Source organism: Malania oleifera, chromosome 3, assembly GCF_029873635.1.
Source record: "Malania oleifera isolate guangnan ecotype guangnan chromosome 3, ASM2987363v1, whole genome shotgun sequence".
Taxonomy (NCBI): Eukaryota; Viridiplantae; Streptophyta; class Magnoliopsida; order Santalales; family Ximeniaceae; genus Malania; species Malania oleifera.
In genome coordinates, this window is record NC_080419.1 from 16,974,865 (window position 1) to 17,046,953 (window position 72,089).

Here is a 72,089-nt window from a genome sequence, read left to right on the forward strand (position 1 = left end):
ACACGCACACACAAAGGTGACACATTTCATAACATAATTAAGAATTTGGCTACTAGAATAATTTTTGTGATACTAGCGATGCGTTTGTAATATATTTTTTAGTAGACTAATAGTAGACTATTAGTGACGGATCAGAACCGTCACTAATAATGTATTTTTTTGGCGGGAAATAAAGGTTAAGACTATTTAGTGACAGTTCTTATCAATCGTCACTAATAATAGACTATTAGTGATGGTTCTATAACCATCACTACTAATGCATTTTTTGGTGGCAAAAAAAGGTCAAGAATATTAGTGACGCTTTTTATTAACCGTTACTAATAGTGGCCTATTAGTGACAGTTTATGAGAAGCGTCGTTACTAGTCCACTAATAGTGACAGTTTTAATAAGTCGTCACTAATAGTTTTCTATTAGTGACAGTTCAGAAGCGTCACTAATAGGTCATTATTAATGACGGTTCTCATTCGTCACTAATACCCGAAAAAACGTCGCTACTATTTTTTCGTAATAGTTTGAGCCGGAAAACTGGTTTTTAGTGACGAAAGTATTAGTGACACTTTCAATTTCGTCACTAAAAGAGTATTATTAGTGACGATTTAAAAAACTGTCACTAACAGTGTGAGTATTCGGGACAACTTTAAAAATCGTCACTAATACTACTCTTTTAATGATGAAATTGAAAGCGTCACTAATATTTTCGTCACTAAAAATCAGTTTTTGTTGTGGTGCTCATTATGTTACCTAGTATTTTCCTATCTCGTCTTCCCCTTCCCAAGCATGCACTCTCTCTCTCTCTCTCTCTCTCTCTCTCTCTCTCTCTCTCTCTCTCTCTCCTCTCTCTCTCTCTCTCTTTCTCTCTCTCTCTCTCTCTCTCTCTCTCTCTCTCTCTCTCTCTCTCTCCTCTCTCTCTCTCCATCCCTATGTTCAGTTGTTCCCTCTTATAGTCCAATTCCTTCCCCACATGACAATTTGTATGGCTAGGGCTTAGGTACACACCGTTAAATGTTAATGCTGCAAATACTTGTCCCTAATTTCCTAAAGTCATATTTGATACGCTAGCATTATATATATATATATATATATATATATATATATATATATATATATATGCCTTCTTTGTATAGGCTTTTCAATGTTGTATATATGTCAATAATCTCTAAGGAAGATATTGGCCTAGATCCATCCTTGTATATTCTCAGAGAGATTGTCAATCCTTATGTCTTATTGAGAAATTTTCGACATACAATCTCTAAAAAATCTAGCAAAGTCCATCCTACTCAAGCACAAAACTCCCATGGTCAAAGTTGCTTTTGACTTATATTTAAAATTTCCTATATTTCTCATGATCAAATGTGTACTCATGGTGACAATGACTAGTATGCCTTGGGAGTGCATTGCTAGGTAATTTACTATTATCTTATTTTACTTTCTCTACATTTTGTAACAAATTAGGTAAACTATACTTGCCATTAATTATTTAGACTCAAGAGCAATCCAAATCAATTAGACCAAACACATTGCTTGCCTTAACGAGGCCTATCAAAATAAAGTATCTACACCATGTTCAATCACAATTTTAATTTTTTTTAATTTAAATTTATTTACAAGTAAATAGTAACGTATTGAAATCTTCATTTGTATCACCTACCATAAGTTCGAAGGAGACTAAAGCCCAACATTGTTGAGGGTAGCTACGACATAAGTCAACTGCGCGGTCAAAACAATTGACGCTAGTGCCATGATGACCAGAGTAATCTACGCCAACGCTGTAATAACCGGAGCGATTCACGCTCGCACCATAATTCACCAATAAATGACATATCACCCTTAGGTCAAACTCCATCGCTATAAATGGGGATTTAGGGAAGATGTTAAGGTATCTCATTCTAAACTCTACTTTACCGTTGCATAAAAAACTTCTCAAGCCAATCTCTGACCTAAGTATCAGAGAGATCCTTCGGAGTACACCCTGGGTCCTCCAAGCCTTACTTATTTATTTCTTTTCAGGTGGTCGTGATCAGGGATCGTGAATGTCGTTCAATTTTTGTTTGCAACAGTTGACGCCATCTGTGGGAACTTCTTGAAAGGTTTTATCTTTTAATTCTTGATCATGACTACATCAAATAATTGAAGGTCGATGCATTGGCTCAATTAAGATGGTCTGAAATGTCGCTGTCTAACACCTAGATGTACTTGACGCCGTCCCATCCATCACCGATTGGGACCTTACCCAGCGCAAACTGTTCATTTGTGGCCTTGGATGGGACACTACCATCAAGAATCTCTGCAATCTCTTCTTCACCTACGGTGACCTTGAAGAATCCGTAGCGATCCTTGGCAGGGTCACTGGGAAAAGTAAAGAGTAGGATTTTATCATGTTCACGCACGTCAATGGCACTTTGCTCGCGTTGAAGAAGTCAAGTAAGAAAATTGACGGATAAATAATTGGGACCAAACTTACGATATTGGGAAATTCCGCATCTAATGTGAATCTGACTATAATTGATGTTTCTATGCGCAAGATTTATATAGCCAACGTGCCTATTCTCAAGGAAGGTATGTTCTGCCTTAATGGCTAATAATAATTAATAGGATGTTCAAGTTATTTAATTAATTGAACAATGACCTATGCACAAAATGCATAGTGGGGTCATGACAGCTGCACTACAAGACAAATAAACAAAACCAAGCTTTGAAATTCCAATGGGTTGGCCAAATGCACCATGGAGTCGGCAATAATGACTCTTGCATATTAATGTGCGCTGAACAATGCTCTGAACAGTGAATTTGAAATTGCAATTGGAAATTTGAGTTGAAATTGCAACGTACACTGAAATTACACAATTGTAGCAACTGTAATTGGCAAAACCCTAAACAGCAAAATTGAGCTCCTTAGTGACATTCTGTCGAGCATTTAGAGCCCAATCAACTAAACAATCCACACCATAATTAAAACAAACAGTAACAAAATCACCGTCGTCAATGGTAGACATCTCGCAGATCTCAATCTTAAACTTCAATCTGCCACTACACTCACAACCTCATGTCCAAAAAATCCAACATGGGACTTACGAATCAACTGGGATACAATCGAATAATCTGAGTTTATAGACCTCAAAGATGACACAAACGACACGAAAATAGTCTTTCAAATCGATAATACTGCACGCTCACCTACAGTTCCCTTTGCCGCAAATGATCAAACACTTGGTGCATATACGTCCAAACCCTTTGAAACAAATCCATCTCGAACCGATTTCGAATCCTTACTAATATTGAAAATACCATAACTCACATATTTAACCCCAATGAAATCAAAACTGCAAGAACCTACCGAATTGAACAACCATCCCGGCATCATAAATTACCAAAATGTTCCTGAAGATATAGCCCAAAAAATGAGCACAACTCATTAGGTAATGAAGAATCGGCCCAACTGATGAGCAACGATCGTGAGCCAGAAGACTGCCCAAAAAGTGAGTACAACTCATTAGATAAAGAAGAATCAGCACAATTGATGAGCAATGCTCGTGAGGCTAGAAGACTACCCAAAAAATGAGCACTGCTCATTAGGCAAGGAAGAATCGGCCCAACTGACGAGCAATGCTCGTAAGGCCAAAAGACTGCCCAAAAAATGAGCATTGCTCATTAGGCAAAGAAGAATCGGCCCAATTGATAAGCAATGCTCACGAGGCAAGAAGACTACCCAAAAAATGAGCACAACTCATTAGGCAAGGAAGAATCAACTCAACTGACGAGCAACGCTTGTGAGACCAGAAGACTGCCCAAAAAATGAGCATAACTCATTAGGCAAAAAAGAATCTGCCCAACTGATGAGCAATGTTCGTGAGACTAGAAGATTGCCTAAAAAATGAGCACAACTCATTAGGCAAGGAAGAATTGACCCAACTGATGAGCAACGCTCATGAGGCTATAAGACTGCCTAAAAAATGAACACGACTCATTAGGCAAAGAAGAATCGGCCCAACTGATGAGCAATGCTTTTGAGGCCAGAAGATTGCCTAAAAAATGAGCACAACTCATTAGGCAAGGAAGAATCAGCTCAACTGACGAGCAACGCTCGTGAGGCCAGAAGACTGCTAAAAAAATGAGGACAACTCATTAGGAAAAGAAGAATTGACCCAACTAACGAGCAACACTCGTGAGACCAGAAGACTGCTCAAAAAATGAGCACAACTCATTAGGCAAGGAAGAATCGACCCAACTGACGAGCAATGCTCGGAATGCTCGGGAGGCTAGAAGACTACCCAGAAAATAAGCACAGCTCATTAGGCAAAGAAGAATCGACCCAATTAATGAGCAACGTTTGCGAGACCAAAAGACTGCCCAAAAAATGAGCACAGCTCATTAGGTAAGGAAGAATTGGCTCAATTAACGAGCAACGCTCGTGAGGCCAGAAGATTGCCCAAAAAATGAGTACAACTCATTAAGTAAAGAAGAATCGGCCCAATTGACGAGCAACGCTTGTGAGGCCCAAAAACGGCCCAAAATATGAGCACAACTCATTTGGTCAAAAACGGTAAAAAAGAAGAGCACGACTCATTAAGCCACAAGAAGCCCAAAATGCCTCGAGAAGAGCTGTTCGACAAAAAAAAAAAAAAAAAACCGATGACAACAACAACTTTCAAACTTTGGCAACAAGTTTCCAAAATTCGAAACTGAAGGGGGGACAGCTGATATACCCCAAATATATCACCTACCATAAGTTCGAAGGAGACTAAAACCCAACATTAATGAAGACCACATAAGTCAACTGCTCGGTCAGAGCAATTGATGCCAGCGCCATGATGACTAGAGTAATCTATGCCAATGCTATAATAACCGGAACGATTCACGCTCGCACCATAATTCACCAATAAATGGTATATCACCCTTAGGTCAAACTCCATCGCTATAAATGAGGATTCAGGGAAGAGGTTAAGGTATCTTATTTTAAACTCTACTTTACTGTTACATAAAAAATCTCTTAAGCCAATCTTTGATTAAAGCATCAGAGAGATCCCCCGGAGTACACTCCGGGTTCTCCAAGCCTTACTTATTTATCTCTTTTCAGGTGGTCATGATCAGGGATCGTGAATGTCGTTCAATTTTTTGTTGCAATAATATATATATACTGGCTTTTGTGCAAAATAAAACATGAATACTTTCACTATAGAATTTGTTCCTTCAAGCTCTTGCACATGGAAATTGTTTTCATTAATCAATTGGTAAGTGTGTCCTTGACTTAAGGATTCATGTCTCCAGCAAATCTGCTTCTAAGATTTGTAACCTTTTTAGGCCACCAATTTACCATAGTGATTTTCATTCAATAATAGACATAGCTGTCCTAGGGAATATATCGGTACTTAAAATGTTAAGACTTTCTTGCTTGAAAACGAATTAAAAATGACTGAGGAATGCAAGATAATTTATCTTTTTTTCTTCTTTTTTTTTGGTAGTCCATGCCTAATGTAAACTTTTAAAAACCGAAAAAAAAATATATATACTTACATGTCAATACAGTCCTAAGCAAATACGAAATTTTTAACTCATAATTTTTCTTTTGTTCGACAATAAAGTGTATGGTTTGAAAAGGTTGAGAGCAAAGAGACTGCCTCCCAAAATCTTAGAGGAGGGTTTCTGCTGCATCTGTCTTGTTAATTATGACTACTTCCACAAATAAATGAAATAAAATTTAAACTCAAAATATCTCTATTATTATTGAAAATTTGAAAGGAACATCAAACATTTTCTTTCTAATTTTTCTCCATATTATTCTGAAAGAATTTCTCTTTCTTATATTTATTAATTAAAAGAAACTTTCAAATGATTAATTTAGTAAATTAACAAATTAAATGCACCAATTTTTTTGCACATATTTATTCTATTACCGAAAATGACAAAAGATGTGCATTCACATGTGGCTAGTAATGAAAATATCAAAAAGAATACATGTATCTTTTTTATTAATATTCTATTATATATCCCTAAATACACCCCCACTCTCTATAATTATGTACACCCTTACTTTCTGTGAGTTAGCAGGGACCGTGGATGGTAATGAAGATGTGTCCCGAGGGTCGGGTTGGCCGAACGTCCAACTGATGTATGAAAGCTGTGTCCGCATCTGGACTTTACCCTGATTAACAAGATTTAGGGGCAGAGGACGCTGATCCGTAAGTTTGATGCCACACCAGGGGATTCGAAGGATTCGTTGGTGGCTGGAGTTCCTATGTAATAAAAAAAAAAGAATAATGTGAAGAGAATTGTGTGTAGAGATTATGTGTAGAGTCAATGTTTTAAGGTCTATTTATAGGCACACAAGATTTAAATTTAATGTACACTTAATATTTTGAATTTATAAAATAAATCAACCAAACACTTAATAAATAAAGCTCTAATTCCGAAGTATTTTTCTTTTCTAAAGATTCGATTAAATAGATTTCTAACTTAAGGTACACGTCCTTTCCAAAATGATATATAAACTTTAATAATATTAAGATATTAAAATAAATTAACAAAAGTTAAAATGAAGAAAACAAGGCAATCAAATAGATACAACATTTAAAAAGTAAGAAAAATAAAAGAAAAACTTTTTGGAATGAATAATGAAAAGTTTTATTTAGAAGTATAGATCTCATGTCTTCTATTGGAATCTGACATAAATAGAAGCCAACATAGTTTAAAATATGTTTTATTTAAATTCATATGAATTTAAATTAACACATAAATAGAAGCCAATATAGTTTAAATATAACGGCATAGTATACATCTAATAATCATCAAATGGGCCCCAAATAATAATAATAATAACAATACAAAGAAACTAACTTAGAAAATGATACCATAAATAATTAAATAAGGCAAGCATCGACATGAGTGATGACAACAGGCTAGCATATAAAAGTGATATAAACAATTTATTGCCAACATGATTTTAGACAAAAATATATTAAAAAAATAATATTGTAAAAGCCCAGGTCATGTGCAGTCACTGATGAGTCATAACTGTGCAAAAGCTAGAATGGTTTCGAAGATGAAGAAAGCAGAAACAAATAAACCAAGACAAAAGTATCACCATCACAGGTGCAAACGAAGTCGATCAGACGCTCACAGCTGGGGCTTCTACTACTAGGAAACCCAGACTGAGTTTTTCTCGTTTTATCTTTATTTTTAAATAGTATATTAAATAATATCCAATTTAGGAAAATATTTTTTAAAATGACGCTCAGATAATCTTGTTACTTGATTCAGTGAAATTTAAACAATTTTTTTCTAAACAAATCTCGCTAGCCTTTATATGAGGAAAACAATCTCTATTGGGAAACATGTGAAACGAGGATGCTAATCATCACCTAATGATTTTGAAAGCATGCATCACTAGTGAAGGAAAGAACAAATTTAGTAGCTTCATAGTCGTTATCGACAACATTTGCTTTGACATCTTTCTCATTATTTCTTTTATTTTTTTCTTTGTTTTTTCTCTGTATTATTGTTCTTAAGCTTGTAATAGTCAACTTTGATGTGCCAATTCTTCTTGCAGTAATTGAAAATTTTATTCACATGTCTTGATCTTGATTTAAATCTATGGTTTGAATTTCTTCCTGTTGGCCTAATAAAACTTAGAATCTTGTTTTGACGATAACAAATCAAGGGTACTTAACATGTTTGTTTAAGTAAAGTTTCAGGACTCAAATGCTTTCATGCAAGCATTATTTATTTGTCAAATAATGTCTTAATGAATTTTTAAAATGTGAGTCTGTAACAGTAAGAGGCAACATATGGATGGATTCTTTTGCTTTGATATATTTTGCATTGGTTGATCCTTATTCAAGTACAATGACCAACCTTTAATAGGAATGAGCCACGTAGCAGTCATTATATGTTTCTTTCCTAACTATCGTTTCCCTAACTATTAGTAGTGGCTTTGATCAAAGCATTTTCTGGGTGCTTGATACGTCTTGTTCAGGTAATTACATTCAACTTTGATCTTGTTTTATTTGTTGTTTTTAGCACTTATATATATATGCTTCTCTTCTCCTAATTGTTTAGAAAAGCTGAAAGCTGGAACCTACCTTCAGACTATACATTTTGGAAGTCCTGAAATTGCATCTCTCATTTGATGTGGTCTTCTCGATTTGTACGCCATGTGTGTATAAGATTTGTTTATTTTCTCTTTGGCTTGTACAGTTCATTAACTATCTTGTAGATATTAAAGAAGTTGTAGCATTGTACAAAGATAATCTTTTGGCCTTACTAGCATGTTGAAACCCCAAAAAAAATTCCTTTTGTTACTTGAATCATTCGCCTAAATAGAAACAAAAATGTGGCTTTTAATACTTGATAACATCAATATCCATATCCTTTGGATCCAAAGTATTAATGTTATCAAGTATTAAAAGGATGATTTGCTTATCAATTATTTTCTTCATTTATCTTAGATTAATCTTCACTCATTAGTTAATTAACTGTTTGATTTTGGGATGGAGTTAGCGAATCCTAGTTCAACTAGGTTTTGAATAATGAGCTAGATCAAATTATAGAAGTGTTTGTACTTATCCAAGTCCTTTTGTTACACTTGTTACCCCCACTATTTCCTTAGATTAATTTGAAATAGATTTGTGATCATGAATTTTTTTAACAATGTTTTATATGTGTAGGCATGTAAGTTCCTTGATGAGAAGTGGTGTCCCAAATTTGTGGTAATTGTTGCTTAGAAAAATCATCACACTAAGTTCTTCGAAGATGGTGGGTGTCCAGACAATGTTCCTCCTGGTAAGCACGCTGTTGACCTTATAGGTCATGCCCGATTTTGATTATGACAAATACTTATTGTATCTAATGGGTGTTTGAGGTTTAGTATAGGAACTAAGATTGATAAGATCAAGATGGGCACAAAGCAAGTAAAGCTTGAAGAGCAATTACTGTTTTCAATTGTATTTAATTCATATGCAATTGGTCTGTAATAGTAATTAGGATATTTGGTTTGTAATAAGCACACACAACACATGCATGTTTTATTATGTAAGCTCAAACCAAATACGAACTAAAAGTGACAGTAGAAAGACCTTAGCACCGGACTTTTACGGTGTCTTTAATTGGACTTAAATGACCCTACGACATACACCTTTGCACCTATGTTTAATAGGCACTTGATTAGGGTTTATGTGATGTATAACATGACCGAAATGCACAGATTGTGCACTTTCGGTCGACCAGCCAAGATAGTTCATTTTGCCCTGGTCGACCGAAACAGGCCTGGGTCAACAGTTGACTAAGGTCCCGGTCGACCGAACCATTGCAGTTCAAAACTTTTGGTCGACCGAAAACCTCCTAGGTCAATTATTTAACCATCTGGTTGATCGAGACAAAAATGAACTCCAACTACCTGGTCGATCGAGGATCCTTGGAAAAAATCCTAACGGTCTGGTCGACCGAACCAGTTAGTTCAAAATGACCCGGTTGACCGAACCTCGGAGAAATGGGAAATCGCTCACTTTTGGTCGACCGACCATTCAGTTCAAAAATGCCTTGGTCGACCGAACCATATTAACTCTAGTCGATCGAAACTGTTCTGGTCAACCGGACCTCTCGGGTTGTCCTGATTTTTACCACAGTTAAATATTTTTTTAAACAGGGTTAAAATATTTGAAATGTCATTAAACTTCCTTAATAGTACCCAATAGGTCCCTAACAGTCATATCTCTTCCCATGTCTATATATATGAGATCATTTATGCAAATTAGATAGTGATTAGCCACTTTGATTAGGAGAAATTGTCTGAAATTTCCAAATCTTATAATACTCATATCTAAGCCCCAACCACTCATACTTACCTTCTCTTATTGCTCAAACTCTCTGTAAGTTGATTGAGTGCTTGATTAGAAAGGTTTGCTCTCTCATTCTGATTATATTGAGTTGATTTTTACGAGAGCTAAACCTAAGTGTTCTTAGGGGACTTTGTTAATAAGTCTCTCCTAAGAAGACTTATATAAAATTTTTGAGTATTGTATATTCATTGCAATATCTTAAGAAGTTTGTATTTGTTTTTGGATTGCAAAAACTTATCAAACATTTTCAAATATCTATTGTGACTTTATCTTGAAAAATATTTGAAGAGATATTTGTTTATGTGATAAAATCTTTGCTGCAATATTCATTAACTCATATATCCTTTGCTGAATACAAAGATTGAATATCTTTTTGCAAACCAAACATATACATTACTAGAGCATTATACGATTGAGAAAACCCGCTCATTGGAATATACATATATATTGTCTGGCTAGTATTAGATTGAGCACATATTGTGATACAAAGATAATACTAGTTGATACTCTCACGCACTCATTACATTGATAGTAAATATATATATTTGAGAGTTGAAATACTAGACCACACTGAGCTTACATATTAAATCATATTGTGGTGTATGTAATTGCGCGTATTTGGGTACATATCTGCTTTACACGAAAGCGCAATCACTGTATCGTTTCATTTATTGAGCAAAACTGTTGTATATCAGGCACGGGCCTGAAGAGGGAGACTAGCCCTGGAATAGTCCCGGATTGGCTTAGACCCGGTTATGAAAGCTAGGTGCATCATCCTGTTAAGGTATGTAGATTGAGGTTAGCCCCGCTAATTGACTTGGTTAAGGTTGAGGTCAACCCTGTGCTAATTGACCTGGTTGTAATCGATGTTGCTCCACCCTTAAGTGAGCTATTAGTGAAATCCTCGAGCTTGCAAGTTAAAGGTGGGGACGTAGGCACAGTTGGCCGAACCCCAATAACATATCATGTGTTTGTGTATATTGTCTCACTTAATATTTACCGCACGTGTAAGTTATTATGTAAATGATGCGCTTGATTTAAATTTCCACATATTATATTTATCGGCGTATTTGGAACTGGATAGAAAGACCCTTGGTTGTAATACTCAGCTGACATCTAGTTCAACTTAGGAGAAAAGTTTGAAATTCCAATTCACCCCCCTCTTGGGAATACACCAATTCTAACACGCGCACATACTGGAATGGATTGGTTCTATCTTGCCAATTTTCATTTTTCTTCTCCTCTCATATTGACCTATTGGTTGGATTGGTTCTATTTAATACTAAAATCAATGCATCTTAATCCCTTCCATGTTTTATCTGTGAGATCAACTAGGTCATCTCCATATGAGATGTACTCGGAAGGACTCTGCTATAGTCCAAAGGAATGATGTAGCTGTAGATATCATGTTTTCAAATGTGAACTAGTGCCTAGTTAAAACACCGCTATTTCTTTATTCTTCCGTCTTCTTGGGTTTTGTGGATTGGGATGTATAAAAAAATTCTTAAACTGACTATTTAACGATCCAAAATCTCAGTTATATTTTCACATGTTATTGAGGTGGGATAATTAGATTTATTTACGCCTTACAACCATATATGCCAATTGTAATTATTTTATTATTTACTTTAATTTGCAGGGGCCCACAATGCCCACACATTACCATGTGTTGTTAGATGAGGTTGGTTTTTCTGCAGATGACCTGCAGGATCTTATTCATTCTTTGTCATATGTGTAAGTAGATTCGGGCCATTGTAGCTACTGAAATGATGGTTATTGAATAGATTTAATTAAAAAAAAAATCTTGTTATTAGTGTATATTTAAAACGTTTGACTGTTATATTGTTGACTAGTGACTCCCATTGCTCATATTCAGTCATGCACTTTGAGTTGTTTATTTGTTGTTGAACTAATATTTTATAATATGAATAATATCAAGTAAGTATTGGAGCTCAAAATTTGATATACATATCCACCTTACAACTTACTAACTCATGTTCTGGTTAACTAATTCTTAAAATATAATTAATTTATCATTAACGTACAAAAATTAAATTATAAATTTATCATTTGTTAATACAAAACTTAAATTATAATTTTTATTTGTTGTTGAACCAACATTCTATAATATGAATAATATCATTTAGCGTGGTGTGAGTGTCCAATTATAAAGAATCATTACTGTAAAAATTTCAGTAGAGTTTTCTTTTAAAAAATGACCATATCCCATCCATGCACCTGTTCAAAGAAAACATTTTTTCTAGACAATCCATACCGACCAATATGTTCACAAACTTCATTCATAACTTCATTTTTTTTTTTTTTAACTAAAGGAGGGCGGCACCTCCAATTATTTATTGATATACCCTCACTTTTGGCGGAGGAATACCATGGTTACAAGACGAGTATTGGGAGATTACAGATAAAAAGACATTAAAGGCCTCCTAAAAACAACACCAAAAACAAACCAAAACAGGACTACAAATCTAATCAAAGCTAAATAAGAAACAAATTTAAATAGGCCTAGCAAAAAACAAACATACTAAAATAGACTAAAATCAAAAAATCTAAACCAACCAAACAAAAATCGAGAGGATGAACTAATGACAAAGGGAAGTTAGACCCAACCTATCCATCCAAAGGATACTTTTCAGAGAACGTGGTAAAAGATGTTGTTCTTCGTAAATGACATTGTTTCTCATTTCTCCTTCTCTAGTGAGAAAATCAGCCGCACTATTGCCTTCCCTGTATTGATGGATCACCATGAAGTTCATACCTTCTAACTCCGCCACAAGGTCCTCCTAAAAATCTCAAAGATACCACAAGGTACATTTACCTTTCCAAAGCCAATCAACAACAATTCTTGAGTCACTTTCAATAAACATATTAAAATAATGAAGTCGTTTGCATAAACGAATTCCTTCCAGGATTGCTTTTAATTCCACACTATTGTTCGTACCATTGCCAAAATAGCTTGAAAAATATTCTTGCACCATGTCATGGCAGTCCTGAATGACTCCTCTACCTCTTAAAGTACCCGGATTGTCCCTACAGCTCCCATCACAATTAAGTTTTATCCACCCTGCTGGGGGTTTAACCCACGAGATAATTTTTCAGGCCTTGCACAAACTCCCTGATGCTGAATTTAAAATTCTTTTAAAATCGTAATGTATGATATCTTCAATTTTCAAAAAGAATTAAAGCTCTCAGCTAAAGAACTAACCCAGTATCGAACACTTCTCTATGTTTGATCCGTACTTTGGTAAACTCCTTCCATTCTTGCTTTGCATCTTCGATTCTAGAGGCAACACGTAATCAAACACGGAATCAGGTCGATTAAAATACCTTTAATATATGATTTTCGAGCATAGTGGAACCAGTTTGCAATTCTGTTTTTCCACGGAAGGAACCGTTGGAAAGGAATCCCCAACACCACACTAGCCCAACGCCAAACCTCTGAAGCCACCTCGCCTAAAGAAAGAATGTGATCAGTGTTTTCCTGACTTCTCTTCTCGCAGCAATCACAAGCCGAAACCATCGAAATTCCTTTTGACGTATCAAATTATTATAAAAATTTCAGCAAAGTCTCCTTTTAAAAAATGAGCATATCTCATCCATGCACATGTTCAAATGAAACATTTTTCCTAGACAATCGATACTAGTATGTTCACAAATTTCATTCACAACTTTCATACACATTCAATGTATCAAATTACTGTAAAAATTTCGGCAGATTCTCCTTTTGAAAAATGACCATATCTCATCCATGCACCTGTTCAAAGAAAACATTTATCCTAGACAATCAATATCAGTATGCTCACAAATTTCATTCACAACTTTTATACACATTCAACATATCAAATTACTATACAATTTTCAGCAGTCTCCTTTTAAAAAATGGCTATATCCTATCCATGCACCTATTCAGAGAAAACATTTTTCCTAGACAATCGATGCCAGTATGTTTACAAATTTCATTCAAAATTTTCATGTATAAGTTCGTGGGAAACAATACATAAGAGCACCTGTTCAAATTCATGCAACTACTAAAAGAAAATAATTTTAATTGGGATGGTGGGAATGATCACAACATTCATTTACAACTTTCCTTCACACCTGTCATAAACAACTTTCATTCACATATACACGCTATGGAAAATGAATAAATATTCCTAATTATACATAAATAATACAATGATGCTATACAAATGAAAAAAAAAAAAGTTGTACAAATGAAATAAAATAATCGATCCTACTACTCTGTGCCGCATGGAGGTCGTCTCCGGTTTCAAGGTGGCTGTTGTTTGTGTCTACCCTCTTTTAGCTACTCCTCTGCATTTGGTGTCTTGTCCTGTCGATGTGCTGTATGTCCAGCATCTCCGCCAATAGGTACTGCATCATCTACATCCATGAGAAGCAAATGGGGAGATAACGCATATGAAGGCTCTGGACGAGACCGAGGCGGCATAGCGAGTGCATCCACCTCCTCCGCATCAAGAAGGTCGTCTAATAGGTATGACATTGACTGGGTGGCAGCAGAGTTAGACAGGGCATTTGCCTATCTACTAGACGGGCCTGCAATATCTGCCCTTGTCGAAGGCATATACGGTGCGGACGGGCTGAATACGTACTCTGCTTGTACAACCTGCGGCGAGAAGGCCGGACTGGATGAAGCTGCTCGACCTCCTCGTACAAGCGGGGCAGGTTGCTGTCTAGGGATCCATTATATTCTAATGGAATAAAAATTTTGATAAAAAAAATATGAACAAATTGAAACATAGATTTGATTTTATTTTGTTTGATTCTACTCTTTTTTTATGTACCATTAGTGTTTTACTATTTTTTCAGATAATATAATTTTAGGTTCTATTAATATTATTAAGTTGAAAATTTCAACCTAAGACCTAAGACCCTCACTAAAATTATAAAAATATATTTTTCAAACTTTTTCTTAAAAAAATTCTTACAAGTATACGTCTGTGTTTACTCATGCTATGCATTAAAATAATTCAAATTGGGCCTAAGAGGACTTTTGTAGTGCACACATAAGCCTGTTGGCAGGATACCGTGTACTATAGCAAGTCCAACGAGTAGATATCTGGCAGGCACATAAATATCAATTGTTAAATTCCTCAATTTACTAGATTGAACAACAATTATTGTATTAGTACTGCAGATGAAAAGATAATCCTAATTTTATTTCAAGAATAAATTTGAGTTTTCAGGTTAGGTGACATATATATTTTTTAAAAAAGTATGCAAACAAAATTACATATTGCAAAGAATACATTCTCATCTAAATATTAACACTTAATGTATTAAAACTATTTTTGACGTCTATAAATTTTCAAATCAAAACTTTATAATTTTGTATTTAATAAGAAGGAAGTCTTATTAAGAAATTGATATCTTATTGGTATATCTAATTTTAGTTAAGATTACAGTTAAAAATGATTTTATTAATCTTATTTCTTCCAATTAAAATTTTATTTTTTTTTATAAAAAGAATTTCAAATTCCTTTTAAACAGTTTGTATGCACAATTTCAAAATTTTGTTAAAAAATTCTTCTATTGATATTTACAACAAATTAATTTTGCAACAAATAGAATTAAATTAACAATTTGATCAATTAAACTACATTATAGCATACTAAAAATTAAATTTCACATAACAAATAACAAATGAAATGAACTAAGAAAAACCCTAACCTGTAATTTTTGGGCATTTCAGTAGTAATAATTTATAAGGTCCACTAACAATTTGATCAATTAAACTAAGAAAATCTTGATCAGCGAGACCTGGAGGCAGAGGACGCTGATTCGTAGGTTTGGTGCCGCACCAGGGGGTCTGAAGGGCTCGTTGGTGGCTGGAATTCCTATGTAAATAAAAAAAAAAGTTTAAACTAACAAAATCTTCAATAAAAAAATATGAAGTTCAATTTCAAAATAAATGAGCAAACAGTATATATAACTTACCCCATCTCTGTTTATATAGGTACTCCTCAACATTCACAACGACCGTTCGGCTAGCAACGGTCACTTGGCACACGTCTGGCCTCTGCAATCTACCCTCTGCCCTCAACAATGTTCACCTGCAGTCCTCTTCAATTCTCTTTTTGCGTAGCTTCTGCTGCTCTCTATTTGTGCACAAAAGTGAAGGAGATAGGGTTGTTGAAGGGTCAAAACAAATCTCGCTGCTTGGTCCAGCGAGATTTGTAACCCGTCAGCTCACGGATTATTTTCGAAACAAATCTCGCTGTTTCATCTAGCGAGATTTGTAGGAAAATAATACCACGCATCACCATTGAAGCCTTGTCCGTGACAAATCTCTCTGGACCAAGCGAGATTACGTGAACGTCATTCTAGGAAATATTTTCCCAAATAGGATATTATTTAAAAATAAAGATAAAACAGGAAAAAACTCAAATCTGACTTGTACATCCCTATGTCCATGTTAATATATAAGTAGAATGCTCACCCATCACACGTTTAGTGAAGATTTATCTTAATTCTCTCTGATTTTGAAGCCATATCCATGGCCATTTCGTTCCTAGTTCTAGGCATAATAGTCCTACAATGCAGCTTCTCTGCCAGTGATTTCCTTCATCCCCTGGACCCTCTCAATGCAACTGAAATAAATCAAATAAGGTTCCTAGTCCAAAACAACACCGCCCTCTGCTCCCTCCCCAATCTCACCTTCCATTTTGTGGACATTGAAGGACCGAATAAGGATGATGTTCTTGAATGGCTATCTTCCAACACAAATGGAACTTCTCTTCCCCCCCGACGTGCTAAGGTTGTGCTTCGAGCTGCCGGGCAGACCCTCGAGCTCATCTTGGACTTAGCAGCTGGTTCCTTAATCTCCCACAGCGTCTATACCCGTCACGGGTTTCCTCCATTCACATTTGATGAGCTTTCCCGAGCTATCAAGCTTGCAGAAAGCTTTCCCCACTTTCAACAATCAATAGCAAAAAGAGGCCTGGATATGGCTCAAGTTACTTGTGTTCCACTCACTGTTGGGTGGTACGGTGAAGTTGTGACAGGCAGAATTGTGAAAGTTGTAGCCTTCTACAGAGGAGGAACTAGCAATATCTTTGCCAGATCCATTGCAGGAATAAGCATGCTAGTTGACGTAGAGTCCATGAAAATTACACAATATGCTGATACTTCCATAGTACCCTTGCCAGGAGCTGAGGGGACTGAATACCAGCCATCAGTGAAGAAGCCCGAATTGTGCCCTTGTCCTATTGGAATAGGGATCACCATCGAAGGCAACATGGTAAAATGGGCTAATTGGAACCTTCATGTAGGTTTTAATGCCAGGGCAGGCTTGATCATATCGACAGCATCAGTGTTGGATGAGCAGAGAAAGCAGTTCAGGCAGGTGCTTTATAGAGGGCATGTGTCTGAGACTTTTGTTCCATATATGGATCCTACCAGTGAGTGGTATTACAGAACTTTTATGGATATGGGGGAGTACGGGTTCGGGAGATGTGCATCCAGCCTCATGCCACTGACTGACTGTCCCGAGCATGCTGTTTTCAAGGATGGGATTATGGCTGGTGCCGTGGGGCAGGTGGAGGTGGTCCCCAATGCAATCTGCATTTTTGAGCGCTATTCGGGCAACATTGCGTGGCGACATACTGAAATTGGGGTTCCTGGAAAACTGGTAAGAATTGAATCAACTAGTGCCTTAATTAATCATATGTGCATCTAGTATTCATATGCAATATTGGGGTTGTTTTGGTTGCAGATCACAAGAGTGGAGCCAGAAGTGACTTTGGTTGTTAGGATGGTATCAACAATTGGAAATTATGACTATATTCTTGATTGGGAGTTCAAGCAAAGTGGTTGCATCAAAGTTGGGGTAGTATCAATTAACAAGAGAACATTGTCCTTTTCCATGGCTATGTTAACTTTATTTTTACCGAATTAAACATTGTAATCCTATTTGCTTAATTGGCAGGTGAGTCTAACAGGTACTTTAGAGCTGAAGGCCACACCATACACCGATGTCAATCAGATAAAACAAGAAGTTTATGGCAACTTGATTGCGAACAACAGCGTTGGGGTTAACCACGACCACTTCTTTACATACCACCTCGACCTTGACATCGATGGCCAGGAGAACTCATTCATCCAATCAAAGTTACAAATCCAGAAGGTGAAGAAAGGCTGGGGTACTACTCGCAGGAAGAGTTACTGGAAAACCTTTCCAGAAATAGTGGAAACTGAAGCTGATGCTAAATTTCAGATTGGCCTGGAGCCAGCAGAATTGTTAGTAGTGAACCCCAATCAGGAGACACTGCTCGGAAATCAAGTAGGTTACCAGTTCATGCCTGGACCATCAGTTACTGCCCTGATGTCAGACGATGATTACCCACAAATCCGGGCTGCCTATACCAAGTACCAGTTATGGGTGACTCCCTATAACGAGTCGGAGAGGTGGGCTGCAGGGTTCTATGTTGATAGGAGCCAAGGAGACGATGGCTTAACCACTTGGACTTCCAGGTAAAATAAGGCCATTGCATTCCAACATTTTCTTTTTTGGGAAATTGAAGGTGTTTGCATATCAATTTAGGTGCTGAATGTGCTTAAACGCTTGGAAGTATGAAATACAGTTTGAAAATAAACAAGTTTTGAACATATAGTATGAAGAACAGATGTTGAAACCTCATCCACATTTCTTGGATATGCAGGAACAGATCAGTTGTCAACAAAGATATAGTCCTATGGTACACCGTAGCGTTCCATCACAATCCCTCCCAGGAAGATTATCCAGTGATGCCAACTCTACAAGGAGGATTCGAGTTGAGACCAAAAAATTTCTTTGAAAGGAATCCAATGCTTAAACAACAATAGTGTTCTCAAACATGTAACATGTTTACTTAGCAAGCATAAAATTCTTATTTTATAGATTTTCTTTTTTGCAAACATTTCATACTGATATTAACATGCATGTCAACTGGATCATTGCAATCTCTTCTGTATTTCAAATACAATTTTTTTCATAGCAAGGAATGGTGACATTTGGTTTGGGACGGGGCCGCTATGTGGGTGGCTTCCGACTCTTTCCCAAAAAAAAAAAAAACATTTGGTTTGGAAGCCAAGGAAATGTACAATTTTTGTTTTCCCAGAAAATAAGAACATTAAAAGAAATTTGATCCTTGACAGTCGACAGTTTCTTGCTCAAGATTTTGTAGGGGTTTGAAATGAAGGCCTAAATTGGATGTGTGACTGATCTATTGTCCAGTGCATGTACCACCTTCCCCATATTGTGGCAACTGCCAGGCAGAGGAGATTTTTACGAATTTTTCTTCGACAAACAAATTCAGAATATTGGTGAAGAGTGACTTGCAATCAGCTGTATCAGCAGTTGCACTGAGGATGGACCATGTAGGTTTAGACCATGCTTCCGTGACTGAGTGTGGCAGTGTACAAAGCAGGGGAAGTCGAATTCATTCATATAACACTTGGTGACTTAATACCTTGATCAGATACTTTCTTCCACTTAAATATGTTTTTGGCTCATATTATTTTCACTTACATAATTCCACTGCCCTGATTTTCTTTTAAGTCTACCTCTGGATTTTTGTTTGTTTGTGTTTGTTTTTTGCTTTTTTTTTTTTTTTCTGTTCTGTTTATTTTTTGGATTAATTCACTTCAATTTGTATTTTGTTAAAACCAGTAACCTTTCTCATGGTATGGTTGTGTTGGCAATCTCAGAAAATTAATATAATTGATTTGTTGGTGATGAATATCACTCATAACTTTCTTTTCTACTTTTTTCAGACTTAATTTCAACCAAAATGATGCACAACCGAGAAAAATGAAGACCTCACTCAATAAGGCTTTTGCTAGTACGTGGCTTCAAATTGAAAATCTAAAACCCTCATGATGTATCAGTTTTACAAATCTCGCTTTTTTCTCCTTAAGCATACAAAATGAGATTGGAAGTACATAGGAACTAAAACACCCAGAAAGATACAACACAAAATGCAGCCTCATCAACCAAAGAGAATCTAAAATCGTGCAGCCATTGTGCGGCAAAATAAAGAAACAGAGGAGGCACATAGCCAGCTGAAGACACAGATACAAAGGACTGTAGAAACCTCAGCACAATTCTGATTGAATCCTGAGGATTTAAAGGAAGTGCAAAACCAGCATTTATGTTGATGAAGTGACAGAAGATGAAATCTGTCCATTCCCATTTCAACAACATGATCATTAATTAGGTTCTTTCAGCACATTTGCAACTGCTAAACCTTTCAGGCTCCCCTTAGTATTGGTTACTTTCTTAAAACAAGTGTTTGAGCTTGCAGGGCTCATCAGTTTCCGCAACCCGAGTTACACACTAAGTCACCTTCTCTCAATGAGCCTCCTTCTCTATGGCCCAATCATATAAGATTGACAGGCTATCTCCATTGCTCGACTATGCCCCGTACTTTGGAGAAGAAACACTGAATTTCACCCAACACCTACAGTACCTACAGACACTGATCCCTTATTGTACAACAGATGTGGCCAAAACTATCACTACACAAAAGCAAGTCCTTGCAGCTTGTACTTATTTTCTTAATCTGTTGCAAGAGTACATCAACATGTAAAAAATTCAACCAGCTAGGGGCTTCTGGTGCAGTTAGGCCAGGGTACATGTTTAGGAGTTCTTGTCTTAAGCACCGGATTACTCTCAAAGAAATTGGTCAGCTGGAGCTCAAATCCAGCAGTTCTTGTTGACATCACTGGAAAATCTTCCTGGTACGGGACATGGAGAAATGCCATGTTGTGCCATAACACAATGTCCTGGCTTTCAATCTTTCTGTTTCTGCACATTAAGCAAAAAGAAGAGAAGAAAAACTAGTTTAAGATTTTCCATCCCATGGATGCTAAACACAATTAAATGGTACCTGAGGCTCCAAACAGCTAAGGTTTCATCCCCTCGGCTCTGATCAGCATATAGCCCTCCTGCCCATTTTTCAGACTCGTTATAGGGAGTAACCCATAAAGAGAATTATTAATTTTGTAAATATTCCTATTCATAATACATTGCTGTACATGGCATTTTATACATAGTCAATGATGAATGCGGGAGCTATACACAGTGAATTCAAAGTAATCTCAGCCAAGATTCACAGAGATAATGGAGACTTGACTAGTGGAGTGATTGACGACTTGATTGAAGGAGCAATGGTAGGTGTTGACTTATCATGCCCCCGCAAGATTGACTGGCCATTGAGGATACCAATCTTGGTTCGATGAGAAAGAAAGGAGAATTGAGGTAGCGGCTTGGTAAGAGAGTCAGCTAGTTGATCAGAAGTATGAACATGGGAAACGCGTAGGCGACCTGTAGCAACTTGATCGCGAACAAAGTGGAAGTCGATAGCGATGTGTTTCATACGAGAATGAAAGACTGGATTGGCACAGACATAAGTAGCACTCATGTTATCACAGTAAATGACCGGAGTAGAGGTTACAGGTACACGCAACTCTTGAAGAAGATTCATTACCCAATTTATTTCAGCTGTAGTAGAGGCGATGGCTTGGTATTCAGCCTCAATGGAGGAGCGAGCGATAGTCTTTTGCTTTTTAGAACTCCAAGAGATGAGATTGGCGCCAATAAAAAGAACATAAGCAGAGGTTGAAGTTTGATCATTAGGATCACCATCCCAATCAGCATTGGCAAATGCATGAAGTATCTGTGGCGATTTTTTGCGAATCATGAGGCCAAAGTTAAAAGTTCCAACCAGATAGCGGAGCAAGCGTTTAACTACAGACCAATGAAGAGTGGAAGGAGAATGCATGAACTGAGACAACTTGTTAACGGCAAAGGACATGTTAGGACGTGTCAACGAGAGATATTGTAACGACCCAAGTGTTTGACAGTACAAGGTAGCATCAGTTGGTGGAGAGTCATCCAACAATATGAGAGCTTCAGTAGTTGCAAGAGGGGTAGAGACAGGCTTGGCATTGTCCATGTTAACTCGATGCAAGAGGTTTTGGATATATTTCCTTGAGACAAAAACAAACCATTAGAGGCAAAGTGAGCTTTAATCCTAAGAAAATATGTGAGATTACCAAGATCCTTAAGAGAAAATCATTTGGAAATATTGGTGATGAAGGTAGTCACATGAGCAGTAGAGGATCCAGTGACGACGATGTCATCCACATAAACTAATAGATAAAGAACTATGCCGGAAGAGTGAAGCATAAACAAGCAGGTGTCCGACTGAGAGTTGGTGAAGCCTTCCAAGATAAGAAAATTGCGAAGTTCATGGTACCATGTGCGAGGTGCTTGTTGAAGCCCATATATGGCCTTGTGTAAGCAACAGACATGATCAGGAAGATTGGGGTTGGTGAAGCTAGGGGGCTGATCCATGAAAATCGCCTCAGATAAGGAGCCCTGCAAGAACGCATTATTTACATCTAGTTGGTGAAGAGACCAATCGTTAGTCACAGTAAGAGTAAGTAATAATCGAACATTTGCAGGTTTGACAATTGGGTTGTAGGTTTCAGAAAAATCTATCCTAGGTCGTTGATGGAAACCTTTAGCCATTAAGCAAGCTTTATAACGAGTGATGTACCTATCAGAATTTTTCTTAATTCTATAGACCCACTTACACCCAATAACGTTTTGTGTAGGATTGCGTGGAACAAGAGACCATGTGTGATTGGAGAGGAAGGCATTGTATTCGTCGCTGATGGCTTGTCGCTAGGAGAGGTGTTGTTGCGCCTGTTTGAATGTGGAAGGTTCAATAGTGGAAGGAGTGGTGGTTGTGTGAAGGTCAAGGATACGTTTTGGCTTTCTAATGTTATTACATAGCCACATATTATAAGGATGAGGTTGTGCTGGAATGGTAGATGAGATACTTACCTAGGAAGGAGTTGATGCATCCGATGGTGGAGGCGTGGAGGAGGGTCCCAAGGATGAAATGGCCTGGTGGGGAGATTCACTCTGATAAGGAGAAGACTCACCATGTGAAGTAGAAGTAAGAGGAGGAGACGCAGATTCAAATCGAAGAATGGGGGTGACAGGCACTTGGAAGTATTTAGGAGAAGTTGTAGGAGTGGACACCTGAGTTGATTTAGATAACCAATTGGTAAAGGAAGGTATGATGAAAGGTGACGCAGTGTGAGACTTGGTATTCTGAAGGGGAAATGTATGTTCCACATAAACGACATGTGTAAAGACCTGAAAAATGAAAATGATTAAAATAATAAAAGAATAGATAAAATAATAAATAAATAAATAAAAGGAATGGTATGGGAAAAAGAAGAAAAAATAAAATAAAATTAAAGTTAATTAAATTAAATTAAGATAAATTAAATAATTAGTTATTAAATTAAATATTTTTACATTGGATTTAAAAAAAAACTAATTGAAATAAGAGAAATATATATATATATACTGAAGAAGAAGAAGAAGGAGAAGGAGAAGGAGAAGAAGAAGTACAGACGCAACCCCCCCCCTCTGAAATTTTTATTTTACTGCGCGTTCGTTTTTGTCTCTCTCTCTCAATTTTTCGACGGATTTGCAACGGATTGGGAAACGGAAGGTGTCATTGGATTCTTGGTTTCGCTACCAACATTTCTACTGGAATAGATTTGTCGTGGGAACGGCTTACGCACTGCTCCTGGGAAAAGGTAATTTTTTCCTATATTTCTAATTTCTTTGTAAATATGCGATTAAATCGACGATTGGACACCACCATGGGGTCCTAGTCGTCGTCGTCATCATTTTGGCGTAGGTAATTTTCCAATTGAGGTTTTTTAGGCCCGACTCCAAAGCGAGAGTGAGATTTGGGAAATTTGGCAAATTAGTTAAATTTGCGAGTATAACTGTTAATTTAAAAATTATGACCCTAAAAAATATTTAAATAGTATTTTATTTAGGAATAATTTAAATGGAATTAGGGTTTTTGATTCAGGGTCCGGTGAGCGCCGCAGGTATTTTTTGGAGTCCCTATTGGCGTAGTTCAAGAAATCAGGTAAGGGGAAAAATATATATTAAATCAGAATTTTTATGAATTTAATGGAAAAATAAATTGTGTTATATGTACGTATATATGTTTCGGTATGGGTAAAATGCCAACTGTTTAAATTATTTTTTTTTTTCAAGTTTAGGGTTGTTTATTAGATATGTATATGCGAAAATGAACTGATGAAAGTGGAAAATATTTTTAGGATAATTATGTAAGAAATGAAAGGTATTTTCAATATATAAACATTAAATGTTGGTTGACTTATTTTACAGGCATTGTATGAATTTTATTGCTAAATTGTGTGGCATAAGTAAATGTAAATTTTGTGCAAAAATATGTTAAATGTATAAGATGCAGGCTAAGTAAGTAAAGCAGTGAGAATAAAATATGATATGGACAATGTTGCCTATGTTAAATGCAACCATATAAAGGTAGGACAGCTAAAAGCCGGGCTAGCAGATTCTAGCGCATTTCTATGTGAACTAATTGTAGTAGATTCTAGCTCATTTCTATGTGGACTAACTGTAGCAGATTCTAGCGCATTTCTATGTGGACTAACAAATGACTGCTAAAGAGCGGTTGTAGTACAAAGGAATGAAATGAAAATGTTATGAAATAAAATGACAAGGAATGACAATGTAATGAAATGAAATGTGAATGATACAAATGGGAAAGAGTCACTTAAAGTGAAACACAAGGAAATGTTAAGTTATGAACATGAAAGAATGTGAATGATTGGATAACGATGGAAAGAATGATGTATTATGATATTAGAAGTATCTATGTATGTAAAACATGTTACGATTGGGCGAGACATACTTTTCGCCTGAGGGCTTGCTGAGTAAGGCGAGTGCACTAGTAGGTTCGGATGTGGTAGTAGTTGCATAACGCACTAGGGCAGAGAGAACCTACTTGTATGGGCGGGTAGAATTCCCTATCCTTAGGGCCTTTTCCGGTAAGCTGTTGTTGAATGTGTTGACTTAACTGGAGTTTTCAATCCTATTTTGATGATAACAAAATGAAGGATGCTTTAACATATGATGTTAAGTGATGCGTTTTAGGTAAAAGAACTCTCAAGGTTGATAAATTGAAGCTCAATGTTAATCTAGTGAAAGCACCTCAGAATATTGAAGGCAATGAATAACAAATGAAGAAGCTTAAGGGCAAGCAAACTCAAAGTCAAAAGTGAATCTCAAAAGGCTGAAGGAGGCTGAAGGATTTAAGAAGACCATAATTAGAAGAACTGTTGTAAGTACTTCAAAACCAAATGTCATTTAGATATGTGAAGCTCTTATAAAAACAAAAGAAACTAAGAAACACTTTGTTTTAAAGAGCTTAAAACATGTTTTTGAAATTAAAGTAACAAAGGTCTTAAAGGAAGGAAAGTGTTCAAAATAAAAATTGAATTTCTGATAAGCAGTGCACCTGACAGATGACTGTCTGTCTATGGACAGACGACTGGCAAGTTAAAGGGTTTAATAAAAGTATTTTGGGTTTAAATTTTAACTATGACAGATGACTACCATGTCAATAAAAGTATTTTGGGTTTAAATTTTAACTATGACAGATGACTGCCATGTCATGGCAGACGACTGCCACGTGGAGCAAATTTTAAATCTCAAAGGGAAGCTTCTTTTAAAATTTTGAATTTCAAAGTTTAATCAACAATTTAATGTTTTTTCAAAGTTTACCTAATTTGATATGGACTACATCTTTCAAAGTTTTGAATTTCAAAATTTAATCAACAATTTAATGTTTTTTCAAAGTTTACCTAATTTGATATGGACAACATCTTTCAAAATTTTGAATTTCAAAATTTAGTCAACAATTTTAATGTTTTTTCAAAGTTTACCTAATTTGATGTGAATGTTGATCTTTCAAAATTTTGAAATTCAAAATTAAATATTTTTTTCAAAGTTTACCTAATTTGATGTGGAAGTTGATCTTTTAAATTGCCTATAAATACCTCTTTGGGTAATGAAAAAACACAAGACTTGAAAACACAAGAAAAGAGAGAAATCAGACAAAATTTGAAATTCATCTTGTGCTGAAATTCTTCTGAAGTTCTTCTTTGCTCACATCTTTTGCTGGAGAGGAATTCTACAATTCTGGTAGATTGAAAATATCAAAGTTCGGTTCCGGGTTGCAATTCCATTTCTCTTTTAAACGAACCATTGAATTTATATTATATTCTTGTAGATTGTGACGATTCCAGGTTTGCTGGATCGTTGGCTAGGCGAGGGATTATCGCTTAGAGAGGTGCTGCTCTAGCCTTCTGAAGGAGTGTATAAAGGTATTGTTCCACCCGGTAAAGGAACAGGTTTAGTGAATCCTTTGGTGGTTTTGCCAAAGGCGAGGACGTAGGCTGTGTTGAAGCCGAACCTCGTAAAATCTTGTGTCTCACTCTCTCTTTCCCTTACTCTTTATTTTCAGCATATTTATATTGCGTGGATGGTTTAAATTTGAAATCATATACACTACGTTTATTTGGAAATCAAACAAACTTAAAGTTTAATTTTGATTTGGGTTGCGGAAACCGAAAGGGAGTACGTTGGTTAAACCATACTTTGCGGAAACCATACGGGAGTACGTTACTTGGTTAAAACACCTAAAGAAAATTAACTAAGAGTTTATTTGAATTCTGAATTTTGGGAAGAGTGTGGATGTGTGGTTGTAAATCATATAAAAGAAGCAAATTTATTTTAACAAGCATATCATTCAACTATAAGGCTTGATTCATATTTATAAGGCATACATAAACAAATAACCATCCTAATTTCTTACTACTGTATATCTTAATTTTGGTTTGGTTGTTTGCCTTCAAATTGTGTTTGGTTAGTTTGGGTAGTGTGGTTAATTGAAAGGTTGATTGGTGATTTAGTTGTTTAAGTGCTTGTGTTGTTGATTCTATAAAAGAAACCAAGTTATTGTTTGACAAATTAAACAAACAAGTAAAATAATTAGATAAACAATAAAAGAAGTTAAGTATTCTTAAAAGGAATTAAAAAGAAAGTTTTTAAATTCCCAATTCACCCCCCTCTTGGGAAGCTATCCTAATTTCAGAATGCGTGAGTACGAGATCAAGTTAACACTTGAGGGCTTACTGAGTAAGGTGAGTGCTGTGGTATGCTTCAGTAGTGACCTTCGGGTTACCTAATTATCAGAGCAGAGGGGTGCAACTTGTATGGGCTGGTAATCACCCCTATCCTTGGGTAATCTCGTGGGTAAACCTTTGCATGTGATTGTTAGGTTCAGAAAATGACTTCCAGTATTATGTTAATGATTTGCAAATATTATAAAATGATATGTATAATCTCATGATGACCACACGCTGAGTTTAATATATTGTTTCTTCCCTTAGTGAGATGTGTCTCACCCGAATATGAATTTTTTTTTTTTTTTTTTAGGATTTCCTTGAGATCGAGCTTTGAGAGCTCGAGGTTTTTATAGCATTATTGGGAAATAGAAAAAGGAAAAGGGTATATTTCTATGTTAATTTTGGGGAATGTAAATATTTATGTTTTATGTCTTTATGTTTTAAGTCTGTGGAGAAAAGAATGTTTGTGAACATACTAAAATGTTTTGGAGATATATGTAATTATGGAAATGCAGGTGTTGAAGGATATTATGGTCTATGGGTAGAACTAGGAAACTCTGGTATTATTTGTATGATTGAGGTTCATAGTTGTGTTTTCCGCTGCGTATGTATGGTTTAATTATGGAATATCAGGGATTTTATCAGGTATAACGTGCCCAGACCCGAGTTTAAGGGTTCTGGGTGTTACAGATGGTATCAGAGCAATGTCCAGCAGGAAGTGTGATTAATTTCACATCGCCTGGATATGGAAATGTTAGAGTATTAGGTTAGAGATGATTTATACCAGAGTATAGGAAAAGTTAGGATAAGGATGCTAGATGGATAGGCCAGGTTAGGTGTTGAGAAGTAGGTATGGTGTAGGGAAGTATAAGATTTTTTCTTATAGCTTGGAGGCAGAAATCCCTTGGCAGACCTCTGTGATTTTCTGATTCAGTTGATGGTCTCAGAAAATCATGGCAAATCCATCGACGGTGATGTTTCTTAGTTGTGAGATTGGTCCTTATATGAAGAACTTGGATGTATATTAGATTTAAAGTATATAATTGTGGTTGAGATTATGGTGTGGGATATGGTAAATCGTAGAATTATGGAAATGAAAGACCGAGTAACAAATTTCAAGGACGAAATTTCTTAAGGAGGGGAGAATATAAAGACCCAAAAATTAAAATGATTAAAATAATAAAAAAATAGATAAAATAAGAAATAAATAAATAAAAGGAATGACAAGGGAAAAAGGAAAAAAAATTAAAATTAAAGTTAATTAAATTAAATTAAGATAAATTAAATAATTAGTTATTAAATTAAACATTTTTACATTGGATTAAAGAAAAAAAAACTAATTGAAATAAGAGAAATATATATACATATATAGTTAAGTTATTATAATATATATATAAATATATAGATACTGAAGAAGAAGGAGAAGAAGAAGTACAGACGCAACCCCCCCCTCTGAAATTTTTATTTTACTGCGCGTTCGTCTCTGTCTCTCTCTCTCTCTCAATTTTTTGGCGGATTTGCAGTGCATCGGGAAACAGAAGGTGTCGTTGGATTCCTAGTTTCATTGCTGACATTTCTGCTGGAGCAGATTTGTCGTGGGAACGACTTAGGCACTGCTCTTGGGGAAAGGTAATTTTTTTCTATATTTCTAATTTCTTTGTAAATATGCGGTTAAATCGACAATCGGACATCACCATGAGGTCCGAGTCGTCGTCGTCGTCATTTTGGCGTAGGTAATTTTCCAATTGGGGTTTTTTAGGCCCCACTCCGAAGCAAGAGTGGGATTTGGGAAATTTGGCAAATTAGTTAAATTTGCGAGTATAACTGTTAATTTGAAAATTATGACCCTAAAAAATATTTAAATAGTATTTTATTAAGGAATAATTTAAATGGAATTAGGGTTTTTGATTCAGGGTCTGGGTGAGCATCACAGGTATTTTTCAGAGTCCCTGTTGGCGTAGTTCAAGAAATCATGTAAGGGAAAAAATATATATTAAATAAGAATTTTATGAATTTAATGGAAAAATAAATTGTGTTATATGTACGTGTATATGTTTCGATATAGGTAAAATGCCAACTGTTTAAATTATATTTTTTTTCGAGTTTAGGGTTGTTTATTAGATATGTTTATGCAAAAATGAACTGATGAAAGTGGAAAATATTTTCAAGATAATTATGTAAGAAATGAAAGGTATTTTCAGTATATAAATATTAAATGTTCGTTGGCTTATTTTATAAGCATTGTATGAATTTTATTACTAAATTGTGTGGCATGAGTAAATGTAAATTTTGTGCAAAAATATGTTAAATGTATAAGATGCAGGCTAAGTAAGTAAAGCAATGAGAATAAAATATGATATGGATAATATTGCCTGTTTATGTTAAATGCAACCATGTAAATGTACAACAATTGAAAGCCGGGTTAGCAGATTCTAGCGCATTTCTATGTGGACTAATTGTAGCAGATTCTAGCGCATTTCTATGTGGACTAACAAATTACAGCTAAAGAACGGCTATGGTACAAAGGAATGAAATGAAAATGTTAAGAAATGAAATGACAAGGAATGATAATGTAATGAAATGAAATGTGAAATTTGAATGATACAAATGGGAATGAGTCACTTAAAGTGAAACACAAGGAAATGTTAAGTTATGAACATGACAGAATGTGAATGATTGAATAACGATGGAAAAAATGATGTATTATGATATTAGAAGTATCTATGTATGTAAAACATGTTACGATTGGGCGAGGCATACTCTTCGCCTGAGGGCTTGCTGAGTAAGGCGAGTGCACTAGTAGCTTCAGATGTGGCAGTAGTTGCATAATGCACTAGGGTAAAGGGAACCTACTTGTATAGGTGGGTAGAATTCCCTATCCTTAGGGTCTTTGCCGGTAAGCTGTTGTTGAATGCGTGAGTACGAGATCAAGTTAACACTTGAGTGCTTACTGAGTAAGGTGAGTGCTGTGGTATGCTTCAGTAGTGACCTTCGGGTTACCTAATTATCAGAGCAGAGGGGTGCTACTTGTATGGGCGGGTAATCACCCCTATCCTTGGGTAATCTCGTGGGTAAACCTTTGCATGTGATTGTTAGGTTCAGAAAATGACTTCCAGTATTATGTTAATGATTTGCAAATATTATAAAATGATATGTATAATCTCATGATGACCACACGCTGAGTTTAATATATTGTTTCTTCCCTTACTGAGATGTGTCTCACCCGAATATGAATTTTTTTTTTTTTAGGATTTCCTTGAGATCGAGCTTTGAGAGCTCGAGGTTTTTATAGCATTATTGGGAAATAGAAAAAGGAAAAGGGTATATTTCTATGTTAATTTTGGGGAATGTAAATATTTATGTTTTATGTCTTTATGTTTTAAGTCTGTGGAGAAAAGAATGTTTGTGAACATACTAAAATGTTTTGGAGATATATGTAATTATGGAAATGCAGGTGTTGAAGGATATTATGGTTTATGGGTAGAACTAGGAAACTCTGGTATTTTTTGTATGATTGAGGTTCATAGTTGTGTTTTTCGCTGCGTATGTATGGTTTAATTATGGAATATTAGGGATTTTATCAGGTATAAAGTGCCCAGACCCGGGTTTAAGGGTTCGGGGTGTTACAACATGTCTAGAGATGTAAAGTTTATTGGTGAAGGGATCAAGACACATATAGGCATGATGTGGAGTTGAGTAGCCAACAAATATAGAAGGACGGGACCGTGGTTGGAGTTTGTGAGAGGTGTAGGGGTGCAACCATGGATAACACAAACAACCAAATAATATCAAGGATAAATAATTAGGTGACTACTTAAAGAGATGAGAGAATGGAGATTGGGTACGTGTTACCAGAGAGGGCATTCGGTTGATAAGGTAAACGATGGCTTGAAATGCTAAGGACCAATATTTGAGTGGAACAGATGCATGATGTAGCAAGGCTAGTGCAGTTTCAACAACATGGTGATGTTTACGCTCATCCGTACCGACGTGTTCTGGGGTATGGGGAGGAGATTTGAGATGTTGAATACCAACACGTGAGAGAAAATGTCTGAGGCTAGTGGCTTCGCCACTTCCATCTGCATAAATTTTTTAAATCTTTGTAGAAAAATAATTTTCAACAAGAGATTTAAATCGTTCAAATACAGAAGTGACGTCCGATTTTTTTTGATAGGATACAACCAAGTATATTTAGTAAAGTAATCCACAAAAATAACGTAATAGTGAAAATTATCAAAGGAGGGGAGAGGAGCAAGACCCCAAACATCCTTAAATAAAGTTTCCAAAGGTATAGAACAAGTTAAGGATGAGACACCAAAAGGGAGTTTGTGACTTTTATTACATAAGCATGCATTACAATGATGAGACAAGGAACTAGACTTAGAGAAAGGTAGTTTATGAGATGCAAGGATTTGGTGAAGAATTTTGGAGGATGGATGACCAAGATGATTGTGCCTGAGACTAATGGTGGGAAGTTTAGATTTGGATAGGGTTGTTATGAGAGCCGAGTGTTGTGGTGAAGAGGTTGTTCTGCTAACTGAAATGGGCCACTTATAAATGTTTCCTCTATTTCGGCCTCGCACCAAGGATGCCCTCGTGGTTAGATCCTTCACTAGAAAAAAAATCAGGAAAAAAATCAATAGAGGTTTTATTCTGAGAGCAAAATTAAGAGACAGAAAGAAGATTTTTCTTGATGTTAGGTGCACACAAAACATTATTGAGTTTGAAAGTGGAATCACATGAATTAAGAGTGGTAAATCCAATATGAGTGATAGGAACGTTATTACCATTTCCAACCATGACATCATCATTGCCACCATACTCAGAGTGAATGGATAGGTTATGCAAATCAGAGGTTATGTGATGAGATGCCCCAGAGTCAACTATCCAACCTGACTGATTACTCAGAGTGTCATGAGTCGTGAAGTTGGCTCATGGCCAAGTGATGGGTAAGGAATGTGATCTGCATACTTTGGAAACATGACCAGGCTTGTCACATAGTTGACAGACAACTCAAGGTTGATTCCCATTGAAGTTAGGTCGCCAAGTCTGATTTGAGTAGTTTGACAAGGGTCCTTGAGTTTGTAAACTGCTGGAAAAATTTTGGTTGCCATGGTTTCTATAAGAATTCTGTTGGAGCTGATTGTTGTTGTTCCTTGGGTAGCCATTATTGTTTCCTATGAATCGAGACTATTTTGGAAAGGAATTGAAGGTGTCGTTTCTGTCTTTCTTGCTGTGTTGCTTTTGTGAATATTGGGCAGTGATGTGAGAGTCTATCGAGTGTAATTGCTTGAGGCTCGTTTCATAGTCCATGAGTTTTTCTACTAATTCTTCAAAGGATATGGGTGATTCTCTTACAAGTAAGGCAGCTTTGAGTTCTTTGTAATCATCTGTGAGACCATTGAGCATATGTACCACTATTTCTCCATCACTCATATTGTACCCAATTATAGCAAGATCATCAATAATGGTTTTAATAATTTGCATAAATTTAGAAATGCTCTTTTCTGCTTGACTGACCTTGGTGAGGGAATCAATTAGACTAACCATCCGAGTATTAGATTTGTTGGCATGTGTAGTTTTGAGTTTGCACCACGCTTCCTCTGCATTTTTGCATCGAGATACAATTGGTGCTACTGGTCTAGTGATGGCTGTTTGGATAACAAGAAGCAATAGTCGATCTTGACGAATCCAAATTTTATACTTTGGATCATTAACTGGTGGGCATGGATGAGTTCCATCTACAAATCCCATAAGATCATACCCAAGAAGAAGATTTGTCATCTAGGAGTTCCACATTGAATAGTTTTCGCCGCTTGAAAGTTTGGAAGTAATAAGTGTGATTGAGACAACATGAGTATTTTTGCCGACAAATATAACTGTAGCTTCATTGGACAAAGCCATAATTAAAAGATGGGAGAAGATAGGCTAGTTGTATGTATATACAAGAGTACAAGAGTCTGGGTTTTATTAAGGGAAAATATAGAAGAGGACAAATGGTTGGAAAAGTGAATGAGGAGATGGGTGCAGGGCCCGCAGTATGGGTCTTTAGGAAGGGAGTATTTAATGGATGGGTTGAATTATTGTATTGGAAGTGGGGCTGGAATTGTTGAAATGGAAGTGGGGCTTGAATTGACAAATTGGAGATGTAAGAAAGTTTTAAAATATGGAGTGGTGCCAGGAGCAATATTTAATTGGAAGTAGGGCTTGAATTATTGAATTAGAGATGCAGAAGAATATTTAATTGGATGGTGGTGTCAAGTGAGATGTTGAATTGGACCTTGAAATGTTTGAATTTGAGATGAGGGTTGTGCTACACAGCTACGGCAGAGAGTTGCCGGGGAAGATGCCGCAGGTGTTGTTGTTGCAGCCGAGGCGGGGGGCGGAGAAGCAGTCCTCGCCGCAACTATTGGATCTAGTGAGGGAGCACTGGTTGGAGCTACAACGAGCAAGGTGGTAGGAGGAAGAGACGTAGTTTTGGTCGCAGTCAGCCTAGAAGAACTCGACGCCAAGATCAAGGACGAGAGACAAACCACGAATTTTCTATGGAAGTTGATGGTAGAAGCAAGCTGGGAGGGAGGTGCAATGCGGGTGCGGCCGAGCACCTGGAATAGAATATGGCATCGGTGAGGGAAAATTTCACGGCATAGATTCATCGGCAGAGAGGTCGCAGAGACTTGTCGATTTTAGGAATCGGCGGGCTTTGATACCATAATGAGAATTATTAATTTTGTATATATTCCTATTCATAATACATTGCTATACATGGCATTTTATACATAGTCAATGATGAATGCGGGAGCTATACACAGTGAATTCAGAGTAATCTCAGCCAAGATTCATAGAGATAATGGAGGCTTGATAGGTGGAGTGATTGACGACTTGATTGGAGGAGCAATGGTAGGTGTTGACTTATCAACCCAGGCAGGATACTTGGTGAAGGCTGCACGGATTTGTGGGAATTCATCATCAGACAAAAGAGGACTACACACAGGCCCTGGAATCAACCTATACCCAACATAGTTCCCAAGCTTGGTCTTCTTGTTAGGATTCACCACTAGGAGCTCTACTGGATTCAAGTAGTCCACTTGAATTCGGGCATCCAATTCTATTTTGGAGGTTTTGCTAACAACAGTCCAATAGCTCTTTCTTGGTGAGCCATTGTCCTTTACTCGCTTTCTCACCAATTTGGCCTTGACAAAGGAGTTGGCATTGCCATCCATGTCGGGGTCAAGATTATAATTCCAGAAGTGATCATGGTATACACCCACAGTATTTTTTACAAACAATATCCTGTAGACATCCTCCTATGTCTGGTTGACATGGGTGTATGGGACACCCTTGGTTTCTAGTACACCTGTACACCCAACATGTAAGGCAAAAAAAAAAAAAAAAAAAAAAAATAGTAACACGGAGAACATAAAATAATAAACCATCAATTTTTTTTGTGAATTTTGGTATGCTGGAATGGAGTGGACTAGAAGTGGAATGAAATCAAAAACTGTGTGACGAACATGTAGAAATAGAGAAATCAATTCAATTCCATCCATTCCATTTACATTAGCCAGGAAATAAGCTATTTACAGTACTTTGAGGACTTGATGTAAATCACACGTTTCAAACAGTGTAGCAGCAGCTTATTGTCAATATAAGAAAGCCATGTTGTACCTGGACTATTGTAATAACCCCAAGAAATTAATCAGGGCTTCGTTGACAAACACAGGGGTTTTGTCGACGCAAGTTCATGAGGATATCATCGACGAGGGATGAGGAGATACTGAGAGAGGGTTTGTGGGTAGTCTGAAACTCATCGATGAGGGGTGCAGGTTCATTGACGAACTTTCTACAAGACTCGTTGACGAGATGACATGTCTCGTCGACGAATTCAGCTCTATAAATAGCTGAAGCTCGGATTTTTGGCAGATTTCTAGTGTAGGGAAAACCTCTCTCTCTCTCTCTCAAATGTTCCACTCCCCTTCTCTCTTCGGTCCCAGCTCCATTTCTCACCGGATCGATGATCTGACGCCACCACGACGCTCTTGGGAAAGTTCTCTGCAAGTCTACTGGAGCCAATCGTTGGTGGGGCTAATTCGAATTTCATCCCAATCTCAGGGTAAGACATTTTATCTAGTATTAGCTGTTCTCACAGTTATAAGAAATGTTGTATGCAAAGAAATACTGATGTTTGATTCTAGGAGATGTTGTTTTCAGGGTGTCAAGCAGGAAACCCTGCAGGTATAAAACCAGGATATAGTAGGGACTTTTCAGAATTTAGGTAAGGGAAATATATTATGCTAGGATATTTTTAGAATGTTTATCAGCAGAATATGTATATATATTACAAACATGACGATCATTCCAGAATATCATGAGTATTATCATTTCAGTAAAATTATAGATATGAAGTATGAGTTTTCAATTACACAGTTGTGTGGCCTGAGTTTATTATAGCTTAGCATGATTGACTATGCAACTTCACAGATATTCAGTTATACAAATTAATATCAGAAAGTTAGATTTATAGTATTTATCAGAATAACATGATTTCTAAACCATAACACTCAAACAGATATTACAGATAGATATATAGATATTACAGACAGATATATAGATATTATAGAAAAATATCACAGATATTACAAATAGATATTACAGACAAATATTACAGCTCATATTTTTAGTGTTATGGTTGTTTTGAAATCATATTAAAAGCAGCAAGATAAATATATATTTATATACATATATAGTATTACACGATATCAGAACCCTATGGAAATTACAGACAGATAAATATACAGCAGAGCACGGTACCATTGCTATTTACAGAATGGAGTACAACCACTTTACTCAGCTAGTATGCGGATTTCGTCAAACGAAGCCAGTAGAGATTGTAGTCTCCCTAGCTAGCTGGGTTGAGGTGGCCGGTTAGACGATGATAAAGATGGAGATTGCCTGGAGAGATTGCAGTGGGATAGATTGGCGGATGTTACAAATATAGATTGATTTGCCTAGTAGGCCAATCAGAGTAAGTCTAGCCTATGGGCCGCACAACCCTATCATGAGGGGTTATATCATAATACATAGATCCCAGGGTACAACATAAGTTCCTATGTACAGATATATCACACAACAGCAGTTTGTATTATTATATTAGCAGTATGTTCAGATAGCTAACTCAGAGACACATATATACTTTAAATTACATTACATATATTCTGTACAGTTTATCAGCTTATTCATATTATAGTATCAGTGTTTTAAATATATAACTTAGCCGCCACACACTAGTAATAGAATATTTCCTCTTACTGAGCGTCGACTAATCCCAGTGACTTACTATTTCTTAGGAGATCTAGGTAGGCAAGCAGATCAGACTCATCGGTAGAGGTTGTCCTGTTCTGCCCTTGTTGAGGGTAGGTGATATTTTGATGCCAGTGAGTTGGGATGGATTCCAAGTTTTTGATATTGTCACTTGGTGTTTTGTGTTGAAATATACTTCAGAGTATTATAGTTTTCTGGTATTGTACATGTGTATATGACAGTTTATAGTTTTACGATTACCGCTGCTTAGGTGTGTATGGCATACAGAGTTTCTCTTAGTGCTCCCTTGAGCTTGAGATATATCCTGTAGTATTTCAGACATATGATATTGATGATATATATATATATATATATATATATATATAATTAAAATAAAGAGCAGGTCGTTATAGTTTGGTATTAGAGCTTAGGTTGCTAGGTTCTGTAGACTTTAGAATGCAGTGGGAATAATACCAGAATATAGGAAAAGAATTTGAGGTTTTGTTCTATGGTCTGAATATAGGATTTTTCGTGGTGGTTTATGTATTTTTCCTAGGGTGACGATTTCCAAAAAACTATAGTAAACTATCGACGAGTCATGTGTTTGGTTTGCAGGATTGGATTTTGGGGTAAAGAAAAGGGGAGTGGTTAATAGAGAATTAGAAGTTTTAGTTGAATGAGTAGATTAGATCTGTATGGGGGATAGGATACTGAAATGATGTTCTATATGTTTCAGGATGGATCCAGGGAGCAGTGGGACGAATGCAGGATGTGACAGACTAGGACCCTCTAGTATTGGAGGTGGGGATACATATGCTGTTTTACGCAACGTCACTAAGTAGGTGATGGCTGAGATGGCTAGGAGCAGAGGAGAGCGTGGCTGCATGATTGAGCAGTTTACACGGATGAAGCCTCCCTTTTTTGCTGGGGGACCTAACCCGATTATAGCTGAGAATTGGGTTAAGGATGTTGAGGAGATTTTAGCAGTGCTGGCATGTATAGATGAGTAGAAAGTGGCATTTGCATAATTTAAACTGACAGGAGAAGCAAAGCACTGGTGGAGATCAGTGTGTTTGATTGAGGAGCAGAGGTTGGATCCAGTGCCAATATCGTGGAGTCGGTTCAAGGAATTATTCTTTAAGTGATATTTCCCTGCTATCGTTCAGAGCGCGAAGGCAGCATAATTCCTGCATTTGGCTTAGAGGCAGACGACAGTGTTTCAGTATGCTGCATGATACATTGAGTTGTCCCATTTCGCCCCGCACTTAGCACTAGATGAAGAAAAGAAAGCCAGAAAGTTCAGAGATAGCCTGAGGAAGAATTTTTTTAAGCAATTCATTGGCTTCCGAGCTTAGATGTTCGCGGAAGTGGTGGATATAGATGATATTATTGAGAGTGGTATGCAGAGAGATGCTACAGCTCAGGGTCAAAGAAAGAGGTCCGTGACTCAGGATCTATAGGGGAGTTCCAGCCAAGGGCCATGGAGAGGAGATCGATACAGAGGTAGTCAGGGACGGATGGTGGGCCGCGGTGGTCCTCAGGGTGGATGAGTTATTTCTACCTGTCCCAGATGTGACCGTAGACATCCAGGTGAATGTCGGATGGGTGAGGACGTTTACTATCGATGCGGGAGATCCAAGCACAGATCTTGGTCATGTCAGGGATTTCCAGCTCAGGCAGTAGCTCCTAGATCATATCAAGGTGGTTATCAGGTGCACCGTGGAGGCCAACAGAGGAATACTGCAATGGCGGGAGTGTACGCGCTGACGCCGGGTGACGCTGATGCAATTGGAGACATGGTTACAGGTACCCTTACTGCTTTCTCATATACAACTGTTATTTTTTTTGATACAGGTGCCACACACTCTTTTATTTCATCGGTATATGCAAAATTAATGGGGTATGAGGCACAGTTGTTGGATATTGGGTTGGCTGTAGCTACACCGACAGGAATAGTGGTGAGATGTAGGAGGGTACTCAGGGGCTTTCTAGTGACTATTCAGGTAAAGATATTACCAGCTGATTTTGTGATATTAGATATGCAGGGGTTTGATATAATTCTGGGTATGGATTGGTTGGTAGTTAACCATGCTAGTATTGACTGTCATTTGAAAGAAGTGACTTTCAGACCTCCAGGCGAGCAAGAATACAAGTTTCTTGGTTCACGGGTTCGTTCTTCACCACAACTTGCGTCAGCTATTCAGGTGAGGAAATTGATTTAAGAAGGCTGCTAGGGATTTGTCACCTATGTAAAATAATTGCCAAAAGAAGAACTAAACCAATCTGATATCCTTGTGGTCAAAGAATTTTCATATGTATTTCCAAAAAAATTACCTGGTTTGCCACCCGACTGTGAAGTTGAATTTACTGTGGATCTTCTACCAGGATCAGCACCAGTATCCAAAGCTCCTTACTGAATAACCCCAGTCGAGTTAAAATAATTAAAAGATCAATTGCAAGAATTGCTGGATAAGGGATTTATTAGGCCCAGCGTGTCGCCCTAGGGAGCACCAATTTTATTTGTAAAGAAGAAAGATGAAACCATGAGAATGTGTATAGATTACAGGGGGATAAATAAACTGACAGTTAAGAATAAATATCCTCTTCCCAAGATCGATGACTTGTTTTATCAGCTTCAGGGGACCCAAGTTTATTCTAAAATTGACCTACGGTCGGATTATCATTAGGTGAAAGTGAGGGCAGAAGACGTCTCAAAAATGGCATTTTGAACGAGATATGGGCATTATGAATTCTTGGTGATGCCATTTGGGTTGACTAACACACCAGCAATATTCATGGATTTAATGAATCGAGTGCTCTATCAGTATTTGGACTAGTTTGTGGTTGTATTTATTGATGATATACTGGTCTACTCGAGGAGTTTTGAGGAGCATGAGCATCATTTGAGGCTAGTGTTGCAAACATTGAGAGAGAGAGAAAGCTGTGCGCGAAGTTCAAGAAATGTGAATTCTGGCTGAGGCAGGTTTCTTTTCTTGGCCATGTGATCCCTGAGGCAGGTGTATCTATTGACCCAAGCAAGATAGAGGCAGTGGTAAATTAGGTAAGGTCTGGAAATGTTCAAGAGGTTAGGATTTTTCTAGGTTTAGCAGGTTACTATCAGTGCTTTGTGGATGGTTTCTCCAGTTTGTCAGGTTCGTTGACGTGACTTACGAGGAAAAATGTAAGATTTGAATGAACTGATGACTGTGAGTATAGCTTTCAAGAATTGAAAGAGAGGTTGGTGACTGCCCTAGTGTTGACTATCCCATCAAGGGAGGACGGGTTTGTGACATACAGTGATGTGTCCCTGAAGGGGCTTGGGTGCGTATTGATGCAGCACAACAGGGTGATTGTGTATGCTTCTAAACAACTTAAAGAATATGAAAAGAATTATCCTATGCATGATTGGAGTTAGTTGCTGTGGTGTACACTCTTAAGATCTGGAGGCACTATTTGTATGGTGGAAAGTGCGAAATTTTTACAAATCAAAAGAGCTTAAAATATTTCTTTACCCAGAGAGAATTGAACATGAGGCAAAGAAGGTGGATAGAACTTATTAAAGATTATGACTGCACTATTAGTTACCACCTAGGGAAAGCGAATGTAGTAGCTGAAGCTCTGAGCAGGAAATCAGTGGGACCAGCACTGGCAGCCATAGAGATTCATCACCCAATCCTGATGGATTTGGAGAGACTTAGCATACAATTAGTAGAAGATAGTCCTCTAGAATTTGTTATCAGTTTGGTTGTACAACCTACACTATATGAGAATATTAAAGCAGCTCGTGATGATGCAAAATTGGCAGAGGTAATGGCTAGAGTATGGGATGGTCAGGGAGAGGAGTTCAGCATATCAGATGACGGAGTCCTGTAGCTCTATACTAGGCTATGCATTCCTGCAGATACCGAGTTCAGGAGAACTATATTGGAGGAGGCTTACAGATCCCTATACACTGTACATCCAGGTAGTACTAAAATGTATCGAGATCTGCGAGAATATTTCTGGTGGAGTGGGATGAAAAAAGAAATTGCCGAATTTGTACAGCAATGTTTGATGTGTCAGTAGGTTAAGATTGAGCACCAGACACCAGCAGGACAATTGCAACCACTCTTCATTCCAGAGTTGAAGTTGGATCATGTTTCCATTGATTTTATTATGGGATTACCACCAGTGCGACAAGGATTGAATGCAATTTGGGTGATTGTTGATCGTCTGACGAAGATCGCCCATTTCATCCCTATTAAAGTCGGCTATTCCATGGACAGACTGGAGAAAATATATGTTCAGGAGATAGTTCGCGTCCATGGTGTACCAGTATCCATAGTCTCAGACCAGGATCCTCGGTTTACTTCACAATTTTGGAAAAATTTTTAGGGCGCTATGGGTACACAGTTAGCATTTAGCACTGCTTTCCATCCCCAGATAGATGGTCAGACTAAGAGAACAATCTAGACATTAGAAGATATGCTTCGGGCATGCATGTTAGATTTTTAGGGTAGCTGGACTCAGTTTTTGCCGCTAGTTGAATTTGCTTATAATAACAATTATTAGGCTAGCATCGGCATGACACCTTATGAACCACTGTATGGTAGGAGATGTCGTTCCCCCTATTTTTTGGGACGAAGTAGGTGAAAGGCGAGTTTTGGGTCCAGAGATAGTATAACAGGCGTATGATAAGGTCTGACTAATTAAAGAAAGAGTCAGTACTGCATAGAGTCAGCAGAAAAGTTATGCAGACACTCGCTACCGGGAGTTAGAGTTTGACGTGGGATATCGAGTATTTTTTAAGGTAGCTCCTCTGAGAGGGGTTATGAGGTTTGGAAAGAAGGGAAAATTAAGCCCTAGGTATATTGACCCTTTTGAGATACTATAAAGAATAGGGTTAGTTGCCTATAGGCTAACTTTGCCGCCAGCATTATCTAAAATACACGACATGTTTCATGCTGCTATGTTGAGGAAATATGTTTTAGACCCGTCCCACATAATCAGCTATGTAGAAATAGAGCTTAAAGATTCATTAGCTTATGAAGAAGTACCAGTATAGATCTTGGACAGAAAAACACAAGCATTGCGCACCAAAGAAATTCAACTAGTAAAAGTTTGAGGAGGAATCATGCTATAGAGGAAGCTTCTTGGGAACTTGAGGAGCAGATAAGACAGAGATACCCGTAGTTGTTTCAAGATATTTAGTGGTATTAGGTAAAGTATAAGTAGTTAGATAAAGTTTCTTTTGCAAGTACATGTATTGATTTAGTTAGTAGGTATTCTTTTAGTTTTAAATGTGTAGTCTCCAAGAACTTAGGATGTAACCATGGTATTCCTCCGCCATAAGTGAGGGTAAGTAATAAAGTAAGTAGATCATTTGCCTCTATGGGATGATAGATTGTATGGATGGTGTTCAACACAGATAGTAAATTTCGAAAACAAAATTTTATAAGGAGTGAAGAATGTAATAACCCCAAGAAATTAATCTGGGCTTCGTCGATGAACACAGGGGTTTCGTCAATGAAGGTTTATGAGGATCTCGTCGACGAGAAGATAGCGAGAGAGGATTTGTGGTAGTCTAAAACTCGTCGACGATGGGTGCAGGTTCGTTGATGAACTTTCTATAGGACTCGTCGACGAGATGACGTGTCTCGTCGACGAATCCGACTCTATAAATAGTTGAAACTCTAATTTTTGCCAGATTTTTAGCGCAGGGAAAACCTCTCTCTCTCTAAAATGTTCCCCTCCCCTTCTCTCTTTGTTCCCGGCTTCATTTCTCGCTGGATCGACGATTTGAGGCCACCATGAAGCTCTTGGGAAAGTTCTCGTTAAGTTTTCTGAAACAGATCGTTGGTGGGGCTAATTCGAATTTCATCACAATCTCAGGGTAAGACATTTTATCTAGTATTTGCTGTTCTCATAGTTATAAGAAATGTTGTATGCAAAGAAATACTGATGTTTGCTTCTGGGGGATGTTGGTTTCAGGGTGTTGAGTAGGAAACCCTGCAGGTATAAAGCCAGGATATAGTAGGGACTTTGCAGAATTTAGGTAAGGGAAATATGCTATGCTAGGATATTTTCAGAATGTTTATCAGCAGAATATGTATATATATTACAAGCATGATGATCAGATTATTTTCTAGAATATCATGAGTATCATCATTTCAGTAAAATTACAGATATGAAGTATGAGTTTTTAATTACACAGTTATGTGGCCTGAGTTTATTATAGCTTAGCACGATTGACTATGCAACTTTACAGATATTCAGTTATACAGATTAATATCAGAAAGTCAGATTTATAGTATTTATCAGAATAACATGATTTCTAAACCATAACACTTAGACAGATATTACAGAAAGATATAAAGATATTAGAGACAGATATCACAGATATTATGAACAGATATTACAGACAGATATACAGATATTATATACAGATATTATAAACAAATATTACAGCTCAGATTTATAGTGTTATGGTTGTTTTGAAATCATATTAAAAGCAGCAAGATAAATATATATTTATATACATATATAGTATTACACGATATCAGAACCCTATGGAAATTACAGACAGATAAATATACAGCAGAGCACGGTACCGTTGCTATTTACAGAATAGAGTGCAACCACATTACTCAGCTAGTATGTGGATTATGTCTAATCGAGCTAGGAGAGATTGTAGTCTCCCCAGCGAGCTGGGTTGAGGTAGCCTATTAGATGATGATAGAGATGGAGATTGCCCAGAGAGATTGCCGTGGGCTAGATTGGCGGATGTTACAGATAGAGATTGACTTGCCTGGTAGGCCAACCAGAGTAAGTCCAGCCTATGGGCCACACAACCTGATCATGAGGGGTTATATCATGATACACAGATCCCAGGGTACAACAGAAGTTCCTATGTATAAATATATCACACAGAAGCAGTTTATATTATTGTGTTAGCAGTATGTTCAGACAGCTAACTTAGAGACATATATATACTTTAAATTACATTACATATATTCTGTACCGTTTATCAGCTTATTCATATTACAGTATCAATGTTTTAAATATGTAACTCAGCCGTCACAACTAGTAATAGCATATTTCCTCTTAGTAAGCGTCTACTCATCCTAGTGACTTACTATTTCTCAGGAGATCCAGGTAGGCGAGCAGATCAGGCTCGCGGGTAGAGGTTGTCTTGTGCTACCCTTGTTGAGAGGTGGGTGATTTTTTGACACCAGTGAGTTGAGGTAGATTCCAGGTTTTTGATATTGTCACTAGGTGTTTTGTGTTGTAAATATACTTTAGAGTATTATAGTTTTCTAGTATTGTACATGTGTATACGATAGTTTACAGTTTTACAGTTACCACTGCTTAGGTGTGTATGACACATAGAGTTTCTCTTAGTGCTTCCTTGAGCCTGAGATATATCCAGTAGTATTTTAGATAGATGATATCGATATATATATATATATATATATAAAATCTAAATAAAGAGTATGTCGTTATTGTTGGCCTTACAAGGCTTAAAATCTTGTTATCTTGTTTTGATGCTAACAAACAAGTGAAATTTAATGTATTTGTGTGAGTAATGATATTTCAGGGCTCATATATGAGAAAACAAGGTCAAAGTGCTCACAAGGATCAAATGAAGCTTAAATGAGTCAAAGCATGGATTTAAAGATGATATATTAAACCTTGAAGAATATGAGGTCATGCATGATTTGTTGAAAGCCAAGGACTGTTTAAAGTCAAAAGAGTCAAAGAAAGGCAAAGTGAGAAAGCTCAAAGAATATTGAAGCTTGAAGAAAATATGGACTCAATCCAAGGACAAAGCATGAAGACTCAAGAACCTAGAATGTTAATGTCTTAGAAGTCTCATGTAAGTGCTTTAATGTTTAAAATATTGTTTGAAATATTATGAAGCTCTTAGGTTAACTTCTTGGACCTAGATACCTTTTAAAATACATGAAAAATATTTTTATAAGGTCAAAAATTATTTTAAAAGGGTTAGAATCATTTTTGGAATGAAAAGCACCAAAAAGAGTTTTTCCAAATGCTGTTAGTTTTTATACATCCAAATTGAGGTAAACTTTTTTCTATCAAAAAATCCTTATTTTAAAATATGTTCAACATTAAAGTTTTAGGATTTTATATTAGCTTTCTTTTGACACCAAGAACACCTAATTTGGAGTTATAACGAAAATGTTATGGCCAAAACATTGAAGCGGGGTCACAGCTGTTAGACATCTGAATACTACTCACGGGAGGCACTTCAGCTGTATGAACAGCACACAGAAGCACTTCAGACGTCTGACCTTGAAACTTCAGACGTCTAAAGATTTTTTGGGACAAATCTGAAATAGGCAGTAACTTTTCAGATGTCTGAACTTGACTCTTCAGACATCTGAACACTGTTTAACGGGCAAAATTTTAAATTCTAATATTTTAAAATATAGTCGTTTTGAGCTCCAAATTTTCTAACAACTTGGGAAACTTTCTGAGAAAACTTTTACAACAAGGAAACAAGTTTGAGAGCCTATAAATACATGGTTTTGCAAATCAAAATACATCCAAGAATTGAAAAATCTGTTTTGAGAAGTTGAAAGCACTCTTGTTCTTCCAAAGCTCTGTTGCTCACTCATTGCAAATCTCTTTTGCTGAGACAATCTGAAGTTCTAATACTTCCTTCTCTGAATTCCTACTATTAATCCTCATCTAAGAAGGATATTGGTGAATTCTACACTTGAGCTTCATTCTATTTCATATTGATATTTTACATAGAAGTAATAGTGATGAACTTGTACTAACTTGCTCTTTGTGAGAGTATATTTGTACACATACTATATCTTGTTTCTTGTAGTTCTTTGATGTTCTAAGGATTGTTTGGATCATTGGATAAGCAAGGGGATATTGCTTAGAGAGGCGGGCTCTAGCCTAAAGGAGTGACCGAACGAGGGGACATCGTTTGGAGAGGCGGGCTCTAGCCTAGTGAAGGACTGTTTGAGCATGGGGCATCGCTTGTAAAGGTTTTGTTCCACCCGTCAATGGAATAGGTTTAGTGAATCCTTTTGTGGTTTCCAAAGGCGAGGACGTAGGCTGGGTATAAGTCGAACCTCGTAAAAATCCCCGTCTCACTCTCTTTTTCCCTATTCTTTATTTTCAGTTCATATACAATTTCGTGGATGTTTTAGATTTATAAATTATACAAACTATGTATATTTGGAAATCAATTAAACTTAAAGTTCAATTTTGATTTGGGTTGCGGAAACCGAAAGGGAGTATGTTGGTTACACAATATCTTGCGGAAACCATACGGGAGTACGTTACTTGGTTAACATCCCAAAGATAAATTTTCTAAGAGTTTATTTGAATTCTAAATATTTGGAAAGAGTGATTGGATTCATTTATACAGGGCTTTACATCAGCAAGCATAAATTCTCATTCACGACAGGGCTTGGTTCAAATTTGGCTAATATAAACAAAAAACCATCTTGAGTTTTTAAATTACATAAGTGCTGTGTATTGGCTTGTTTGTTTACTTTCTAATTATAGTTGATTGGTTCGGTTGAATGATTGGATGTTTGTATGGTTAAAGATTAAATAAAGAAAATAAGTTCTTGAGTGCTTAACAAATTAAACAAATAACTCACAAATTGGTTAAAAGAAATAAAATAAGTTTAAGAATTCTAAAAGGAACTAAAACGAAAGTTTTAAAAGCCAATTCACCCCCCCTCTTGGGAAGCTATTCCTAATTTCAGTTACAACTATGATGGAACCACTAGGTTTGAATTCCCATTCAATTATATAGTCATAGTTGCCCACTGTGGAGACAATCCTCGCTACGAGGCTAACCTCTGGTCTAACCTCCCTTATCTGTCAAAACATCTTATCCTCATTTAAAGCCACCACAACTGGGATTGCGTTTGGAAACAGTTAGAAATACTGAATAAGTATTGTTGTATTTCTTATCTCTAAGAGTATACATGGGTGCCTATTTATATAGGAGGCATGGAGTGTTGTACCAGTAAATAGGAGTGCAATACAAGTAATAAGACTATAGTACAAGTAAATAAGGGTTGGGCTTAAGCCCAAAGCCTAATACACGTTAACATCCCCCCTTAAACTCAAGGTGGGTGGGATACCAGCTTGAGGTTGTCAATCAAAGCATGATGACATCCCTTAGGATGTGACTTGGTGTAGATATCTGCAAACTAATCTTTAGAAGAAACTGAGAAGAGCTTGAGAGCACCATGGGCAAAATGATAACAGATAAAATGACAATAAATCTCGATGTGTTTAGTCCGTTCATGGAATACATCATTGTGAGCAATGTCAATGGCGCTTTGATTATCACAATAAAGAGGAGTAGCAGAGGATGTGAACACACCTAAGTACTTGAGAAGCCATTGTAGCCAAAGGAGCTCAGATGTGGTATCAGCAAGGGCCCGATGTGGTATCAGAAAAGGCTATGGAAGAGAGTGCCCTTCAGATATTGAAGAATGCGCAAAATAGAAGCATTGTGAGTCGAACGTGGAGCAAAAAAATACTAGCTCACGTGGTGAACAACATAAGAGATGTTTGGGCGAGTGATAGTGAGATAAACTAGGTTGCCAACCAAATGTCTGTAAAGAGAGGGATTAGACAATGCTTTCCCCCTGGGGGAGTCAGATGCACATTAAGTTCAACTGGAGTGTCAACATTCTTGCTATTAGTGAGTCCAACTTGAGACAAGAGTTCAGATGCATACTTGGCCTAAGAAATGTAAAGACCATTTGTGGAATGAGTGATTTCAAGACCCAAGAAGTAGCTGAGATGACCAAGATCTTGCATCTCAAACTGTTAATTGAGAAAATCCTTGAGTTCTTGAATGCCATTGCGGTCATCACTAGTTATGATCATATCATCCACATATAGGAGAAGAAAAATGGTGCCTTTGTCAGTGCGATGAAGAAATAAGGCAGAATCATAAGGGCTGGCAGTGTAACCCAAAATAAAGATGGTGGATCTGAACTTGGCAAACTAAGCTCGTGGAGCTTGTTTTAAGACTATAAAGTGCACGACGAAGGTGAAAAACCTTGTTTGGTTCAACAGAGAGACCAGGTGGAGGTTGCATACAAACTTCTTCACTTAACTCCCCATTAAGCAAGGCATTTTTGCCACCTATCTGAAAAAGGTCCCACTTACTAGCAGCAGCAACAGCTAAAAGGGCACAAAAAGATGAGATACGAGCAACTGGAGCATAGGTCTCCTCATAATCAATCTCGTACTCCTGTGTAAAACCTTTTGCAACAAGACGAGCCTTATAGCACTTTATGGACCCATTATAGCAAGTTTTGATCTTGTAGATCCACTTACAACCAACAACAGACTGTCTAAGAGGGAGAGTAACCAAATCCCAAGTATGGTTCTTAGATAATGTATCAAGTTCCTTTTATATTGCAATATGCCATAAAGGGTCAGTGGAGGCCTCATGATAGGTGTGAGGCTTGTGTAGTGTATCAAGGCAGTGTAACAATGATAGTCAAGTAAGTGAGCAGGAATGGGTAGCCCGTCATCGACCTGTTCATGAAAGGGTGAAATGGAAAAAAAATCAAAATTATCTGGTGATTGGACAAAGAAGTCTATAGGAGGATCATGAACATCTATAGAGGAAATAGGTGAGTCATGTGGAAAGATTTTTGACATAGAGGAGGTAGACAGGGAAGAATGAAAATGAGAGAGCTCAACAAAGAATTAGTGTTCCCAAAAGGCAGCATTAGGGGAGGCACGAAGACGATGAGAGATAGGATTATAACACTGATACCCTTTTTGATTTTTTCCATAGCCAAGGAAACAACAAATTTTGGATCAAGGCTCAAGTTTGTCAGCTCGAGTGAGCGTCTAGAGGGGAGGGGGTGTGAAAGTAGAATATGATTCCCAAGAGGGGAGTGAATTGGATTATTTAAAACTTTTACTTGTTGTAGTGCAACAACAAGAACGTAAGTAAATCAATCAAACCAAAACACACCACAAATTCCAATCAACCACAATATTAAAATCAATCAATCAAAATAAACATGAACTCGATGCTTTCAGCCTTTGGTAATAGTCCCCTGTGATTATATGCAAGCCCTATTTTGTTTTTGTTTTGTAATGCGCTCTCTTAATCAAATTTTTTGCAAATTAACTAACGTACTCCCTTGAGGGTTTCCGCAAAAGGTTAATTGAAACGTACTTTCTAGAATTAAGAGTCTTCTCTAATTTTTTACTTAAGCCCTACAATCAATCAATTTGCATCCAAAAAATACAAGTAAAATGCAGAAAGTAAAGAGTAAGGAGGAGAGAAGAATACCGAGATTTTATGAGGTTCAGCTTATCCCCAGCCTATATCCTCACCTTTAGCAAACCACCAAAGAATTCCACTAGCTTAGTTCCTTTGCCAGGTGGAACAACACCTTTTACAAACAAGTATGCTAGAGTCTGCCTCTCCAAACGATATTCCCTCATTTGGTCAATGATCCAACAAGCCTAGAATCGTCCAATAACTACTTGAGAAACAACAAGTACATGTGTACAAAGAGTGCTCTCACACAAAGCTGATTAGTACAATTCAAATCTATATACTTTAGAATTTAAATATCAAATTTGAAATACAATTCGAAGCTCAAGATTAGAATTCATCAAGTCCTTTTTTCTCCAAATGAGAAATCAGTATGTAAAACTCAGGGATTGATGATCAACACTTTTAGAATATCAGCACTTTCAGATTGCAAGAGGTTGAGTAAGCAGTGACTTTGAATGCAGGAGAGCTTAGAGCAGATTTTTCAATTCTTGGTATAATTCAATTTGTAAAACCAAGTATTTATAGGCAAATAAATTTAGTTTTGTGTTACCCAAGATTACTTGGAGTGTTTCCCAAGTTTTAAGAAAATTTGGAACACAAGAAACCAATTTAAAACATTTAAAATATTTAAAAATTTGACCGTTAACAGTGTTCAGATGACTTAACTATCGGGTTCAGTCTTCTGAAGTTCCTTAAAGTTTTGAAAATTTTGAACTGGACACAGGGTCAAGCGTCTGAAGTTGGGGTTCAGACTTATGAAGTTGCGGGTTCAGAAGACTAAAGTCAGGGTTCAGTATTCTGATATGCTTTTGCCTGTTTTTGTGTTTCACCAATAAATCTTTAGACGACTGAACTTAATCTTCAGACTTTTGAAGTAATTCTTCAAACGAATGAGCTCAAACCTCAGTCTTCTGAAGTTAAATCTTCAGACTTCTGAGCAATAATTTCAGTCTTCTGAGTAGTACACTTTTTGGTTTTTTATTTTAGTTTCAAAAAATTGTTTTGCTCCCTTTCTTTCCTCTTTTATAAAACATTTTTTCTTGGTTTTAAAATAGGTCTCTAAGTCCATGTATTTCCTCTAAAGAGCTTAAAATGATATTTCAACAGATATTCAACTTTGAAGAACATACATTGCTCATCCTAATACCTTATACTCTAAGCTTAAAATCTTCCATGACATAGTCATGTTGAAATCCCTTGGACTTTAGCTTGAGTTGGTTTTAGATTCCTCATACATTGATGGTGATTGGTCTCATCACACCTTGGGCCCCACCTGGCAAGTTCGGGGCGTGACAACATTGCGTTAGGAAGGCTTCTAACAGGGTACAAATTACATGACAAGACATCTGAAAAAAGTTGATTAGTTAAGTGGATGGTTTTTCCTCTTATAGTAGAGTATGTTGTGCAACCGCAAGTAGAGGGGACAAAGTTGGCGTAAAATTCTTGAACTAAATCAGTGTATACAGGTTCTTGCAACTAGAACAAAATGTCCTACCCAACAACTTGGAATTTTGCTAACAAAGTGGGAAATTTTTCTTTAAGAAACTTGGATGGGACAATCTTACCATGAATAATATCTCGCTTGGAGATATTGTTATGGTAGCGATATGTAGCTTCTAAAGACATGAAAATCTGGTCAACTTCAGCGGCAGCCTTGTGGGATTGCTCAGTGGGAGGGTTTTGAGAGGACCCTTTGCTGTCGACGGGTTGTCGAGGAGTGTCAACAACCCTTCTCTTTGAGCAAGATGCAATGGAGAGTGAGAGGAAGAGACGATTTGAGGGTGAGAGAAGTTCATGAGAGAGAGAGAGAGAGAGAGAGAGAGAGAGAGAGAGAGAGAGAGAGAGAGAGAGAGAGAGAGAGAGAGAGATTAGGGCTCATATGGTTAGGAGGAGACGAGGAGAGAGGAATTTGGGGTTATAGGGCTCAAATGACAAATCTTTGTGCGTTGGCTCTTAGGTTGCCCTATTGACACTCATCAATGAGTATCGAACATACGTCAACAAGAGGCTATTGAAAGTTCATTGATGAGAGCCTTTGGCTCATCGACAAAGACAATAAAAAACTGCTGCCTTAAGATTCAGTAGAACCATCAAGGAACAAGATGATCGAGTGATATTTTCATTTATCCTTTCAAAAACAAAGACCAAGTTTATTCGCTTCTACCCTTTTATTGCCAAGGTCCCTTTTTTGATAGAAATCTCTCCCATATTGGTTCAAAAGACCTTTGCAGCTTGTTAATCTAAAGGCATCTCCTTATGGTAAAATTTAAGATAGGTCCTCTGGAGTGCACATGCCTAATTCATGCTTGATTTTACTGATTCTTTCTTCGTTTAGGGGTTTTGTTAAAATATCAGCCAGTTGATCTTCAGTATTCATGTATACTAATTCAACGTCCCCCTTTTGTACGTGATCTTGAATAAAGTGGTGTCATATCTCAATATGTTTAGTCCTAGAGTGCGGGCACAATTTTTTCAAGATATTGATGGTACTAGTGTTTTCACAATGAATTGGTGCACCCTTAATCAAAATTCTAAAATCCTCGAGTTATTTCTTCATATATAAAGCTTGAGCGCAATAACTACCTGTTGCTATATATTCAACTTCGATGGTTGAGAGAGCAACTGAAATTTGCTTCTTGCAAAACCACGAGACAAGTGAGTTTCCTAGAAAGTGACACGTACCACTGGTGCTTTTCTTGTCAGTTTTGCATCCCCTGTAGTCAGCATCTGAATAGAAAGTGAGGTCAAAGGGAGCATTTTTATGGTAAAAGAGCCCTAAGTTATGTGTTCTTGCTAGGTAACTAAAAATTCTTGTTGACTCTTTAAGTCTAATCCTATTTTGATAATGACAAATCACTTGGTATTTGATCTGTGCATTGAGAATGTGAGCGGGAACATTACATAGCATGCACAAAAAGTGATGAAGTCATGGAAGCCATGAGGATTAGAGCATACATAACCTGGCACAATCCATGGAATTAAAAGAGTAGAAGAATGAAGATGCAAGCGTCAAGTTCAAGATCATCATGGAAATGAGTATTTAGAATTGATGTATGTGCAAATTTTATATGATATAGCTAGAAGCTCAAAATATACCCTAGACATGCATCTCATGAAAACCTTATAGGGTTAAACATAGACTTACAAAACTTATTTTGAACCCCAAAAAATGTTTTATAAGAGATTAAAGCAAGAGAGCTCAAATGATTTTGAAAACTAAACTTAAAATTCTGAAGTTGGCTTGCCCAGACGACTGAGGAGTACCCTTAAAGTATGAAGATACAACCTCAGACGACTGAAGTTTTACTTTAGCCATATGGAGAATTTCCTTAGAAGACTGAAAAATAAATTCATCCATCTGAAGATTTAATTGCTGAAACACAGAACAGGCAGAACACCTTCAGATGTATGAAACTTTAGTTCAGTCGTCTGAGCTAGGACTTCAGAAGACTGAACCCACAGTTCGGTCATTTGACCCTGTGCCCAGACTATATTTTTCAGTACTTTAAGGAACCTCAGACATCTGAACCTAAATGCTCAGTCGTATGAACTTGCGGGAACTTTAAAAATTTGAACTTTAGCGAGAAAACACGCGAGTTATTCACTTGATCAAATTGATCCGATGGTCAGGACTTATCCTAACGCCGAGATTACTTATATAAACAACCTCTAAACCCTAGTGCCTCACTTTTGGCATATGATTGGGAGCCTTGAATGTATACACAACTCTGAAAATCGTTGAACACATTGCTAAGCTCTTGTCTGCAATTTCAAAGTGTTTACTACATATCTAAGCTTAGGCTACGTTGATTTTCAAAAAAGGAGTTCCAACAAATATTGTGCAAAAAACTTGGGTATTGAGGTTTGGTAATCAAACTAATTGTTTGCTTATTCTTAAATATTTTTTCATCTCACAAACTTATTCTTGAATATTAATTTTGAGAGATTGATCTTGAGTTATTATTTATATATACTTTTGTGAAAGATCATTACTTGAGAAAAGTTTTTGTTTAAAACTAAAATCTTGAAGAAAGTGTTAAATATATCTTCATTCAAAGATTTGCTATTTGATTAGTGTAAGAAGTATTTGATTGCAAATCCTAAGAGCCTCTAAATACGTATTCTTGAGGGATATTATTTTTGAAACATAGTGTTTAAATCTTTGGCTTCTCTCTTCCCTTAACTTTGAATTTCCGCTTGCATTTCACTATCAGCTTTTGCATGTTTGTATGTTGATTAATATTACATGCACTTGATAATTAATTGGGTATAACTGAATTTATTGAGAGAATAATTTGAATTAATTTCAAGCCCCTACAATTATTTTGTTAAATATTAAAATAGGGATTAAGTGGTAAAATAAATTTAAATATTTTTGAAATACCCAATTCACCCCCTCTTGGGATAACACCGTAATTCACATTTGGTATCGGAACGGGTTTACATAGACTTAACTGCCATTTTTTGTAAAAAGATTACATGGCACACATTTGTGTAACTCCATTTGGTGAGAGACACTCATCCACTAGACCACCGATCTTCTGCGGTGTTAATTACACCTACTGGAAAAGAAGAATGAGTATACATCTTTTAAATATGGATTGGAAAGTGTGGAAAATTATTTCCAAGGGAAACCATGTCCCTATGAAAGTAGTTGATAAAGTAAATGTACCCAAAACTGAAGATGAGTATATTGAAGAAGATTGGAAATATGTGCAAATAAATGCTACTACAATGAACTTGCTATTCTGTGCACTAGATGTAAATGAGTTTAATAGGGTGATGGTTTGTAACACTACTAAAGAGATTTGAGAAAAATTAGAAGTTACATATAAAGGTACTAAGGAAGTACAAGATAGTAGGATAGACATGCTTACTAGTGAATACGAGGCATTTAAAATGACTGCTGATGAATCTATTCAATCCATGTATACTAGATTCACACACATCATGAATTCTTTAAATGTTCTTGGTAAATCTTACCCTACTTATAAGTTGATCAAGAAAATACTTAAGGGACTACCGCCAGTTTGGGAAGTTAAGGCTACTACAATAGCTGAAGGAAGGAATCTGAAGGAGATGTCAGTGGATGAACTGATCAAATCGCTCATCACTTATAAGCTAGCGATAAATGAGAGAAAGAATGAGTAAAATAAAGCAAAGAAACTTACAGCACTTAAGGCATCATCTAACAGCTCTATTGAAGGAAGTGATTCAGAATTGGATGATAACATGACTCTTCTCACTAAGAAATTTGGAAAGTTCATGAGAAAGAATAAGAAATACACCAGAAAATTCAAGGGCTCAAAATAGAAAAGGGAGAGACAAGCTGAATGAAGCAAAAGGAGGATCTCCCTATGTGCTATAACTGTAAAGAAGTTGGGCATATCAAGCCAGACTGCCCCTAGCAGAAGAAAGCGTCTAAGAAGAAGAAGAAGGCACTAAAAGTTGGTTGGGATACTCACAGTACCAGTAGTTCAGAATCTGATTCCAGTGATGACGAGATTTCAAATCTGTGTCTGATGGCTCACGAAGACCACGAGGTACAATCCGTTTGTTCTGCTTTATCTTATTATTCCAGCGATTCAGAAAATGAAAATGGCATGCTTTCTTATGATGAACTACAGCAGGAATATTTATATACACTTAAAATGTTTGAGAAGATGAATAAGAAAAAATTCTATTTTGAAGTTAAAATTGAAGGAACTTTCAAAGTCAGTAGAAAGTCAAAATGAATCTCATGCATCCTTAATGAGAAACAAAGATTTGAAAATTGAGGAGTTAGAAAAGAATTTGAAAGATAAATCTAATATTATTTGTAAATTTAAAGAAGGTCAAACTTATTTTGAAAAACTCCTTGGAGCTCAAAGAAATTCCCTAGATAAAGAAGAACTTGGTTTTAATGGAAAAGAAAATTTGAAACAAAAACATCTTTACATGGGTTATTGTGTAAAAGAATCAAAGACTTATGTTCCATCAAAAGATTCTTATAAATATACCACATGCTTTCAATGTAAAAGGATGGGTCATATAAAATTTGACTGTCCTTTTAAGAATAAAGATGTTAAGACGAAAATGGTATGGAGAGTTAAAGGAGGGTCAAGCACTAACCCTCGTGGACCCAAGAAAATTTGGGTACCAAAAGTAGTTATCTGATTATGTTTTGCAGATGTGCTTAAGATTGTCCACTTCGAAAGATAGATGGTATATGGATAGCGGATGTTCACATCATATGACTGAGGATAAAGCTAATTCGCATCCATCACACCAAAGGATGGAGGATTTGTCACTTTTTGGGACAATGCAAAAGGAAGGATCACAGGTGTAGGAAAAGTTTGTAACGATTCATCACTTATTATTGAAGATGTTCTGCTAGTTGATGGTTTAAAATATAATTTATTAAGTATAAGCCAACTATGCGATAAAGGTTATAAAGTATCTTTTGAACATGACAAGTGCATTGTCAAACATAAAACTGATAACAAAATCCTATTCATTGCTGAGCATTATGAAAATGTATATACCACTAACTTTGACAATCTTGCTTCTCAACACGTAACTTATTTTTTTGCGATGAATGAGATTAGTTGAATTTGGCATAGGAGATTAGGACACGCAAACGTAAACATGGACTTAATATCTAAACTAGTTAAGGAAGACTTAGTTAAGGGATTGCCTAAGAAAAAATTCGTGAAAGACAAAATCTATGATGCATGTCAACTAGGAAAACAAGCAAGATCCAGTTTTAAAAAGAATAAAGTAATCTCTATTACTAGGCCACTTCAAATGTTACATTAAGATTTATTTGGTCCAAACCCAATTCAGAGTTTAGGAGGAAAATCATACACATTTGTTATAATTGATGATTATTCTAGATATACATGGGTGCTATTTTTAGGTTACAAAGATGAAGCGTGTGAACAATTCATTAAACTATGCAAGAAAATTCAAAATACAAAAGGATATACAATCAAAAATATCCGGAGTGATAGGGGTAGAGAATTTAAAAATCAAGATATTGAAGAATATTGTAATTCATTAGGAATATCTCATAACTTTTCAGCTCCTAGAACACCCCAACAGAATGGAGTAGTTGAAAGAAAGAATAGGTCTATATAAGAAATGACCAAAATTATGCTTAATGAACATAAGTTACCTAAGTACTTCTAGTCTGAGGTAGTGAATAACACCTGCTATGTTCTAAATAAAGTTTTGATTAGACCATCTCTAAATAAGACTCTTTACGAATTATGGAATGACCATAGACCAAACATCTTGTATTTTCATGTCTTTGGCTGTAAATGCTTTGTGCTCAGAGACAATGAACATTTAGGAAAGTTTGATGTGAAATTAGATGAAGGTATTTATCTAGGATATGCCTTAGTTAGTACAGCCTACAGGGTATATAATAAACGATCATTAACCGTTGTAGAATCCATTCACGTAGTATTTGATGAATCCAATCCATTTGCTCAAAATATTGATGACGATGAAAGTTAGATTAATAAGGAATTTGAAAAAATGTCTATTGAAAATGATTCAGATAAGAGAAATGTAATTAAGGAACCATCTACTGAAAATAATCAATTTGAAAATGAAGTTAATGAACAACCTAAAGAATGGAAGTACATAAAGAATCACCCCATTGATCAAATAATAGGTGAACCATCCAGTGGAGTAGTCACACGATCCTCACTTAGAAATATGATTAGTCATTGTGCATTTCTATCTCAAGAAGAACCTAAGAATGCGAGTGAAGCAATTGAGGATGAATCAAGGGTGATGTCCATGCAAGAAGATTTAAACCAGTTTGAGAGAAATAAAGTATGGACATTAGTTCCTAGAATTGAGGATAAAATAGTTATTTGAACAAAATGGATATATAAGAACAAGAAAGATGAACATGGGATAGTTGTTAGAAATAAGGCAAGACTAGTAGCTCAGAGATATAACCAATAAGAAGGAATAGACTTTGAGGAAACCTTTACACCTGTAATTAGAATGGAAGCCATTCATATGTTGTTAGCTTATGCTGCTTTTAAGGACTTCAAACTATATCAAATGGATGTCAAAAGCATGTTTTTAAATAGCTACATAAGTGAAGAGGTATATGTAGAACAACCCCTAGGTTTTGAAAACCACAAGTATCCAAAACATGTTTATAGACTAACTAAAGCCTTGTATGGTTTAAAGCAAACTCCTATAACTTGGTATTTTCTACTGGATAAAGGATTTATCAGAGGAAAGATAGACACAACACTATTTATAAAATTGAAGAATGAATACATGCTCCTAGTTCAAGTATACGTAGATGATATCATTTTTGGAGCAACAAATGAAGAATTGTGTAATGAGTTTGCAAGTACTATGCAAAATGAATTTGAGATGAGCATGATGGGTGAACTCAATTTCTTCCTAGGACTTCAAATTAAACAAGCAAAACATGGAGTTTTTATAAATCAATCAAAGTACATTAGAGACTTACTCAAAAGGTTTAATATGGAAGATGGAAAAATACTAGGAACACCTATGAGCTCTTCTTTGAAATTAGACAAAGACGGACAAGGTATACCAGTAGATGTTAAGCTCTATCGTGGGATGATTGGTAGCTCACTATATTTAATTGCCAACAAGCCTGATATAATTTTTAGTGTATGTTTGTGCACAAGATTTCAAGCTGCACCTAAAGAGTCACATTTATTAGCTGTCAAACTAATACTTAGATACTTGATAGGAACTATGGAACTTGGATTATGGTATCCTAAGTATACATCCTTTGAGACTGTTAGCTATTCCGATGCTGATTTTGCCGGAATTAAAGTAGATAGAAAAAGTACTAGCAGCACATGTCATTTCCTAGGACATTCGTTAGTATCTTGGTTTGCAAAGAAGCAAAATTCAGATGCTCTATCCACAACCGAGGCTGAATACATAGCGGCTAGAAGTTGTTGTGCTCAAATGCTATACATGAAGCAGCAACTTACAGATTTTGGATTAAGCTATGATACAATTCCTATAAGGTGCAACAATACTAGTGCAATAAATATCTCAAAGAATCCTATATCACATTCACGAACTAAACATATAGAAATTAGACATCATTTTCTTTGTGATCATGTGCAAAAAGGATATGTGATACTTGAGTTTGTATGCACAGATGAACAATGGGCAAGCATATTCACAAAACCACTCCTGATGCATAGTCGAGAAGTTGTCTAGAATTATATTAGGTTACATAATTCAAGGGGAGAAACATCACTTAATATTTACAATTGGTTAAAAATTTCAAATTTTGCTCATTTGTTCACATTTGGTATTAAACTCATAGCATGATGATTGCATGTTAAATGACACATGTTAATCCTCACGTAAACCTTTGAACTTTAGTGACTGTTTTGCTTATCCATGTCTATGTAATTTGACACACTGTGTATGTTCACATTTAAATTTACTTCAACAACACAGGTTTTGCATTAGCAAGGGGGAGAAGTAAATTGAATAACACAGGAAGACACATTTCACAGTACAATTTTGACATATAAAAGTTGCATATTTAAAAAAAAAAAAATGAGATATAGTTATGCTAGAACATTTTTGTTATATACCTTTTTGTTGATGTCAAAAGAGGGAGAAGAATATAAGGTTATAGAAAAAATAGTTAGAAAAATAAAAAAATAAGCTTGCAAAAGTTTTTTTTAATGCAAGGGGAGAAAAGAACATGAGTACATGAGTTATACGTGCAAAACTATTGTCTATTTTACATTGTGCTGAAGTTTATATCGTGCATTATTTGAGGGGGAGCCTTGTTAGGCATAAGCCATTTTATATCTTTGCTCATGTATTTGTCATCATAAAAAAAAGGGGGAGATTGTTGACTCTATGAGTCCAATCCTATTTTGATAATGACAAATCACTTGGTATTTGATCCGTGCATTGAGAATGTCAGTAGGAGCATTACTTAGCATGCACGGAAGGTGATGAAGTCATGGAAGCCACAGGATTAAAGCATACATAACCTGGCACAATCCATGAAACTAAAAGAGTAGAAGAATGAAGATGCTAGCGTCAACTTCAAGATCCTCATTGGAATGGGTATTAAGAATTGATGTATGTGCATATTTTATATGATATAACTAGAAGCTCAAAATATACCCTACACATGCATCTCATGAAAACCTTTTAGGGTTAAACATGGACTTAGAAAACTTATTTTGAACCTCGGAAAATGTTTTATAAGAGATTAAAGTAAGAGAGCTCAAATGATTTTGAAAATTAAACTGAAAATTTTGAAGTTGGTCTGCCCAGACGACTGAGGAGTACCCTCAGAAGTCTGAAGATACAAAACCTCATACGACTGAAGTTTTACTTTAGATGTCTGAAAAATTACCTCAGAAGACTGAAGAATTAGTTCAATCATCTGAAGATTTAATTGCTGAAACACAGAACAGGCATAACACCTTTAGACGTCTGAACCTTCAGTTCAGTCGTCTGAACTGGGACTTCAGCAGATTGAACCCACAGTTCAGTAATCTAACCATGTGTCTAGACTATATTTTTCAGTACTTTAAGGAACATCAGACGTCTGAACCCGAATGCTCACTCGTCTGAACTTGTGGGAACTTTAAAATTTTGAACTTTAGCAAGAAAACATGCTAGTTATTCACTTGATCAAATTGATCTGATGGTCATGACTTATCCTAAGGCCGAGATTACTTATATAAACAACCTCTAAACCTTAGTGCCTCACTTTTGGCATATGATTGGGAGTCTTGAGCATATACACAACTCTAAAAAACGTTGAACTTATTGCTAAAGTCTTGTCTATGATTTCAAAGCGTTTGCTGCATATCTAAGCTTAAGCTACATTGATTTTCAAAAAAGGAGTTCCAGCAAATATTGTGCAAACAACTTGGGTATTGAGGTTTGGTGATCAAACTAATTGTTTGCATATTCTTAAATATTTTTTCATCTCACAAACTTATTCTTGAATATTCATTTTGAGAGATTGATCTTGAATTATTATTTATATATACTTTTGTGAAAGATCACTACTTGAGAAAAGTTTTTGTTTAAAACTAAAATCATGAAGAAAGTGTTAAATATATCTTCATTCAAAGATTTTTTATTTGATTAGTGTAAGAAGTATTTGATTGCAAATCCTAAGAGCCTCTAAATACATATTCTTCAGGGATATTATTTTTGAAACATAGTGTTTAAATCTTTGCAATATTCAAAGTCATATATTTATTCAAAGATTCAACTTTACAGATTACTGATAGCAAGAATATAGATCTGCGCATTATCAAAGATTATTTTTGAAAGGATCTTATTTTCTAATCTTGCATAAGTATTTTGAAATCGAACCTTAAATTTCTCCAAAGCATTTATTTATAAAACCATTTTTGGGAGATATTGATTTAAAGGATTGATTTGTGAAGCATATCATTCATATAACGATATCATCGTTACATACATACTGAGCTTCAAGTTTTATCATATGAATATGTGTTAGGATTTCTATTGTACTCACTAGCTTGGTTAGAAGCAATATTGAGTTTTGCAGAATTGAAATTCCATATTATAATCACAATTCGAGTTATGAACCGAGTGAGGAGAAAGCAGTGCCTCTTGTAAGCAATGGAGTAGGAGGAAACTGTGCCCTTTGTAAGTAGCGGATTGTAAGGGAAGATCCGTCCCAGTCAAAGGAGTAGGGATTTAGTAGAATCCTTGAGTGGGTTGCTCAAGGCGAGGACGTAGGCCGGGTTGGCTGAACCTCATAAAATCGTGTTCACCTTCTCTTTTCCCTTAACTTTTTAATTTTCGCTTGCATTTCATTATCTGCTTTTGTATGTTTGTATATTAATTAATATTACATGCACTAGATAATTAGTTGGGTATAATTAAATTTATTGAGATAAAAATTTGAATTAATTTCAAGCCCCTGCAATTATTTTGTTAAATATTGAAATAGGGATTAAGTGGTAAAATAAACTTAAATATTTTTGAAATACCCAATTCACCCCCCCCTCTTAGGATAACACTGTAATTCACATTTCTCTTTATGGCATTGAGATGTGACTCATTGGGACATGATTAGAATCTAGCACATAAGAAAACGCTGAACATGATGTCAGATCTGCAAGAAGTGAGGTACAGCAAACTACCAATCATCCCTCTGTATAGTTTTTGGTCAACATTCTTCCCTTTTTCATCATTATCAAGTTTCGTTGTTATGCTCATAGGGGTTGCTTTTGATTTTACCATTTCAAGTCCAAATTTTTTAAGCATGTCCTTGACGTATTTAGCTTGATTAATGAAAATTCCATTCTTCATTTGTTTTATTTGCATCTCAAGGAAGAAAGTTAATTTGCCCATCATACTTATCTCAAATGTTTCTTGCATAGTTTGGGCAAATTCTTTACACATATTCTCATTAATGGCACCGAAAATAATATCATCTCTATAAATCTGTATGACTAGCATATCATTTTCTTTATGTTTTAAGAACAAGGCAATGTCAAATTTTCCTTTTGTGAAGCCATCTTCCAAGAGAAACTTACTTAGTTGTTCATACCATGCTCTTGGTGCTTGCTTGAGTCCATAAAGAGCTTTTGAGAGTTTAAATACATATTCAGGGTGTGTATGACTCTCAAAACCCTGGAGTTATTTAGCATAGACTTCTTCATTAATGTACCCATTTAGAAAAGTATTGTCCTAATTAGGCTTTTCAATCTTGTTTTGATGATAACAAAATGAAGGATTGTTTAACATGTGATGTTGAGTGGTTTTATTTCAGGTCTAAGAACACCCACGGTTAATCATGGAAGCAAGCTAGAGACCAATGTCGATCAAGTGAAAGTTTTTTAGCATATTGAAGTAATAAATGACAAATGAAGATCTTAAAGGCCAAGCAGATCTTGAAGTCAAAAGTGAATCTCAGGAGGTTGCAAGATTTAGTAATTAAGGAAATCATGTTTAGAAGGATATTTGTAAGTACTTCAAGTCATTGCTATTTAGATATGTGAAGCTCCTTAAGATACAAAAACTTAGAGATTAATACTTGAAAAACTCTTGAAAATGTTTTTGAAAAGTTATAATTAAGTTTTTCAAGTAAACTAGATTTTAAAGAAATCAAAAAATAGAAATTATTTGAAAAAGAGGACTGTCTAGCCGACTGACTCAGTTCCCATCCGATTGACCATATTTGAACGTGGTTTAGTCAGCCGACTAATAGGAAACCTTCAACAAAGTTAAATGTCCAGCCGACTGACTCAATGAACTGAAAATGCCCAGCCGACTGACAGTGCCCAGCCGATTGACTATTTGGTATGTGGTTCAGTCAGCCGACTAACAATTTATCAGAATAATTTTTTAAGAGACAGAATGATGTCAGCCGCCTATCTAGCCAACTGACTAGTGCAAAAAAATGACCCATTCGAGTGGGTCAGCCGACTGACTCTGTAGGGAATTTTAAAATTCAAACTTATGGGAAGTTTTTCAAAATTGATTCTTTGCATTAATATCTTTTAAAAAGTTACCTAAATGCTCCATGTTAAATGAGGAAAATTTTTCTTAAAATGGTCTATAAATACATCCCTTACTCAATGAAATAAAACAAGCAAGCAATACACGATTTCTATGCTAAAACTCTTCTAAAGCTCATTCCTGCTCACACCTTTTAGCTGGGGGAAAACTCTACGAAATTTATGGATTGAAAACAAGGGTTTGGTTCTTAGTTGCATCTAAAATCTTTAAAGAACCATTGGTGACTTCTAAACCTTGAGTTTCACATTTTCTATTTGGTTTTGGTTTTGAAGTACGATTTGGGATTTAACTTATACAACTTGCTCTGTGTTTGAGAGTGTTTTTGTACGCAAATATCCATTCCTTTCTACTGGGTCTTTGACGGTTCAAGGTATTGTTGAATCGTTGGACCAAGCATAAGTTGTTGCTTAGAGAGGTTTCTTTTCTTAAAAAAGAGGTTGGTTATTGTAAAAGTTTTTGTTCCACCTGGAAGGAACAAGATATAGGGAAATCCTTAGGTGGTTGATCTAAGGCGAGGACGTAGGTTAGGGTAAGTCGAACCTCGTAAAAGCAGCGGTGTCACTTTTTTTCCCTTACTCTCTTTAAATTTCTAGCAAACATATAAACTGCGTGGATGTTATAATTTTTTCAATTATAAAAACAACGTATATTGGAAGTTAAATAAACCAAAGTCTAATGTGTTATTGGGCTTGCGGAAACCGAAAGGGAGTACGTTGGTTAATCAATTTTTTTCAGAAACCGTAAGGGAGTACGTTGATTGGTTAACAACCCAAAACCCATTAGCTGAAGGTTTATTTAAATTCTAATCTTTAAAAAAGGTCTTTGGATGCTATTTTAATCTTCAGTTCAAAAGCCAACTACAAGACTTGCACATTCATATATAGGGCTGCTGAATATTGCAAATCAAAATTGATTACTTGTGTTGTGGTTGTTTTTCTTGAATAGTTAATTAATTGGTTTTGTTTGTTGTGGTTGTTGATTGAATAGAGGAAGTTAGTGATTGTGTGGATTGCCTAATCAACAAAAGTATATGAGTTCTTTAAAGGATTGTAACAAGTTAAGAATTCTTAAAAAGACTTTAAGGAATTTTTAAATAGCCGAATTCACCCCCCTCTTGGGACTACACCTTAGGTTTCAATTGGTATCAGAGCCAAGTTATAGCAAAACCTAACAAGTAGCTATATAAAGATCTAGATGGCACAAATAGGAGTAGCTCCCTTTGGTGAGGGTCAATCTTCAACTAGACCACCCATTTTTTGTGGATTAAATTACACTTTTTGGAAGCAACGAATGAGAATCTACCTTCAAACAATGGACTGGAAGGCATGGAACGTCATGACAAATGGAAATCTAATCCCCACTAAACTAGTAGATGGAAAATAAGTACCTAAAGAAGATAAAGAACTAATCAAATCAGATTACAAAATGCTGCTAATTAACTCAAGTGCAATAAATGCCTTATATTGTGCACTTGATGCAAATGAATACAATGGAGTAATGGCGTGTAAAACAGTTAAAGAAATTTGGGATAAATTAGAGGTAACCTATGAAGGCATAGTAGATGTTAGGGAAAGTAGAATTGATGTGTTAACTAGTGAATACGAAGCTTTTAGGATGAATTCCGATGAAACTATAACAAGCATGTACACTAGGTTTGACCCATATCATAAACTCACTAAGTGTCGTAGGAAAAACATATTCCACCCATGAGATGATTCGCAAAATTCTAAGAGCACTCCCACCTATTCGGGAACCAAAAGCAACGGCCATAACGGAGGGTAGAAACCTTAAAACAACTTCCTTAGATGAACTCATAGGATCACTTCTAACCTATGAAATGATTTTGAAAGAAAGAAACACTAAAAATAAGAATAAGAATTCTATAGCTCTAAAATCCTTGAAAGAACATTCAAGTGAAGAAGATGATGAATCTAGTGAATTAAAAGATGAAGACTTAGCCTTCATAACAAAAAAACTTGGAAAATTCTTCAAAAGAAACAAGAAATTTGCAAGAATATTCAACAGATCGAAAATTGAAAAAGGTGAAAGCAATAAAAGGGAATACAAAAGCAAAAATGAACCTCCCACTTGCTATCACTGTAAAAAGACTGCCCACAACTCAAGACGGAAAAGAAGAAAAAGAAGCTTGCAATGAAGGCAACTTGGGATGATACAAGTTTGAGTGAATCGGAGAGTGAGTCAAGTGATCAAGAAGTAGCAAACATGTGCTTCATGGCACATAACGAAGAGGTAAACTCTTACTACTCTCTCTCTGAAGATTCGTGTGATGAATCATGTAGTAATTCATATGAAAGCATGCCTACTTATAAAGAACTTCAAGATGAATTATTCTCTTTGCATAATAAGTTCATTAAGGTCTCAAAGAGAAACATAAGCTTGAAACAACAAAAAAAACACTTAGAAGTCATCTTGAATCCTCAAAACTTGTTGAAGAAGAAAAAGACTTAAAGATTGAAGAGCTTGAGAAGAAAGTAGATAATTTGTATAAAAAATTAGCTATGTCTCAAGTGAATGAAGATAGCATGAGAGTGCAAGAAATAAATGATCTTAAAAACCAAATTCAAGAAAAGGAAAAGGTCATTTACAACTTTACCAAAGGTAAAGATAACTTTGAAAAAATGGTAGGAAAACAAAGGGTGGCAAACAACAAAGAAGGAATTGGTTATAATGGAACACCAAACAAAAGAAAGTAATACTTGTTTATGGGATATTTTGTAAATCAATCCAAACATTATGCAAGTACTTCATCAACAAACATTTATGAGCATACTACTTGCTACATGTGTAAAAATAAAGGACACATAATGTTTAATTGTCCACTTAAGAAAAAGTACATTAAAGTAAAAAATGAATGGAAAATAAATACTAAAACTAGACAAGATTTAAAGAAAGTTAAGAAAGTTTGGGTTCCAAAAGTAACAACATAAATCCTTTCTTGTAGGTTTGCTTTAGGACCACTCCGTCTAAGGATAAATGGTACTTGGACAGTAGATGTTCAAGGCGTATGACGGGAGATAAATCTAAGTTCACTTCTCTCACTCAAAAGGATGGAGGGTTTGTAACCTTTAGTGACAATGCAAAAGGCAAGATCATCAGAATTGGTAAAATAGGTAAAGACTCTTCACTCACTATAGATGATGTCTTGTTAGTAGTTGGTCTAAAGCATAATTTATTAAGCATTAGTCAACTTAGCGACAAAGGATTTGAAATAATATTTAAGAAAGACAAATGCATAATTCAGAATTATAAGGATCATAAGACACTATTCGCTGCACATAGAATGAACAATGTATATTGCATAAACCTTAATAGCTTGATCTCTCAAGATATAACTTGCTTAGATGTCATGAGTGAAAATAGTTGGCTTTGGCATAGAAGGCTAGGAAAGGCCAACATGGATCTTATATCCAAGCTTTCTAAAAAAAATTTAGTTAAAGGCTTGCCTAACACCAAATTTGTCAAAGATAAAGTGTGTGATGTCTGTCAACTAGGAAAACAAATCAAGAAAAGTTTCAAAAAGAAGAAACATATATCAACTAGTAGACCCCTAGAACTCATACACTTAGACTTGTTTGGCCCTACTAGAACCCAAAGCTTAGGAGGAAAGTAATACGCCTTCGTAATTGTTGATGATTACTCTAGATATACATGGGTGTTGTTTTTAGCCAACAAAGAGGAAGCTTGTAATTCGTTAATCTCTTCATGCAAAAAGCTTCAAAATGAGAAAGGGTACAATGTCTCAAATCTAAGAAGTGACCAAGGAAGAGAATTTAAGAATCAAGACGTTGAAAAATTTTGTAATGAACATGGCATAAGTCACAACTTTTCAGCACCTAGAACCCCACAAAAAAATGGAGTTGTGGAAAGGAAAAATACAACCCTTCAAGAAATGGCAAGAACTGTGCTAAATGAAAATAACTTACCCAAGTATTTTTGGGCCGAAGTTGTAAATACAGCTCGCTATGTAATTAATAGGGTTTCTATTAGATCAAGCCTCAACAAAAAACCCTATAAATTATAGAAAGGAAGAAGGCCTAACATAAATTACTTTCATATCTTTGGATGCAAGGGTTTTGTACTCAATAACAAAGACAACTTAGAAAAATTTGATGCTAAATCGAATGAAGGTATTTTCCTAGGATACTCCACAAATAGTAAGGCCTATAGGATCTATAACAAAAGAACACTCACCATAATTGAATCAATTCACGTAAACTTTGATGAATCAAATCCTTTTTCAAGAGAATTCAAAAATGAAGAAAAAATGATATTTTCAAAAAGAAGGATGAAATAGAAATCAAGGAAGAAAAGGAAATAAATGAAGAAAGCCCAAAAGATGAACTTATAGAAAATCCGGAATTACCTAGAGAATGGAAGTATAAGAAAGATCACCATCAAGAACAAATTATAGGTGAACCATCTAGAGGTGTAACTACTAGATCTTCTCTAAAGAATCTGTGCAATCACTATGCATTCCTATCTCACAATAAACCTAAAGATGTTGAAGAGGCCCTTAAGGATGAATCTTGGATAATTGCTATGCAAGAAGAACTAAACCAATTTGAAAGAAGCGAAGTATGGCAATTAGTACCTAAACCTGAAAATCATTCGATCATAGGAACTAAATGGGTATTTAGAAATAAAAAAGATGAAAACGGTATAATCATTAGAAACAAAGCTAGACTTGTAGAGAAGGGGTATAATCAAGAAGAAGGGATAGACTATGATGAAACATTTGCCCCTGTAGCTAGAATGAAAGCTATTAGAATGATATTAGCTTATGCTTCCTATAAAGAATTTAAGTTATACCAATTGGATGTCAAAAGTGCATTCTTGAATGGGTATATAAATGAAGAGGTATATGCTGAACAACCCCCTGGTTTTGAAAATATTAAAAATCCTAACCATGTATTTAGACTAACTAAGGTTTTGTATGGATTAAAACAGGCCCCTAGGGCTTAGTATGAAATAATTAGTGGATTTCTAATTGAGAAGGGATTTTTAAGAGGAAAAATTGATAGTAACTTGTTCATTAAAACTAAGGAAGATGATATACTTTTAATTCAAATCTATGTAGATGATATAATTTTTGGTGCCACTAATGAACATCTATGTAAAGAATTTGCAAAATGTATGTAAGATGAATTTGAAATAAGCATGATGGGGGATATAAACTATTTTCTTGGGCTTAAAATCAAACAAGAAAAAAATGGGACTTTTATAAGTCAATCCTGATACATAAGAGAAATTATACAAAAGTTTGGTATGGAAAACAGTAAATCCATAGGAACACCTATGAGTACTTCTATCAGCCTAGACAAAGATGAAAAGGGAAAACCCATAGACACAAAGCATTATAGAAGTATGATTGGAAGTCTACTATATCTAACAGCCAGTAGACCCGACATAATGTTTAGTGTGTGTATGTGTGCACGTTTTCAATCAGCACCTAAGGAATCACACCTAATAGCGGTTAAGAGAATAATAAGATACTTAATAGGCACTATGGACTTAGGACTATGGTACCCTCAGGACACCAGTTTTGAAATGATAAGTTATTCAGATGTGGACTATGCAGGATTTAAAATAGATAGAAAAAGTACAAGTGGCACATGCCACTTCTTAGGAAGATCTTTAGTTTCTTGGTTCTCTAAGAAACAAAACTTCGTGGCTTTGTCAACTGCTGAGGCTGAGTATGTAGCAGCTGGGAGTTGTTGTGCATAAACACTTTACATGAAATAGCAATTAAGAGATTTCAATTTGAAATACACAACTATACTAATTAAGTGTGATAATCAAGTGCGATAAGCATATCTAAAAATCCTATTTCACACTTAAGAACCAAGCACATTGACATAAGACACCACTTCGTAAGAGATTATGCTAAAAAACAAGACATCATTATGGAATTCATCAATACAAATTATCAATGGGCTGATATTTTCACTAAACAACTCTCAAAAGATAGATTCATAACCATTAGAAGAGAGCTTGGTTTACTACATAGTAGAGAAACTAACTAAAAGGACAAGCTTAAAGAAAAATCTACAATCAGCCAATTGAATCTGAGGTCAGCTAACTGACTGATGCAGTTTCTCCTAGAACAAAGGCCAGTCAACCAACTGACTCTGAGTTCAGCCGACTAACTAAGGTAATTTTTTCATGGACTAGAGAGCAATCAGCCAACTGACCCTAAGGTCAGCCAACTGATTGATAGAGCAACCCTAGACTCATTTATAAAACTCAAGTCATTTGAGTTGTCAATCAAAGGACCAAGGGTTTGTCTCTCTGTGTGTTCTAAGTTTGTTTTGGCATGTATGTTGATATGTTGCATGACACAACACTCAGCTTGTTGCTTTCTTTCCCCTTGTTTCTTGAATAATAGACTTCATGCCTATGTGATATGCAATATTCTACATGTGTATGTTTTAAAATTGGTATCTCGACATTGGTATTTTGAAAATCTGAGCATAAAGTTATTAAGCATGATTTAGAAACATGAATTTTGAAATATCTTGACCATGTATGCTTATGATGGATCACATGAATAAATGAAAAATTGGCATCTATAAGCAGTGCATGATATGACATCATCATTAGTATCTAAAAAGTATATTGGAATCTATGAATATATCACTTGGTATCCCTTGCCATGATCTTGGTATTTGAATGATGCATTATGAATGACAAATGTGACTTTTAAAGTATTTTTTGCAAATATGAATGTTGTATCTTACTCTTTTTGATTGATGTCAAAAGGGGAAGTAATATTTGAGCAAAAATTGAGCATGATATTGAAAAACATGATATTTCGAGCATTAGATATGTATCAAAAGGTAGAGGGAGAAGTATTTGATATTGAATAAGCATGATATTGTATGATGAGCATGATATTGTATGATATTAAAATTGGTCTTGAAACTACAAATATTGTTAAAATGGTGCTTATTGTAAGGGGAGTAAAATGATGCTTGTAAGGGGGGGTCTTTTTTTTAAGGCTTACTCAAAATTTTTGCTCCTCATTTGTCATCATAAAAAAGGGGGAGATTATTGACCTAATTGGGCTTTTTAATCTTGTTTTGATGATAACAAAATGAAGGATGGTTATGTGTTGTTGAGTGGTTTTATTTTAGGTCTAAGGACACTCACGGTTAATCATGGAAGCAAGCTGGAGACCAATGTCAATTAAGTGAAAGCTTCTTAGAACATTGAAGTAATGAACGAAAAACGAAGAGCTTAAAGGCCAGGCAGATCTTGAAGTTAGAAGTGAATCTCAAGAGGCTGCAAGATTTAGTGATTAAGGAGATCATGCTTAGAAGGATATTTGTAAGTACTTCAAGTCATTACTATTTAGATATGTGAAACTCCTTAAGATACAAACACTTAAAGACTAGCACTTGAAAAACCTTTGAAAATGTTTTTTAAAAGTTATAATTAAGTTTTTCAAGTAAACTAGATTTTAAAGAAATCAAAAAATAGAAATTATTTAAAAAAAAGGACTGCCCAGCCGACTGACTCAGTACCCAGCCAACTGACCATATTTATACATGGTTCAATCTGCCGATTAACAGGAAACCTTCAACAAAGTTAACTATCTAGCCAATTGACTCAATGAACTGAAAACGCCCAGCTGACTGACTATTTTGAACGTGGTTCGGTCAGCCGACTGACAATTTATCAGAATTAATTTTTAAAAGACTAAATGGTGTCAGCCGCTTGTCCAGCCGATTGACTAGTGCAAAAAATGACCTAGTCGAGTGGGTCAGCCGATTGACTTTATGGGGAATTTTAAAATTCAAACTTATGGGAAGTTTTTCAAAATTGATTCTTTGAATTAATATCTTTTAAAAAGTTACCTAAATGCTCCATGTTAACTTTTTCCTTAAAATGGTCTATAAATACCTCCCTTACTCAATGAAAAAAAAAACAAGCAATACACGATTTCTACGCTAAAACTCTCCTAAAGCTCATTCTTGCTCACACCTTTTTGCTGGGGAAAAACTCTACGAAATTGCTAGATTGAAAACAAAGGTTTGGTTTTTGAGTTGCATCTAAAATCTTTAAAGAGCCATTGGTAACTTCTAAACCTTGAGCTTCACATTTTCTATTTAGTTTTGGTTTTGAAGTACGATTTGGGATTTAACTTGTACAACTTGATCTATATTTAAGAGTGTTTTTGTACGCAAATATCGATTCCTTTCTATAGGAACTTTGACGGTTCAAGGTATTGTTGAATCATTAGACCAAGCATAGGTTGTTTCTTAAAGAGGTTTCTCTTCTTGAAAAAGAGGTTGGTTATTGTAAGGGTTTTTGTTCCACCCGAAAGGAACAAGGTATAGTGAAATCCTTAGGTGGTTAACCTAAGGTGAGGACGTAGGCTGGGGTACGCCAAACCTCGTAAAAGCAGCGGTGTCACTCTCTTTCCCTTACTCTCTTTAAATTTTTAACAAACATATAAACTGTGTGGATGTTGTAATTCTTTCAATTATAAAAACAATGCATATTGGAAGTTAAATAAACCAAAGTCTAATTTGTTCTTGGGCTTGCAGAAACCGAAAGGGAGTACGTTGGTTAGTCAATTTTTTTCAAAAACCGTAAGGGAGTACGTTGATTGGTTAACAACCCAAAACCCATTAGCTGAAGGTTTATTTAAATGCTGATCTTAAAAAAAAAAAAGGTGTTTGGATTCTATTTTAATCTTAAATTCAAAAGCTAACTACAAGACTTGCACATTCATATACAAGGTTGCTGAATATTGCAAATCAAAATTGATTACTTGTGTTGTGGTTGTTTTGCTTGAACAATTAATTAATTGGCTTTGTTTGTTGTGGTTGTTGATTGAATAGAGGAAGTTAGTGCTTGTGTGCATTGCCTAATCAACAAAAGTATAGGAAGTCTTTAAAGGATTGTAAAAAGTTAAGAATTCTTAAAAAGACTTTAAGGAATTTTTAAATAACCCAATTCACCCTCCCCCTCTTGGGACTACACCTTAGGTTTCAAAAAGCACTCTTTACATCCATTTGAAATAACTTGAAGCCTTTATAGCAAGCAAAGGCAAGTAGCATCCTAATGGCTTCAAGTCTTGCTACGTGGGTATAAGTTTCATCATAGTCAATTCCTTCTTATTGGTTATACACTTGTGCAACAAATGTAAAGACTCGAAAAAATTTAATTTATGAAAGTAATAAAAGAAAAGACAAGAAAGATAAAGAAAAGAAGGAAAAGAAGGGGCATCAGTAGGGATTCGTCGATGAACCCATGGTCTTCATCGACGAATGTCCTTCTAAGTCTCGTCGACAAGTACATGTCTCGTTGATGAGGAGATACCAAGAGCAAAGAATTTCAAGTTATTAAGGGTTCATCGACGAACCCAATATGTTCGTCAACGAACACCCTTCTATGGTTCGTCAATGAGTAAATGTGTCTTGTCGACGAAGCCACATGGCTAGTAATTTATATATATGTTAAAAATCATATTTTTCAGCAAAAGACTCTTCTCTCTTCTCTCTCGATCTCTCTCTCTCTCTCTCTCTCTCTCTCTCTCTCTCTCTCTCTCTCTTTCTCGCTCTCTCTCTCTCTCTCTCTCTCTCTCTCTCTCTCTCTCTCTAGGTTCGGCCAACACACCTTCTCTCCTCGATTTTTGCTCCGCTTCAGCTCGTTTCGACGGTCAGAAGCCACCACGGGGTTCATGGGGAGATTCTCTACAACTTAACCGAAGCAGAATGTTGATTTGGAGTCCTTGGGCACCACTCCAAAATCAGGGTAGGGTATTTTAGAGTTTAAGTACTTATTTGGAGTATATAGGGCTTAGGAGACACTAAATGAGAAATATTCTAGGGTTGAGTTGATTGACCTAGGGATAAATGAAATTTCAGGATTTGGAGTACTGAACGCCGCAGGCGTGAATTAGGGTTTTTCAACAGGTTTCTCAGGAAACAGGAAAGGGGGTAGACTAAGTTAGATATTTTCAGAAAATTTATTATTGAATATATAGTATTTAATTCTGAAATTTATATAT

At 36.0% G+C, this 72,089-nt stretch overlaps 1 protein-coding gene and 1 pseudogene across 1 annotated transcript; one reads left to right on the forward strand and one right to left on the reverse strand.

The window, feature by feature from the left end:
• Positions 1-16,366: 16,366 nt before the first annotated feature.
• LOC131150165 (primary amine oxidase 1-like) lies at positions 16,367-18,693 on the forward strand. The gene is made up of 4 exons (XM_058100750.1): positions 16,367-17,500; positions 17,585-17,698; positions 17,798-18,342; positions 18,531-18,693. Exons 1-4 carry the CDS (start codon positions 16,367-16,369, stop codon positions 18,691-18,693), a joined length of 1,956 nt encoding a protein of 651 aa, XP_057956733.1.
• A 1,758-nt stretch (positions 18,694-20,451) lies between these two features.
• Positions 20,452-53,739, reverse strand: LOC131151178 (amine oxidase [copper-containing] alpha 2, peroxisomal-like; annotated as a pseudogene).
• Positions 53,740-72,089: the final 18,350 nt, after the last annotated feature.

Excerpts from the sequence above, each read along its gene's own strand:
- LOC131150165 (XM_058100750.1), top strand. The coding sequence starts at position 16,367 with ATGGCCATTTCGTTCCTAGTTCTAGGCATAATAGTCCTACAATGCAGC. Across the intron at positions 17,501-17,584 it reads TTGGGGTTCCTGGAAAACTG|ATCACAAGAGTGGAGCCAGA; the intron begins GTAAGAATTGAA and ends TTTTGGTTGCAG. Across the intron at positions 18,343-18,530 it reads TTAACCACTTGGACTTCCAG|GAACAGATCAGTTGTCAACA; the intron begins GTAAAATAAGGC and ends TTGGATATGCAG.